The 69475-nt window shown below is 45.4% G+C and overlaps 6 protein-coding genes and 2 pseudogenes across 9 annotated transcripts; 3 read left to right on the top strand and 5 right to left on the bottom strand.

Moving 5' to 3' along the window:
- Positions 1 to 33275: 33275 nt before the first annotated feature.
- Positions 33276 to 34237, bottom strand: LOC136475192 (uncharacterized). Its single transcript, XM_066472745.1, has one exon. The coding sequence runs from the start codon at positions 34107 to 34109 to the stop codon at positions 33492 to 33494; it is 618 nt and encodes a 205-aa protein (XP_066328842.1). The 5' UTR covers positions 34110 to 34237; the 3' UTR covers positions 33276 to 33491.
- Positions 34238 to 45122: 10885 nt separating this feature from the next.
- LOC136475191 (uncharacterized) lies at positions 45123 to 47010 on the bottom strand. 3 transcript variants are annotated; one of them, XM_066472742.1, is made up of 4 exons: positions 46851 to 47010; positions 46630 to 46753; positions 46238 to 46458; positions 45123 to 45486 (listed from the first exon to the last, which is right to left on the bottom strand). In XM_066472742.1, exons 1-4 carry the CDS (start codon positions 46857 to 46859, stop codon positions 45247 to 45249), a joined length of 594 nt encoding a protein of 197 aa, XP_066328839.1. In that variant the 5' UTR covers positions 46860 to 47010; the 3' UTR covers positions 45123 to 45246. The 3 variants fall into 3 exon arrangements, with proteins under 3 accessions (XP_066328839.1, XP_066328841.1, XP_066328840.1); XM_066472744.1 differs by having other exon boundaries at positions 46238 to 46452; XM_066472743.1 differs by having other exon boundaries at positions 46630 to 46750.
- A 281-nt stretch (positions 47011 to 47291) lies between these two features.
- Positions 47292 to 51266, bottom strand: LOC136478369 (pentatricopeptide repeat-containing protein At1g31430-like; annotated as a pseudogene).
- On the top strand, positions 51114 to 53205 carry LOC136478370 (uncharacterized). Its single transcript, XM_066476799.1, has 6 exons — positions 51114 to 51274; positions 51474 to 51540; positions 51724 to 51789; positions 52045 to 52138; positions 52227 to 52343; positions 52562 to 53205. Exons 1-6 carry the CDS (start codon positions 51261 to 51263, stop codon positions 52696 to 52698), a joined length of 495 nt encoding a protein of 164 aa, XP_066332896.1. The 5' UTR covers positions 51114 to 51260; the 3' UTR covers positions 52699 to 53205.
- A 109-nt stretch (positions 53206 to 53314) lies between these two features.
- LOC136478367 (pentatricopeptide repeat-containing protein At1g31430-like) lies at positions 53315 to 55644 on the bottom strand (annotated as a pseudogene).
- Positions 55496 to 58468, top strand: LOC136478368 (uncharacterized). Of its 2 annotated transcripts, none has more exons than XM_066476797.1 (9): positions 55496 to 55652; positions 55852 to 55918; positions 56102 to 56167; positions 56423 to 56516; positions 56605 to 56721; positions 56940 to 57040; positions 57643 to 57717; positions 57798 to 57890; positions 57982 to 58468. In XM_066476797.1, exons 1-9 carry the CDS (start codon positions 55639 to 55641, stop codon positions 58243 to 58245), a joined length of 891 nt encoding a protein of 296 aa, XP_066332894.1. In that variant the 5' UTR covers positions 55496 to 55638; the 3' UTR covers positions 58246 to 58468. The 2 variants fall into 2 exon arrangements, with proteins under 2 accessions (XP_066332894.1, XP_066332895.1); XM_066476798.1 differs by having other exon boundaries at positions 55615 to 55738.
- A 799-nt stretch (positions 58469 to 59267) lies between these two features.
- On the top strand, positions 59268 to 65186 carry LOC136478365 (protein LUTEIN DEFICIENT 5, chloroplastic-like). The gene is made up of 16 exons (XM_066476795.1): positions 59268 to 59694; positions 59795 to 60020; positions 60141 to 60212; positions 60316 to 60426; positions 60506 to 60697; positions 60789 to 60950; positions 61051 to 61146; positions 61226 to 61327; positions 61471 to 61503; positions 61596 to 61676; positions 61756 to 61838; positions 62347 to 62478; positions 64332 to 64392; positions 64551 to 64616; positions 64689 to 64926; positions 65046 to 65186. Exons 1-15 carry the CDS (start codon positions 59378 to 59380, stop codon positions 64887 to 64889), a joined length of 1935 nt encoding a protein of 644 aa, XP_066332892.1. The 5' UTR covers positions 59268 to 59377; the 3' UTR covers positions 64890 to 64926; positions 65046 to 65186.
- On the bottom strand, positions 65027 to 66541 carry LOC136478366 (uncharacterized). The gene is made up of 5 exons (XM_066476796.1): positions 66186 to 66541; positions 65874 to 66050; positions 65679 to 65748; positions 65506 to 65577; positions 65027 to 65363 (listed from the first exon to the last, which is right to left on the bottom strand). Exons 1-5 carry the CDS (start codon positions 66456 to 66458, stop codon positions 65308 to 65310), a joined length of 648 nt encoding a protein of 215 aa, XP_066332893.1. The 5' UTR covers positions 66459 to 66541; the 3' UTR covers positions 65027 to 65307.
- Positions 66542 to 69475: the final 2934 nt, after the last annotated feature.

Below are 69475 nucleotides of genomic sequence, written 5' to 3'. Positions count from 1 at the left end.
AAAACGAAAAGTGCTACAGTAGTCCAAAATCCAAACTTCGCGCAGCTAAACACGCGCTAAACGTGACCTTACTATTGCTGCTGTCTGCTGTTGCAGTGATACTCTAGTACTACCTGTCTGAAAAATAATGCAACCATGGGTTGCGAGCTGCAAAGTGATTCGTGTTTGACACTGTGATTTAAATAATATTCATAATTATATCTTTAAATTAATTTATTATAAAAATACATTTCATAATTAATTTAATTATATTTATTTGATATAATAAACATAGATATTTTTTATCTATAATTGATTAAATTTAATATACTAAAACGTAATACTGTGCTAGAATTATATTCTTTCGAGGAGGAATGTAGCTCCAATACTGCTAGCTTCCTTTGGTTTGGCTCGTAGGAGTAGACGAGAGAAAGAGCAAGGCAGGGCGTCGATCCGATGCGTTTTGGTCCAAGACAAGACCTCAACCGATCCGTATCACGTCGTCTACCTCGGGTGTACTATACTTTACTACCGTATACGCACATGCACATGCCATTTCTTCTTTTCTACTGTCGTAGTTTTCTACGATCGAAAATGGCCACCAAACCAAACCCGCATGCATGTCCGCACCGCATGTGAGCGAATCACGCGGTTTTTTTTTTCAGAAGAGAGGAGAGGAGACGGACTGCGCGCGCAAGGACGACGACGACCCGTTTATTTACTCCCTCCTACGCGGTTTTCTTTGGGACAACTGCGAGATCGAGCGGACACATTCACAACTTGTTTGACACGACTTCCCTTTTATCTACTCCCTCGGTTTTAAATTATAAATCGCTTTGACTTTTTTTATTCATCTATTTTACTATTATTAATTATATTTACATATATATCGAAACAGATGTAAAAAAAATCAAAGCGATTTATAATTTAGAACAGATGGAGTACTAATAGTAAATACCCCCTTAAACCAAGAATTATTGGCAAAGGAGTTATAATAAAGGATTCAGATTCCTAAGAAATTTTTGCTACACACCTCTTTTTAGTTCATAGGGCATATAATATTTCATAGGAAAGTAAGCCAAGCAACATGTCAGACCTCTTGGAAATTTTTCTTGCGGGAAAGCTGACTCCTCGCGCATGGGCTGTTGGCTCTCTCATCTGTGCTGCCCTTGTGTGTTGCGTTTGGTGGGAAAGCTGACCATTATGCAAGCAAGTCATCCAAAATCAAAAATCGAGATAATCATAATCCTCATCTTCTTCTTTTCTTTTCCTATAGTGCTACCAAAGACCATCTCATCTCAATTCCTGTGTTTTCTATTACTACAGGGTTGGATAGGATAAACATGTCGCCTCAATTCCTGTGTTTTCTATATCCTATGTTCCAAAGGGGACCAATGCAGCTTTTTTTTACTTTAGCTCCACAAGCGGCTTTATCGGTGGAGCTGAATTTGTTTTGGAGAACCATTTGGCAAAAATAGGTCTACATGTGAATCTCTTTTGAAACATGCTCTCGTAAATCCAGCAGGGGCCCACCAAACCAAGTTGAAGCTAGGAGAAGCAACTATTCTCGACTTCAAACCACACCAATCTCTTTTTGAGAGCATGTTTGTGAAGTTGTTTGACAAAATACCTATTTGGTACAAAACAAGCCCTAAAATTGCTTGAGAAGCTACCAAACTGGGACTCATTATCCTATTGGTACTGTCCGAGTGTCAGGTATAGATGGTCAGACATCCCAAGGTCCACGGGTTAGTCCACGACCCGGTGTTCTGGTCCAGCCCAGTACATACTAGTCGGCTCGACACCTTACATGCTTAGGCCACCTTTTGCTCGGGTCATGTATGGGTCGGCCCTCCTGGCCCAGACCGATCACTAGGAGGTATACTAAGAGCTCATCTATGCCATGTCCACCCCATATATAAAGTGCCTTTATTTTCACTAAAGCCATTGATTCCATCCACTATCTGTTCCACAGCCTGCTCCCCTCCATCCTCAACTTCAATTCCCTCTTCTTCCTTTCCTCTTCGCGGCCCTTTCTTCCCATCCCATCTCTATTAGAGACACCGACGGCAGCCCAACAACGCAGAGGTGTGGACCCAAGACCATCTCGGGCGGTAACACGTGGACACGACCTTAGATGGCTCGTGTGGTGGCGCAGGGCTGTGGCGGGCTCACTGGGCTTGCCCGACACATACAGTGCAGTCAAATAGTTCTTCAATTTGATCGCATATTTACAGAAAATTATCTATATGTGTGATATCATCGACTAATTATCATTAAGTAGGTTCATCTTAGAATACACATTTATTGTGTACGTATTCAGAGTCATATGTAGAGGTTGACGTTATTTTTTATAAACTTATGGGGTGTTTGGATCCGGTGACTAAAATTTAGGAGGTGTCACGTGAGAGTGTCGCATGGGGTGTTCGGATACTGATAAAAAAAATAAATTACAGAATCCGTCAATACTCCACGAGATGAATTTATTAAGCCTAATTAATCCGTCATTAGCACATGTTTATTGTAGTACTACATTGTCAAATTATGGACTAATTAGGCTTAAAAGATTCGTCTCGCAAATTAGTCATAAGCTATGCAATTAGTTTCGTAATTAGTCTATATTTAATACTCCATGCATGTGTCCAAACATCTGATAGGACAATGACTAAAGTTTAGGAGGAGAAATCAAACACCCCCTTAGTCAAAATTTAAATAGGTCGATCTAAAAGTACATTCTTTTTAGAACTGAGCCCTCTTTTTTTTGGAAGACACTGAGGTCGAAACTCCAACCACCAGCAACTGCCAGCAATGCAAGACCAAGACGACACCAGATCGGGACCAGGCAGCAGCCAACTGCCGAAGACTCAAGACTACACAAGCTGGCCTCTTTGCTTGGCATTTTTCCCCTTTGCCTTGCGTGGTTACGCGCTACACCCAGCTTCCGTATCACTTCACCCTTAACGACTTCTCCCCACTTTGCACTAGTATAGTACACTAGTACCAGTACCATTCTTTTCTTGGAGCCAGTCCAATGGACTGCGCGTTGCTGTTGCCCCGATCGTTAGGTTGTTTGGCGGGCCTTCTGTTCGGCTTGGGCTCTGGCTCCGCGCAGAGGAGTCCTGCTAAATATTTTTTCGAAGGAGCCATTTTTCAGTAAAAACCAGAGAAGTTGAAGTCGGAGCCGTTTTAGAGAAGCCACGTCCTCCAAAACAGCTCTGGCCTCTGTGGAGGAGCCCCTCAAGAGGAGCCGTACCAAACACTCCCTAAGCCACCCTCTCACATTACCAAATGCCACAAGTATATCACTCAAGTAGTACTAGTTTAGTTAGTTACACGCGGATAGAGAAGCAAAACATAACCAATCTAGACGCGTTTGGATCGATCTCCGGACTCCATTGTGTGATAATAGGTTAAATATACAATACTTATAGATTTTTAGCTACCAATTAGTCTTATTAGTTCATTCATTCCTAATTAGTCCATGTTATAAGACGTCTTGTTTGGCATTTAAAATCCAGGACTGATTTTTAGTTCTAGGATCCAAACGCTTCTCCGTCCACGTCGCTCGCTACTGCTCGTCACGCGCCCCAACCGCGACGCTTGCTCCCGTCTGCGCCCACGACGCAACGCCCCGCCCACGATGCTCGCTCCCGCCGGCGACGCCTAATCCCCTTCCTCTATAGCCTTTCTCCAGCGCAGGGCCGCCTCGCCGCGGCCATCTCCAGTGTGAGGGTCGTTCGCCGCGGGCACTGCACCCGCCCTACCCGCTGCACCCTCCCCCACTCTGCGCCGATGTCGATCTCCGCACTGCTATCAAGCTCTGCGAGACGACTAGCCTCGCTCAATTCGTCCAAGCAGCAAGGTAATATTGTGTTGAAAGCGTATGTTTCATGTATTTCAGATGTTTCAGAGATATGTTGCAAGTGTTATATATCGATGTCGCGGAAGTGGATTGGGATGTTGCACATGTTCCAATGGCTATACACATATGTTTCAAGTGTATGTTCCAAATGTTTCATCTGTTTCTGACGTATGTTGCAAGTGTTTCATTTGGATATTGCAAAAATAGATCTGGATGTTGCATATATATACAAATGTTTCAGGTATGTTGGAAGTGTTTCATCTCAATGTTTGCAAATGTTCGCAATGGCTACACACGTGTTTTTAAGAAAATTTGGTGTTTTTGCAAGTGTTTCAGACGTACGTTGTAAGTGTGTTTATCTAGATGTTACAAAAGTAGATCGGATATTGCACATGTTGCAATGGGACCCACCTGTCGTAGTCGCCTACTGCAGTTGCTGGGGCACTACCATGGTCACCGTGCGGGCGCCTGAGGCCAGCAAACGCATCCGCGGCGCAGCATCCACAGGTGGGGTCGGGTGACTGGGCACGTGAGTTCCTGCGTGTGGGCGTGGTGGTCAGGCGAAATGTCCACGCGGTGCGACCTGCAAAAATAGACGATGCGAGTTTCTTTTCACGTACGACGCGGCCTTCGTGCGAAGGAAGGAGGCATCCGATATTTTGGGCGGCTCTAGACAACGGGTTGCCAATAACGCCTCTACAGCACAGGCGCTTGCACTGGCGCGCACATGGTTTTGGCTTTTTGGTGCCACGGTGGAGGCTCGTAGGGCGCTTGAGTTTGCGTCCGCTGCCAAGTTAAGCAGCCGGTGCCTCTGCTCGATTCAGTCCAAGAATCAACAGTTACAGCCTAGATTAGCATCGAAAGTTGACTTTGTAACAGAACCGACCAATTATACGAAATTAAGTAAGAAAATCATCCGCCAGAGCAGACGATTTAGCAAACTTAAGCCTGTATAACCCGGTAGTCCGTGAAATCATGAAGGATTTCAAACCAACTCACATCCCAGCCAAGATCGTAATAAGTTTAGCGGTCGCCATCACATATTACATAGAAGTTCGCATCGCAGATATATCAGAGTTTAAACATAGTTATTACAAAACGAGTTCAAATACAGTGCCAGCTAATGACCATCTCCAACAAAAGCATCAGACGAGACGTAAGGAATGCCCATGCCCATGGTCCTAAGCATCACCCATCGTAGGATAAAGGCAGTTGATACAGTAGCCGTAATACATCTGCCCATCTGCAACAAGTGGGAATAAAACCCTAAGTACGAGAAGGTACTCAGCTAGACTTACCCGACATAACCGAAAATAAAGTGACACCAAGGATTATGAAGGGCTTTATAGTAGGGTAGCTGACTCATTTGCAAAAAAGAAACATTTTTAGCATTTCAAGAACCTTTCCAAAAGCATTATTGTCAAGTTAATTATTATTAACCTGTCGACTACATTTGCACCTATACTAGAGCAAGCATGTGATTAAGCAAATAATGATAACCAATGATCATTAACAACTTCCATAATGTCATATTCATTATAACTATCTAAGTGTTCCATCAATATTACTACGATGAAGTCACTCAAGTCAAGTGCTCACTATCCAGGAGCGATGGCGATTTGAATCGATTCCTAACCAGCTGGTGATTTATTTCTTACACAAACCTCACTCACCTGCTAAAGTGAGGTATTGGTCACCGAGTCAACTATCCAGAAATCTCGAGTTTGCTAGGAACCACATGTACTCGAGGACCGACCGACTGCACTTTGGTCTTATCATCTCGCCCCCATGTCCTACCACACCTGCTCCGGCACAGTGCGCTGCGGGCAATCTACTCGGCCCGAATAATCTCTCAGCTTCACGGTCGAAAGGTACTTTATTCGGCCAGCTAAATGTAAGGCATGCGTTCAACATGACTCGAGGCCCAACAACGGTCGGTCCTTAATCGACACAGACGGAAAGCACTACAGTCCAAAACTCTGTAAGTCTCCGTCCGGTCTCAACTTCATTTAACACTTAGTTATACCATGACTACATAGTTATCTAAGCAGATCTAGGTAACCACCTATAGCTCGCAGGTGATAAGAAATCACCTGACTTCTACCGATCTAAGCCAACTAAGCATTGACTCGACTGCGGATACCAGGGTGACAAGGATATAGTATAACAAAGGTAGACAAGGTATAATGCAGCAACGGTTGCAAACAACTCCTGAACGTAATGCATCAATTAAAGTAAAGCATTTAATTAATAACTGCAAACCGGGGAGAAAATGCTCCGGGGCTTGCCTCTCTCAAAGGAGCTCGGGCGGTGATCTGGGCACTCCGGAAGTTCCTCAACATCCTCCTCGTCGGCTTCGGTCACTTCCTGCGGCTGCACCTCGAGCTGTTCCTCGGGCTCCTTGGGTATGATGACTGGGCTCTCGGTTTGCGATCCTGTATGATGCATGTGTGTAAGTGCTTATGCAAAAGTGCATCGGATGAAATGAACACAAGGGATATGCTTGAATGCAAGGTAGTTAACATCATCCAAGAACATATACTACAAGCACATGTTATCTACTGCATTCTCTTCTACTACTAATATGCTAAGTTAACACATCTCATTAAATGCTTCAAAGATACACCAAAGCTTCACTAATTCCTTAAGCATGCACAAAGTAACATTTGATTAACCCTAGTTAATAATAGGTTTGAATAACAACATCTATTTTTATAGCTCAGAAAAATCTTAGAAAATTACCATAGCTCAGTACTACCCTAAGTAGTCTACCATCAGATTTTTATGGCATTTGGATGAGTGGATTAGCCTACACAAAAATAACAAGCTAGGGCTTGATTATGAACATGAAAATACTTTGTACTGTGAAAAGTGTCAAACAACAGATGAAATATTTTTCCCATGTTCTGCACAACAAATAATCACTGTACAAAAATTATCACATGCATGTTTTATACAAATTTTGCTCTCTAGCAAAAATAACAAAAATCAGCCATTAAAGGCACTTGAACTACACCTCATAATTTTTCTACAAGACATGCATGGCATATATTTTTCCTAGGAAGTACATTACACAAGAAGAATAACGCACTTAGAATCATATTTTTCTGATACATATAGGATTTATTAACCATTTTTCAAGATATCATCAATATCAAGAATTAATTAAAGCTCTACAGAAAAGTATCTCACAAATGACATGCAATATTTTTATCATGTAGATCTGGTGACAAGGAACCTAGCAAAATTTGTTTCAACAAATTTGGAGCCAAAATGAGTACACAAACATTTTCCAAAGTATTTAACAGAAATCTGAAAATTCATTTCTTAATTCCTTTTCAAAACCAGCCGACAAAAATTGCTGGGTGCACCCGGTGCTGTCCACCCAGAACTTCCATCGGTCACTGCGGCTGGGCCCTGCGGCCCCATGGGTCAGCGACCCGAGAACAGGGGAGGAGCCCTGCCGACCGGTGCTCACCGGCGGCGAGCTCTCCCGGTGGCGCAGGCGGTGCCAGCATGCACACCACGCCGAGCCGCACCGACTGGGAGGGTGGCGTTGGCCCGGCGGCATGACGGACCACACGGCCACGGCAGCGCACTCGTCGGAGTGGAAGGAGGCGGCCAAGCTCGACCCTTACCTCGATGACGGCGGCCGCGAGCGAGCGCAAGCGAGGCAGGGACCCTAGGTGGAGCTGCTAGCGGCGGGAATCGAAGAAAGAAGGCGTGGAAGGAGGGGTACATCGCTGGCGGGGCAGCGGCGGCGTTCGGTGGCGAGAGCGGGCGCGCGCTACTGCTGTCGCTGCATCTGAGAGAGCGGGAGGGCGAAGTGGGGAGCGCAGCGGGGGCAGCAGATGAAGGCGAGCGCATGGAGGGCGAGGCAGGCCAGGGCTGCCACGCGGCGTGTGTCGCCGGCACATGGCGGCCACGTGGCGAGTGCGTCCTGACGTGGTCAAGCGCGGCGCGCGGGAACAGCGCGGCGCAGCGTGGAGGCAGGCCGGGTGAGCGGGCCAGCGCGGAGGCAGGCTAGGCGCGCGAGGTGGGCTGGGCCACGGCGAAGGCGTTGCTGGGCCAGACGTTGTAACACCTCTGGTGTTTTGACCTAATACTAAAATTTGACATGTCATCATGCGCATTGTAAAGCATTCATATAGTATAAAGTTTTGAATGCATTCACTAAATAAGGTTTATTTCATAGTATTGTTATTTCATGTGATGTGTTTCAAAAACCCTAAATACAGATCATGACCACAAGGGTCAAATTTCATGTGTTCATGTGAGGCCATGTGTCATTTGACTCAAATAACCCTAATGGGCCATGTTACTGGTCAAAAATCAAAATTTAAGTAAAAGGAAGACAAATCAAATTTGAATTCACATTCAAATTATAAAAGTCCTTTTTGCCCCTTTTAACTAATTCAAAATCCATGAGGAATTTGGGGTTGAGGCAAAAAGCAAAGTTGGAAATTATTTTATAAGGATCAACTTTGGTATTCAAAGTTTTTCAAGTTTACATACAAAATTTGGAGTAATTTTGAAATGATTCAAATCTTTAAATGTACCCCAAATGTGAAATTCAAAATGGAGGCAGAATTTGAAAATGTTTCTTGAACCAAAGTTGTAGTACTTGAAAAGTTGAGCAACTTTCATTTTTGGAGATTTTCAACTTCTTTAGAAAATTTCTGAGTAATTTGAGATATGAATGCAGTGGCAGTTCTGTAATTATTTCAAAATTTCACCTCCACCTCACTGCTTGCCGCCGGCGCCACGCGGTGTTCACCGCCGATCGGTTTTTCACCGCTTTCGCGCGCAGTGACACGCCGTTGTCACCGTGGCAAGTCCGCCGTGCGTTGGCGACACCGGACGCCTCCTTCCGGGCTATAAATAGCCACCGTCGCCGCCGTCGCTTCCATTTCTTCCCTCTGCTCTGCTCCGCCACCGCGTAGCTCCGCCGCTCGCCGTAGGTCTCGTCAAGCCGCGTCTGTCGTTCCTAGCTACGTCAACGCGAGCGCTTTGGTCTTGTGCTCCACCTCGACTTGCTCTCGTCGCTGGTGTTGGCCGGAATCGCCCGGCGCAACCCGTCTTCCCCGTGACCGGTCAGAGCTCCGCCGCGACTGCCTTCACCGTGGCCAGGCTACTCCAGGCCGTCTCCGACTGCACCAAGCACATCACCGTGATCGCTGTGAGCTCCTGAGCGTGTTGCTCACTCTTCCTTTGACTCTACTGCACCGTAGCCCTAGTAACATCGATCACCGTCGGGTCCGAGCCGCCATGGCCGGCGTCGGGTTCCTTCCGGTGTGTCCTTTTCTATTTTGAGGCTTGGGATAGGTGCGCGACTTGGTGTAGATCATGTAGGAGCAGTTCGTGTCGCCGGGGAGTCACCACCGGCGCGTTTTGCTGGCCGGAGCTGGCTGCGCCGCCGTGCCTTGCCCACTGTCGCTGACGCGTGGGGTCAGGCTGTCAGTGATGCTGAGGAAGAAGAACAGTGAGCCTTGGTTATTTTCTGATTTTGAATAGTGCAGAGATTTGGCAATTTTGTAGGAATTTATTTACACATTCAAAAATTCTAAAAATTTTTGTGTAGCTTCTGTACATGTTCTAGTATGATTTAAAAATTTGAAACTTGGAATTTGAATAAATTTTTAATGTTCAAATATTTGGTCCATTAATTGAAAAATGCAATTTCCATGATTTTTGTAGGTCACTATATAACTCCAAAAATTATGAAATTTATTTTGGTACACTAATTTATCATGAGGAAGCTTACATAAAAATTTGAGCTTAATTGGACAAAGTTTATTTTATGACTAATGAAGACTTACTTATTTAATTAATTATTCATTTAATCAATGTTGATCAATTAAGATTTGTTTGACTTTAGATTTGATTGTTGACCTTGGGTCATTAACTTATAATGATCCTTAGAACTTTAATTAGTTTTTGAACTAATATCTAATCTGTAATTAGTAAATCTTAATGACATTTCATGTGATAACAAAAGTCATTAATAAGTTAACTCGTCGAAACCCTAAGTGTTGATTAGTGTTGGATCTTGTTTTGGTCATGTTTCGTGACTAGTAGGGTTCCAAGATCCATTAGGTCAAGTCAAGTGTGGGTTTCTTAATGATAGGGTTACAGGTTGGTTTTGTTGGCTTGCAACTGTACCGCGAAATGAAATCGTTTGCGGGTGTTTCTACATTTCATGTACCGTGAAAGCATCATGTTTACATTATCATCATGTTAAAGCATATGTTACCATTTCGTGTAGAACCCGAGAACGAAACGATTCTAGTTGAGCAAGTTCTGGAAGAATCCCCGGTTGTCACGGGATTTGATAATTGTGGTACTAATCCGGAACCGGAAATCGTCAACGAAGGCAAGCCCCGGTTTATGCATTAAGCCCTTACCTTGTTTACTTTGAAAAGTTATCACCTATGTTATTTATTGCATTAAGTTGTTTAATTCAAATGTTACCTACTTGATGCATTACCTACCTTGATAATTGTTTACCATCCTTGAAGATGTTTTCGTTTATAAAGGCGTAGTGTGCTTAGTATGCTTTATGATAGGCTTTCAAAGCAAAAGTTTTGATACAATCAAAGATGGCATACTGGCCAAAGAAAGAAAGAATGTAGAATGAATTAGAGACTAGTCGGGTGACTTATCTTGAATGTTGGGTAATGTTACCGACTATGTCGCTTAAAGGCCACTCATTGTGGATCTTCTGAACGAGACACTTTGTAGTACTGGTCACATGCTCCGGTAAGCCTACTTCGGCTAATCCGATACTAAGACGAATGCCCGCGCACTGGGAGTGGAGAGATGGCGGGAGTAGCGTGTACCCTCGTGGCTGGAATGTGGCCGGATTTGAGGTGTGCTGTGCTCTCGGGTGGCGTGGAGACGGCTTAGTATAGGAAGATCCGATAGCAAGGTTGATATATGCAAGATTTAGTTCTACATATGTCGTGTGATAAGGAATCCCCAGCTGGGACTTGAATCAATTCGAATTGCCGGTGCTCCGCGGATATGGAGACTCGATTCATTACAGAAGCAATGTAGTACTGGTGAATTACTAAAATATGAGAAAAAGGAATGGAATATGGGAAATGTATATTTAGTTGAGACACTGAACTAAAAGAACTTAGTGGTAAACTTGAAAATAGAATGAAGGATAGTAAGCTTTTGGCAAAGAACTTTTGAATCTTGCTACATCCTTACCTTGCCCCAAATCCCTGCATCTCTAAAGTATTACACCCCGTTACGTCGGGTTAGTCTTGTTGAGTACCTTTGTACTCAGGGTTTGTTAACCCTTGTTGCAGGTGAGTCGCATGCGCAGGCTTGTTTTGGTCCCTGCTGCATGTCAGTGTTTGAAGTCAACGATGATGATGAGGAGTAATGAATGGCCTTTGGACAAGGCACTAGTTTGTTTGATAAATAAAGTTAATGTAATATTATCCCGCTACTATGGTTGTATAACACTTATGGTATTGTAAGTTTGAAAACAACTGGTTTGTAATTATGTTATCTTAAGACTTCCGCTATCTTTTACTCTGGTATATATTTGAATAAACTGTTGTAATCTGCAATGACTGTGATTGGGATCCTGTTTGAAAAGAGAATCGTGGATGATTCGGGTTTCCCGAGGACACCCGACAGACCTGTTGAGTTGTTGGGAACTCGTGTACGCTATCCGAGGTCTGTTAAGACAACGATAGGTGCATGTGGGCCCGATTCCTTAGGAGGTTCTGCCACAGCTGGTATCAGAGCAGTTCCCATCTAAGTTCATTGTAGGTTACTTTGGAAAACCTTCAAAATAATTTGGATCAATGAAAGTAAACATGATATTTTGAAAGTTCAATTTCTTTCTTCTTACCTTTGATCTAGACTCAATCCTGACTTATTTGAAAAGTTTGTGGCGGATAATATGATTAGGTTTGTCCTATGAATTATGAAAATCTAGTACTTATGATTATATAAATCTTGTGTACTTAGATTCGTAAGATCGATTCATGCATCATGCTTGAGCACATTGCATAATAATTCCCCTTAATAGTGGTTGGGTAAGTAATGTCAATCCCATTCTTGCTAACCTCCATTATCCTCAAGCTATTCTTATAGTCCTACCTTAAATCGTACAGGCTATGGCAAAGACCAAGAAAACCGCACGCAAGTCCACAGGACCTCATGGAGTCCCTCGTCACCAATTGGCACCAAGAAATCACGAGCTTGGTGAAGGAAGTTCCAAGAACCTAGGAGAGGAAGGATCTTCGAACAACCCCGCCAACGTCGAGAACCTTAACAAGGAGCTCAACACTCTTCGTCGAGCTCATGCCAAAGACCGAGAAGAGCTGGCGGAAATGCAAAGGGGCATCACCATGACCATGGAGCTGCGGAATGAAGCCTGGACACGAGAAGATGCGGCCAATGAACGCGTCAATGAGTTGGAGTTCTACGTAGAGGACCTGGAGATGGACAATGCCATCCTTCATGAAAATGTCCATATGCTGTATGCTCAACTTCATCCTCCTCATGGGGATGGTGAAGTTGCCGATGAAGAAATGATTGTAGCTCCAGGAGAAGTCGAGAATGAAGAAGAGGAGGATCCTGAGGAGTTAGTGTACTTCTCAGATGAAGATGAAGTTTCGTCCGATACGGGCACGGATGCCGAAGACTGAAAGCTTGGAGTAGTAGTAGTTCCTTTACTGCTTTCCTAGGGAACCAGGGTTGTCTTGTGGGATACAAGACATGTAATTTAAATAAGAACCCTTTGTAGCATGCAACCTTTTAAAAGCTTTCAATAAAGAATAATGTAAATAAATGTGTTTCTCTAACAGATGCCTCGTCCTATCACCCGAACTGGTGCTAGTGGCTCGCATGATGATGATGAGTGCCCAAATCCTCCACCAATGCCCTCGACTATGGCAGATGCCATAGCTGCACTCGTCAACGCAACGGCAGAGAATGCCAGGCTGCTAAGGGAGTTGGCGCAGAACCAGCAGGCACCATACCCTAATCGTGGCCGTCGCAATAATGGAAACGACGAGTCAACTTATGTGGATTTTACTGACACACGTCCGCCTGTATTCTCTAAGGCAGACGAACCTTTAGAAGCTGATGATTGGCTTAGGACAATAGAGCAAAAGTTCGAGCTAATCCACTGTACTGAGGTTCAAAAACCAAGGTTTGCGGCACAGCAACTCCGAGGAGCTGCTGGTGCCTGGTGGGCAAATTTGGTAGCAGTACAGCCCGCTGGTCACCAAATCAACTGGAGGGAGTTCAAGGATGCCTTCAGGGCACATTATATTCCGGATGGTGTGATGACCATGAAGTTAGAAGAGTTCTTGGCTCTTAAGCAAGGGGAGCACCCAGTGATGCAGTATGTTGGGCGTTTCAACCACCTGTCTCAGTATGCTATTGAGTATGTCAATACGGACAGGAAGAAAAAGAATCATTTTCTTCGAGGCTTGAACACTAAACTTCAGACAATGATGGCAGCCTGTGGTAATGCAACTTACCATGAAACAATCAACATTGCTATCGCTTCGGAAGAAAATTACCGCCGACACAAGGAGGCGAAGAAGAGGAAAATATTTGCTTCCGGATCATCAAGTGGCAAGCGTCAGAAGATAGTATACCATCCTCAGAATCATGGCCGTACGCCATTCCGCCCACAACAAGGCCAAAGCAGGCAACAAATCTTTATTCGCCCTGCAACTAATACACCTTATACACATCAAACACCACAGCAGCAGAACAATGCCAATGCAAACCGCAATGCTACTCCTCAGAATCACAATTTTCCATGCTATAATTGTGGTAAACCCGGGCATTTTTCCCGAGAATGTCCGTATCCTAGGAAAAACAATTCTGATGCAACCAAAGCCCCTGTTAATCAAGCTCCAAATCAGTACAAGGGCAATGCTCAGAACCATCAAAAGGGTCCGGCTGAGAAGAAAACTGGAAGGGTATTCTATACGCAAGTGGAATCCATTCCAAAAGGAGAACCAGTTATGATGGGTATGTTTCCCATTGCTAAGCATCCTGCAATTACCTTATTTGATTCTGGTGCATCCCATACATTCATCAATCGTACATTTGTTGTGAAGCATGGGATAGCTATTGGGGAAACAAAAGAACCCTATCATATACAGTCGCCAGGGGGACGAATCTGTACAAGGGAGGTAGTTCAGCATGTACCTATTGATTTGGGAGGTTATGAGTTCCCTACCAATATGCTGATATTAAAGGATCAAGATATAGATGTGATCCTTGGTATGAACTGGCTAACTCAGCACGGGGCTATCATAGATGTCCTGCATAGAACAATAAGGGTAACTGCACCTGACAGCAAAACCCAACTTCTTATCCAACTTCCTTTTCCTAAGAGTACAGTGGAGACAGTTTGTGCAACTATTGTTGAAGGAGCCGAGGAAATTTCAGTGGTATGTGAGTTTACGGATGTCTTTCCCGATGACCTGCCTGGTTTGCCACCAGACCGAGACGTAGAGTTCAGAATTGATCTGAAACCAGGGACAGCACCAGTGTCTAGAAGAGCATATAGGATGCCACCGAAAGAATTAGCAGAGTTAAAAATGCAACTACAAGAGTTGTTAGACAAGGGTTTCATTCAACCCAGTTCATCACCTTGGGGATGTCCTGCTATTTTCGTGAAGAAGAAGGACCAAACCTTAAGGTTGTGTGTAGACTATAGGCCCTTAAATGAAGTCACCATCAAGAACAAATACCCCTTACCCCGAATTGATTTACTTTTTGATCAACTTGCGGGAGCTAAGGTATTCTCAAAGATAGACTTAAGATCAGGCTACCACCAGATTAAGATCAGACATGAAGATGTGCCAAAGACAGCGTTTACTACCCGATATGGACTTTATGAGTATTTAGTCATGTCTTTTGGGCTGACCAATGCCCCGGCTCATTTCATGTACCTGATGAACTCAGTTTTCATGCCTGAGTTGGATAAGTTTGTCGTGGTGTTTATTGATGACATTCTTATCTACTCTAAGAGCAAAGAGGAACATGCGGAACATCTCCGTATTGTTCTACAAAGATTAAGAGATCACCAACTATATGCCAAGTTCAGCAAATGTGCATTTTGGCTGGAGGAAGTACAATTTCTGGGTCATGTGCTATCTGCTGAAGGTATAGCTGTTGATCCGAGCAAAGTAGAAGAAGTCCTTAATTGGAAGGCACCTACCACTGTTCATCAAGTTCGTAGCTTCCTGGGGTTGGCAGGGTATTACCGTCGGTTTATCCCTGACTTCTCCAGAATTGCGAAGCCAATTACTGGACTGTTGAAAAGTCAAACAAAGTTTGTATGGTCAACCGAATGTGAAGAGGCCTTTCAGACATTGAAGAAGTTGTTGACAACTGCACCAGTATTAGCACAACCTGATATCGAGAGACCATTTGATATCTATTGTGATGCATCCGGAATTGGTATTGGCTGTGTTCTTATGCAAGAAGGCAGAGTCATAGCATATGCTTCCAGACAACTCAAGAAGCATGAAGAACATTACCCCACCCATGATCTTGAATTAGCTGCTGTTGTCCATTCACTCAAGATTTGGCGACATTATTTATTGGGCAATATATGTCATATCTATACGGATCACAAGAGTCTGAAATACATCTTCACTCAGTCAGAGCTGAATATGAGGCAAAGGAGATGGTTAGAACTTATTAAAGATTATGATTTAGAAGTGCATTATCATCCGGGCAAGGCTAATGTGGTTGCCGATGCCCTGAGTCGCAAGAGTCATTGTCATTGCCTAATAATAGAACCTATGCAGCGAACATTGTGTCAAGAGATGGAGCATCTGGATTTACAAATCATAGAACAAGGTTCCCTGTCCAATATTGTAGTTGAGTCCACTATCAAAGACCAGATCATTGCTGCTCAACAGAAAAGTAAGGGCATAGCCCATATTAAGGATAAAATCAAATCTGGAAAACCAACATGTTTCAAGATTGATGAGTCGGATGTTGTATGGTTTAAGGATAGGTTGGTAGTACCCAAAAATCCGGAGCTGCGAAGGCAGATTCTCGATGAAGCTCATTCTGCAAGATACTCCATTCATCCGGGTAGCAACAAAATGTATCATGATCTGAGAAAGAGATATTGGTGGACCAAAATGAAAATAGAAATAGCTCAATATGTAGCCAAGTGTGATATTTGTCAGAGAGTCAAAGCGGTTCATATGAAGGCTGCAGGTCCATTACATTCGTTGCCAGTTCCATCTTGGAAGTGGGAAGATATTTGTATGGACTTCATAGTAGGGTTGCCTAGGACATCTGCAGGTTACAATTCAATCTGGGTTATTGTTGATCGTCTAACCAAAATAGCTCATTTCTTACCAGTCAGAGATAAATATCGAGCGGAGCAGTATGCAAAGCTTTATCTTGATAGAATTTTCAGTCTGCATGGGGCACCCAAGACCATTGTCTCTGACAGAGGATCATTGTTCATATCCAAGTTTTGGAAAAGTTTACATGAGTCTTTAGGAACTAAACTTATCCGTAGTTCTGCTTATCATCCGCAAACAGACGGACAGACTGAAAGGGTAAATCAAATTCTTGAAGATATGTTAAGAGCATGTGTTCTTTCCTTTGGTACTAAATGGGATGAATGCCTTCCCTTAGCTGAATTCTCATATAACAACAGCCATCAAGAGAGCATTAAAATGGCACCGTTCGAAGCACTGTATGGCCGCAGGTGCCAAACGCCTTTAAACTGGTCAGAAGCTGGAGAACGTTGGTTCTTTGGACCGGATGTGGTCAAGGAAGCTGAAGAGAAAGTTAAACTCATACAAGCTAATATGAAGATAGCTCAATCCAGACAGAAAAGCTATGCTGATAAGAGGAGGCGACCGCTAGAATTCAAAGTGGGAGATTATGTCTACCTCAAGGTATCACCGATGAAAGGAGTTCATCGTTTCGGGATTCGGGGAAAGTTGGCGCCCCGTTATGTCGGTCCTTTTCAGATCCAACAACGATGTGGACCAGTCGCCTATCGCGTCAAACTACCAGATCATATGTCAGCGGTGCATGATATCTTTCATGTATCTCAGTTAAAGAAGTGTCTTCAAGTACCTGACCAGGAGATCGACTTTGGTGGTGTAGAATTAGAACCTGATTTGACTTATGCCGAGTACCCCATTAAAGTCTTAGATCAGAAAGATCGAGTCACTCGTAGACGTACAATCAAGTTCTACAAAGTACAATGGAATCAACACACTGAAGATGAAGCTACTTGGGAGTCCGAGGATTACTTAGAAGAAAATTTTCCTGACTTCTTCGCTTCTATCTAGTTGCAATACCTTGTCTATATTGTAACTTGTCTTGTTGTCAGCAGAATGAAAAACCCCCTCGCTAGCTTTTTGAATAAAGTTATGATGTGTTAGCTTGACACATTTCCTTTTCCATTACTTAGCCTTAAGTTTTAAATCTCGGGACGAGATTTCTTTAAGGGGGAAGGGTTGTAACACCTCTGGTGTTTTGACCTAATACTAAAATTTGACATGTCATCATGCGCATTGTAAAGCATTCATATAGTATAAAGTTTTGAATGCATTCACTAAATAAGGTTTATTTCATAGTATTGTTATTTCATGTGATGTGTTTCAAAAACCCTAAATACAGATCATGACCACAAGGGTCAAATTTCATGTGTTCATGTGAGGCCATGTGTCATTTGACTCAAATAACCCTAATGGGCCATGTTACTGGTCAAAAATCAAAATTTAAGTAAAAGGAAGACAAATCAAATTTGAATTCACATTCAAATTATAAAAGTCCTTTTTGCCCCTTTTAACTAATTCAAAATCCATGAGGAATTTGGGGTTGAGGCAAAAAGCAAAGTTGGAAATTATTTTATAAGGATCAACTTTGGTATTCAAAGTTTTTCAAGTTTACATACAAAATTTGGAGTAATTTTGAAATGATTCAAATCTTTAAATGTACCCCAAATGTGAAATTCAAAATGGAGGCAGAATTTGAAAATGTTTCTTGAACCAAAGTTGTAGTACTTGAAAAGTTGAGCAACTTTCATTTTTGGAGATTTTCAACTTCTTTAGAAAATTTCTGAGTAATTTGAGATATGAATGCAGTGGCAGTTCTGTAATTATTTCAAAATTTCACCTCCACCTCACTGCTTGCCGCCGGCGCCACGCGGTGTTCACCGCCGATCGGTTTTTCACCGCTTTCGCGCGCAGTGACACGCCGTTGTCACCGTGGCAAGTCCGCCGTGCGTTGGCGACACCGGACGCCTCCTTCCGGGCTATAAATAGCCACCGTCGCCGCCGTCGCTTCCATTTCTTCCCTCTGCTCTGCTCCGCCACCGCGTAGCTCCGCCGCTCGCCGTAGGTCTCGTCAAGCCGCGTCTGTCGTTCCTAGCTACGTCAACGCGAGCGCTTTGGTCTTGTGCTCCACCTCGACTTGCTCTCGTCGCTGGTGTTGGCCGGAATCGCCCGGCGCAACCCGTCTTCCCCGTGACCGGTCAGAGCTCCGCCGCGACTGCCTTCACCGTGGCCAGGCTACTCCAGGCCGTCTCCGACTGCACCAAGCACATCACCGTGATCGCTGTGAGCTCCTGAGCGTGTTGCTCACTCTTCCTTTGACTCTACTGCACCGTAGCCCTAGTAACATCGATCACCGTCGGGTCCGAGCCGCCATGGCCGGCGTCGGGTTCCTTCCGGTGTGTCCTTTTCTATTTTGAGGCTTGGGATAGGTGCGCGACTTGGTGTAGATCATGTAGGAGCAGTTCGTGTCGCCGGGGAGTCACCACCGGCGCGTTTTGCTGGCCGGAGCTGGCTGCGCCGCCGTGCCTTGCCCACTGTCGCTGACGCGTGGGGTCAGGCTGTCAGTGATGCTGAGGAAGAAGAACAGTGAGCCTTGGTTATTTTCTGATTTTGAATAGTGCAGAGATTTGGCAATTTTGTAGGAATTTATTTACACATTCAAAAATTCTAAAAATTTTTGTGTAGCTTCTGTACATGTTCTAGTATGATTTAAAAATTTGAAACTTGGAATTTGAATAAATTTTTAATGTTCAAATATTTGGTCCATTAATTGAAAAATGCAATTTCCATGATTTTTGTAGGTCACTATATAACTCCAAAAATTATGAAATTTATTTTGGTACACTAATTTATCATGAGGAAGCTTACATAAAAATTTGAGCTTAATTGGACAAAGTTTATTTTATGACTAATGAAGACTTACTTATTTAATTAATTATTCATTTAATCAATGTTGATCAATTAAGATTTGTTTGACTTTAGATTTGATTGTTGACCTTGGGTCATTAACTTATAATGATCCTTAGAACTTTAATTAGTTTTTGAACTAATATCTAATCTGTAATTAGTAAATCTTAATGACATTTCATGTGATAACAAAAGTCATTAATAAGTTAACTCGTCGAAACCCTAAGTGTTGATTAGTGTTGGATCTTGTTTTGGTCATGTTTCGTGACTAGTAGGGTTCCAAGATCCATTAGGTCAAGTCAAGTGTGGGTTTCTTAATGATAGGGTTACAGGTTGGTTTTGTTGGCTTGCAACTGTACCGCGAAATGAAATCGTTTGCGGGTGTTTCTACATTTCATGTACCGTGAAAGCATCATGTTTACATTATCATCATGTTAAAGCATATGTTACCATTTCGTGTAGAACCCGAGAACGAAACGATTCTAGTTGAGCAAGTTCTGGAAGAATCCCCGGTTGTCACGGGATTTGATAATTGTGGTACTAATCCGGAACCGGAAATCGTCAACGAAGGCAAGCCCCGGTTTATGCATTAAGCCCTTACCTTGTTTACTTTGAAAAGTTATCACCTATGTTATTTATTGCATTAAGTTGTTTAATTCAAATGTTACCTACTTGATGCATTACCTACCTTGATAATTGTTTACCATCCTTGAAGATGTTTTCGTTTATAAAGGCGTAGTGTGCTTAGTATGCTTTATGATAGGCTTTCAAAGCAAAAGTTTTGATACAATCAAAGATGGCATACTGGCCAAAGAAAGAAAGAATGTAGAATGAATTAGAGACTAGTCGGGTGACTTATCTTGAATGTTGGGTAATGTTACCGACTATGTCGCTTAAAGGCCACTCATTGTGGATCTTCTGAACGAGACACTTTGTAGTACTGGTCACATGCTCCGGTAAGCCTACTTCGGCTAATCCGATACTAAGACGAATGCCCGCGCACTGGGAGTGGAGAGATGGCGGGAGTAGCGTGTACCCTCGTGGCTGGAATGTGGCCGGATTTGAGGTGTGCTGTGCTCTCGGGTGGCGTGGAGACGGCTTAGTATAGGAAGATCCGATAGCAAGGTTGATATATGCAAGATTTAGTTCTACATATGTCGTGTGATAAGGAATCCCCAGCTGGGACTTGAATCAATTCGAATTGCCGGTGCTCCGCGGATATGGAGACTCGATTCATTACAGAAGCAATGTAGTACTGGTGAATTACTAAAATATGAGAAAAAGGAATGGAATATGGGAAATGTATATTTAGTTGAGACACTGAACTAAAAGAACTTAGTGGTAAACTTGAAAATAGAATGAAGGATAGTAAGCTTTTGGCAAAGAACTTTTGAATCTTGCTACATCCTTACCTTGCCCCAAATCCCTGCATCTCTAAAGTATTACACCCCGTTACGTCGGGTTAGTCTTGTTGAGTACCTTTGTACTCAGGGTTTGTTAACCCTTGTTGCAGGTGAGTCGCATGCGCAGGCTTGTTTTGGTCCCTGCTGCATGTCAGTGTTTGAAGTCAACGATGATGATGAGGAGTAATGAATGGCCTTTGGACAAGGCACTAGTTTGTTTGATAAATAAAGTTAATGTAATATTATCCCGCTACTATGGTTGTATAACACTTATGGTATTGTAAGTTTGAAAACAACTGGTTTGTAATTATGTTATCTTAAGACTTCCGCTATCTTTTACTCTGGTATATATTTGAATAAACTGTTGTAATCTGCAATGACTGTGATTGGGATCCTGTTTGAAAAGAGAATCGTGGATGATTCGGGTTTCCCGAGGACACCCGACAGACCTGTTGAGTTGTTGGGAACTCGTGTACGCTATCCGAGGTCTGTTAAGACAACGATAGGTGCATGTGGGCCCGATTCCTTAGGAGGTTCTGCCACAGACGTGGGGTGGGCGAGCGAGCAGCGGGCGCGGTGGCAGGCCGAGCCGGCTTCGGCCATGGGCCAGAAAGGAGGCGGCGGCCCGTAAAAGGAGAAAACCTTTTTTTTCAATTTCTTTTATCAAGAAATTTTCAAATACCAGTTTTCAAATATCATTTTGAGCAAGAAAATGACATCTTTTAAAAATGTCCCAAAAATAAAAGTTGCTTAGAATTTAATCCTCTACAACTTTGCTTTAGGGACCAACTAAAAATTTTGCATAGATTTTGAATTGGGAAGCAAAAGCTAAATTGGGATAATTTTTGACCATTTTCAATAAAGGTTTCAAATGCATATTTTGTCAAAAGCTTGAATACAAACCTTGCTCCAAAAACTGTGCTAAATAATTCTAGATGATTTACAATTATAGCCAAACATGTTTTACTAACCTAGCAAGCATAATTAGGGCAAAAACAACTCTAAACAAGTGTATGCAACATTCATGTTTCACGAGCATGTTTCATACGTTTCGAAGCATGGTTTAGTTATCATTTACATAGTTAGGCATGGATACTTAGGATGCTTGATGATGCACAATATGCATGATTTGCAGTACCTAAATGCTGGCATAACACCGAGGTGTTACAGCCCTCCCCCTTATAAAAATCTCATCCCGAGATTTGGGTTACGAACCATTTGTTATAAAAATCTTCATAAGCTTTTTGTAGATATTCTCCTGTTTCCCAAGTTGCATCTCCCTCATCATGATGATCCCACTGTATCTTGTATGTTTTCACCACACTATTCCGAGTAGCACGTTCTTTAGTGTCTAACACACGGACCGGTTGCTCACGATACACCAAATCTGATTTGAGTTGGATGCCTCGAGGTTCTATTCTTTCCTCCGGAACACGCAAACACTTTTTGAGATGTGATATATGGAAAACTAGGAAGATGGTACTCATTGTCTCAGGTAACTCTAACTTATAAGCTACTGGACCTCTTCTTTCCAAGATCTTGTATGGTCCTACGAATCTAGCGCCAAGCTTTCTTCGGACTCCAAACCTTTTCTTCTTCATTGGCGTGACCTTCAGATAAACATAGTCACCAACTTCAAACACAAGGGGTCTCCTTTTGTCTGCATAACTTTTCTGACGCGATTGGGCCGCCTTCATATTTTGTTGAATAATATGAACTTTCTTCTTGGCCTCTTCTACAAAGTCAATGCCATAATACCTTCTATCTCCTGGCTCGACCCAATTCAATGGTGTTCTACATTTTCTGCCATACAAAGCTTCGAATGGAGCCATCTTGATGCTTTCTTGATAACTATTATTGTAAGCAAACTCAGCTAATGGTAACCATGACTCCCATGATCCCCTAGAAGCCAACACACAGGCTCTTAACATATCCTCTAGAACAGCATTCACTCATTCAGTCTGACCATCTGTCTGAGGATGATAAGTGGTACTATGAATCAAACTAGTTCCTAAGCCTTTGTGCAAATGTTCCCAAAAGTGGGTCGTGAACTGGGGCCCTCTATCAGATACTATAGTCTTTGGTATACCATGCAACCTCACAATTTCTGCAATATACTTCTCGGCATATTGAGGTGGTCGATAAGTTGTCTTGACAGGTAAGAAATGAGCGGTCTTGGTAAGACGATCCATAATCACCCAAATCGAATCATGTCCCTTTTGAGTCGTGGGCAAATCCGAGATAAAATCCATACTTATATCATCCCACTTCCAACTAGGTACGGACAAAGGTTGCAACAAATCGGCAGGTTTCATATGAATAGCTTTTACTCTACAACACGTGTCACATCTGGCAACATATGCTGTAACTTCTTTCTTCATTTTGGTCCACCAATAACGAGGTCTTAGTTCTTGATACAACTTACTACTTCCCGGATGGATAGATAGCTTAGAAAGGTGAGCTTCATCCATGAGTTTATTCCTAAGCTCTCGATCCTTGGGAACCACAAGACGGTCGTCAAACCACAGCACGCCCTGTTCATCCACTTTAAAGTGCTTAGACGGCTTTTCTTTTATTTTCTCTTTGATGTGGAATATCCCCTTGTCGGTTTTCTGGCCTTCTATTATCTTACTCTCCAAAGAGCAACTAATCTGAATACTATGTAACACAGCAGGATGCATCAGATCGAACCCATCTTCAAGTAATGGCTGCCCATTCAAGCAATGTGACTTTCTGCTCAAAGCATCTGCCACTACATTGGCCTTTCTAGGATGACATTGCACATTCAAGTTGTAATCTTTGATCAATTCCAACCATCTACGCTGTCTCATGTTCAGCTCGGGTTGGGTAAAGATGTACTTGAGACTCTTGTGATCTGTGAAAATGTTGCACACATTACCAAGTAGATAATGTCTCCAAATTTTTAGGGCATGCACGACTGCAGCAAGTTCAAGATCATGTGTCGGATAGTTGACCTCGTGCTTTCTCAACTGACGTGAGGCATAAGCAATGACTCTTCCTTCTTGCATAAGAACACAGTCCAAACCAGTTTTCGATGCGTCGCAAAACACATCAAATGGTTTCTCAATGTCTGGTTGTGCAAGAACAGGAGCAGTGGTCAATAGCTTCCGTAAGGTGTGGAAAGCTGCTTCGCACTCCTCTGTCCACACAAACTTGTGATCTTTCTGTAGCAGACTTGTCATTGGCTTGGCGATCTTCGAGAAGTCCGGTATAAAACGACGGTAGTAACCGGCTAATCCTAAAAAACTTCTAATATCAGGAACTGTGGTCTGTGCCTTCCAATCCATAACCTCTTGCACCTTACTTGGATCGATTGAAACTCCATTTTCTGACAGAATATGACCAAGGAAAGGAACTTTCTTCAACCAGAATTCGCATTTGCTAAACTTAGCATATAGCTTATGATCTCTAAGTCTGGTCAAGACAATTCTCAGATGCTCTTCATGATCCTTCTCGTTCTCGGAGTACACCAGAATATCATCGATGAACACAACCACGAACTTATCCAATTCTAGCATGAAAACTGTAATCATCAAAAACATAAAGTATGCAGGAGCATTTGTCAAGCCAAAGGACATGACAAGATACTCATACAACCCATATCTGGTGGAAAATGCGGTTTTCGGTATATCTTGTGGCCTAATCTTGATCTGATGATAACCGGATCTCAAATCTATCTTTGAGAATACCTTAGCCTTGGTTAACTGGTCAAATAGAACATCAATATGAGGCAAGGGATACTTATTCTTGATGGTTACAGCGTTAAGTGGCCTATAATCTATGCACATTCTCAACGTGCCCTCTTTCTTCTTCTTCACAAACAAGGCGGGACATCCCCATTCAGACTTGCTTGGCCAGATAAACCCCTTTTTTGATAACTCTTCTAGTTGCTTCTTCAGCTCAACTAATTCATCTAGAGGCATCCGATAGGGTCTCCTTGAAATCAGAGCTATTCCAGGGATTAACTCAATCCCAAACTCAATATCCCTATCTGGCGGAAGACCAGGTAGCTCATCGGGGAATACATCCGAAAACTCACACACTACCGGAATCTAATGAATAAGAATAACTTCAGTAGCACATGTAACACTTATAAGGTCTGTTCTCCGAGGCAATGGTACTTGGAAAGTACCCTCACCTAGGGGATCCTTAAGGGTAAGTACCCAACTTCCGGTATCTATGACTGCTCCCCAATTCTTCATCCAATTCATCCCTATAATGACATCCAAAACTAGTCCAGGCATAACTATCAAGTTCACTCGAAACTTCCTGCTACCTAATTTAAGGGTTGCCCCTCGAACCATCCGGTTGGTCAAAACATCAGCCCCTGCTGAACTTATACGGTAACCATAACCAAATTCTATGCATAGTTGTTTATGTTTCTGTGCAAATGCTTGACTCATAAAAGAATGCGATGATCTAGAATCAAATAGAACAACTGTAGGGTTTTCGTTGATAGGAAACTTACCAGTGGTTACGGGCTCTCCTTCAGGAATCTCATCCACAATCGTACTATGCACCCTAGCATTATAAGTCTGCTTCTTCTTCTTGGGCGGATAAGGACAGAACCTTGAGAAGTGGCTGGGTTGGTCACAATTGTAGCAGGGTCCCCTCACTGTACCAGCAGATCCCACAGCTCCCTTGGAGCTGCCCTATACAGCAGTTGTGGCTGCCTTGTTAGACTGTACTGCCATCTTGTAAGGCTTCAGGGGTCCCCTGAAATTTTGACCTCTCTGCTGAGGTGGCCTAAACCTAGCGCTAGGTGCAGATGGATGATAGGGAGGACGACCTCCCGCAGGTGCTCTTGCTTGGGACGGACCACCTTCTAGGGCTCTCTTACGAGTCTTAGCTGCGGTGCTGGCGTTGTTGTTCTTTTCCTGCTTCAGACAATCACTGATGAAGTCATTGAATCTGACGCGGTTGTTGGTACCCACATGCTTTATCATCTTTGGATTGAGTCCTCTCTTGAAACTAGCGATTCTCTTAGCATCAGTGTCAACCATGTCGGGAGCATAACGACACAAGTTATTGAAAGCATGCAAATATTGCGTCATGGTCTTGGTGCCCTGATTCAACGCCAAGAACTCTCCCAACTTCATCTCGGTCAGCCCGAGTGGAATATAAACTCCACGGAAGGCCTCAGCAAACTCTCTCCATGTAATCTGAGCATTTGGAGGGAAGGTTGTGCGATGGTGCTTCCACCACATTCCCGCTGGTCCTTGTAATTGATGTGCAGCATACTCAGTTTTTAATACCTCAGTCATCCTCAACACACGGAATTTATCTTCCATAGTGTTGATCCATTCCTCAGCATCGAGTGGTTCTGTTGCTTCCTTGAATATTGGCGGCCTGGTGTCCATAAAATCTTTGAAGCTGCTGTATTGATTCACCTCAATGCCACCACCCTGATTGTTACCGCGCTGAACGTTGTTGGCGATGGTATGCAGAAAATCCTCCATGTTCTTCTAGGACTATTCCGTGTTGCGCTGACTCCCGAGCAACTGTGCGAGGAACACCTCTGGGGTAAACGGGGGAGGATGTGGCAAATGCGGTTCATGGGGAGGCTCATTGTTGTTGCCATGGTTTCCACCACCACCACCGGTTCCCGCACCGTTAGCACCGGTCTCAGCGGCCTCATACGTGGTACGGCGAGTATTTGTCATCTGCATATTTTAGCAACAAGTAATGATTGAGTGAAGCTGTAATAATTATGAGTGAATGAAAAATTATGCCAAACTAAATTTACTGGAGAGAATAAATTCATACAATAAAACAGAGGCACAATAATCGCATCCCAATTAAAACAACATCACTAATTAAATTACTTCGAAAGCAAACATCGCGTCCATACAACCAAATTGCCAGCATACATACACTGGACTTTTATGCGTTCAGATATCGCATTACTAGCCAAGTTCCAATCACATGCCAAGTCTCATAAGTTCGAAACAAGATACATTAGGTTACATGCCAACAAAAGAAAGGTCATCGTGACAGGACCTAAACACTAGCACAAGGCAACTAGCCTACTCCTCGAGGCCGTCGTCGGGGTCGGAGACGTCACCATCGCCCCCAGGTGAAACTATAGGCTCGTCCTCATTGTCGTCGTCGATGTCCATGCCAGCGGCGTCTAGAGGAGCATATGGGCCAACCCCATTGTAGAGCGCGTGAAACTCCTCGTGCAAGTTGACGTTGTACTCCTCTAGCTCATCGACCCTCTGCAGCAGAAGGTCCCTCTCGTCCCAGGCTTCATTCCTCTCCTGAACCAACTATCTAATCATGCGGTCTGCATTGTTATTGGCTTGAGTCAACGTATGCACCCGCTGCATAGCTCTATCACCTCTCTCAACCGCCTGGTTTCGCTGTAAGTTCATATCAGCCAACTGCTCCTGCAAACTAGCTATAGCATGTTCCTACTTCTTCTTCTGCTTTCCTACCTTGAGCTTATCATGACTACGTAAACTAGTCAAAGTCCAGTAGGTACTCTCAAGACCCTCATACGCTCTGATGGCGGCGAACATAGCACTCATAGCATGGTTGTCACTAGCCTGTCCCTCAGCTAGACCTCTGACCAAGGCACTTCCCTGAGGCTGAACCCAAATAGCATCACGAGGATCATCCCTAGGAAAGGTGCCAGCTAGAGCTGCTGCAAGCTCACTGGGGAATCTGCTCATGATATCCCTAATGACACGGAAAGCTGCTCCCTCTGCGCCCTCAATAGGAGTGCGACCCTCAAACTCCAAGTGCCAACCATCCCAATCTGGAGCATCACCAAGGGCAGGAACCGTGATCTCTACCACTGCAAGTCCATCCTCTGCTAACTAGCTCTCATTCCAACAGTACACTGGCTCTTGACCCTCTGGGTACCCCACATCATGGAGCACTCTCCAAAGCAAGGTCGGCATGCCAAACTCGCTCAAGAAGGTGTCCGTGGTGCGGTGCTCCCTCAGGGCCAACGGACGCCGAGGTGCTCTTCCTCCGGTGGACTTACGGGCGGTCTGCTTCGTGCGAGCCATCTGTAGCAAAAATTCTTTTATTACCCCATGGAAACATATTTTAGGTGATACAACTTTTATCAAAATGAGATAATCAATTTATAAGGGGAGGAATGCATGACATAAATGAAATGCACAAGTAATATGATGTATGTGCGTGCCGTACGTTCTCACAAACTTATGAAATGAATAATTTCTAGCGACGAATTCGGTGGCATACAAACAATCTCTCAATGCGTATCTAATACGTTCTACACGATAACGTTGTTATGTACCTACAGAAAATTCATTTCAGCCCAATTCCCAATGAATGCATAAAAGCAGTAAATTTTTATCTACACGCTCTACATGAATCCCCAGATACGTGTACAACGGTGGTAACTACCCGAATCATCATTCTATTGATGGCATTGCCTCAACAGACGGAATACCCACACATGAGATACCTTTGTAAAACATGCGTAGAGCATGTAATTACTCTAGCATCATATAAGCATTCACCCTAGATCAGCGGTGTATCCGATCATGCTCTCACAACTCACACTTACCGAGGCGTAGAGGCAAATGATCCATACATTACCACTCAAACAAGTGGCACTCATACAATAGCACGCCATATGAGCAACGAAAGAGAAATATGATGCAAGAACCCCAAGTTAGTACTTAATTAAGCCACCTAGAGTCCTTAACTGGGCATAAAGGATGTGACCACTGGCACATTTTTTAGTTTGAAAATCATGTTTTTCAAATGTCTTTTTGTTTTAAATACACTTGCGAACAGTAACATGCTAAACCATGCTCTGATACCAGCTGTAACAGAACCGACCAATTATATGAAATTAAGTAAGAAAATCATCCGTCAGAGCAGACGATTTAGCAAACTTAAGCCCGTATAACCCGGTAGTCTGTGAAATCACGAAGGATTTCAAACCAACTCACATCCCAGCCAAGATCGTAATAAGTTTAGCGGTCACCATCACATATTACATAGAAGTTCGCATCGCAGATACATCAGAGTTTAAACATAGTTATTACAAAACGAGTTCAAATAGAAGTAGCGGAAGCCATTTGTTCAAAACCACACACACTCACACAGAGTTCAAATACAGTGCCAGCTAATGATTATCTCCAATAAAAGCATCAGACGAGACATAAGGAATGACCATGCCCATGGTCCTAAGCATCACCCATCGCAGGATAAAGGCAGTTGATACAGTAGCCGTAATACATCTGCCCATCTGCAACAAGTGGGAATAAAACCCTGAGTACGAGAAGGTACTCAGCTAGACTTACCTAACATAACCGAAAATAAAGTGACACCAAGGATTATGAAGGGCTTTATAGTAGGGTAGCTGACTCATTTGCAAAAAGAAGCATTTTAGCATTTCAAGAACCTTTCCAAAAGCATTATTGTCAAGTTAATTATTATTAACCTGTCGACTACATTTGCACCTATACTAGAGCAAGCATGTGATTAAGCAAATAATGATAACCAATGATCATTAACAACTTCCATAATGTCATATTCATTATAACTGTCCAAGTGTTCCATCAACATTACTACGATGAAGTCACTCAAGTCAAGTACTCACTATCCAGGAGCGATGGCGATTCGAATCGATTTCTAACCAGCTGGTGATTTATTCCTTACACAAACCTCACTCACCCGCTAAAGTGAGGTATTGGTCACCGAGTCAACTATCCAGGAATCTTGAGTTTGCCAGGAACCACATGTACCCGGGGGCCGACCGACTGCACTTTGGTCTTATCATCTCGCCCCCGTGTCCTACCACACCTGCTCCGGCACAGTGCGCTGCGGGCAATCTACTCGGCCTGAATAATCTCCCAGCTTCGCGGTCGAAAGGTACTTTATTCGGCCAGCTAAATGTAAGGCATGCGTTCAACATGACTCGAGGCCCAACAACGGTCGGTCCTTAATCGACATAGACGGAAAGCACTACAGTCCAAAACTTTGTAAGTCTCCGTCCGGTCTCAACTTCATTTAACACTTAGTTATACCATGACTACATAGTTATCCAAGCAGATCCAGATAACCACCTATAGCTCGCAGGTGACAAGAAATCACCCGACTTCTACTGGTCTAAGCCAGCTAAGCATTGACTCAACTGTGGATACTAGGGTGATAAGGATATAGTATAACAAAGGTAGACAAGGTATAATGCAACAACTCCTGAACGTAATGCATCAATTAAAGTAAAGCATTTAATTGATAACTGCAAACCGGGGAGAAAATGCTCCGGGGCTTGCCTCTCTCGAAGGAGCTCGGGCGGTGATCTGGGCACTCCGGAAGTTCCTCAACGTCCTCCTCATCGGCTTCGGTCACTTCCTGTGGCTACACCTCGAGCTGTTCCTTGGGCTCCTTGGGTATGACGACTGGGCTCTCGGTTTGTGATCCTGTATGATGCATGTGCGTAAGTGCTTATGCAAAAGTGCATCGGATGAAATGAACACAAGGGATATGCTTGAATGCAAGGTAGTTAACATCATCCAAGAACATATACTACAAGCACGTGTCATCTACTGCATTCTCTTCTACTACTAATATGCTAAGTTAACACATCTCATTAAATGCTTCAAAGATACACCAAAGCTTCACTAATTCCTTAAGCATACACAAAGTAACATTTGATTAACCCTAGTTAATAAAAGGTTTGAATAACAACATCTATTTTTATAGCTCAGAAAAATCTTAGAAAATTACCATAGCTCAGTACTACCCTAAGTAGTCTACCATCATATTTTTATGGCATTTGGATGAGTGGATTAGCCTACACAAAAATAACAAGCTAGGGCTTGATTATGAACATGAAAATACTTTGTACTGTGAAAAGTGTCAAACAACAGATGAAATATTTTTCCCATGTTCTACACAACAAATAATCACTGTACAAAAATTATCACATGCATGTTTTATACAAATTTTGCTCTCTAGCAAAAATAACAAAAATCAGCCATTAAAGGCACTTGAACTACACCTCATAATTTTTCTACAAGACATGCATGGCATATATTTTTCCTAGGAAGTACATTACACAAGAAGAATAACACACTTGGAATCATATTTTTCTGATACATATAGGATTTATTAACCATTTTTCAAGATATCATCAATATCAAGAATTAATTAAAGCTCTATAGAAAAGTATCTCACAAATGGCATGCAATATTTTTATCATGTAGATCTGGTGACAAGGAACCTAGCAAAATCTGTTTCAACAAATTTGGAGCCAAAATGAGTACACAAACATTTTCCAAAGTATTTAACAGAAATCTAAAAATTCATTTCTTAATTCCTTTTCAAAACCAGCCGACAAAAATTGCTGCGTGCACCCGGTGCTGTGCACCCGAAACTTCCACCGGTCACTGCGGCTGGGCCTTGCGGCCCCACGGGTCAGCGACCCGAGAACAGGAGAGTAGCCCCGCCGACCGGTGCTCACCGGCGGTGAGCTCTCCCGGTGGCGCAGGCGGTGCCAACATGCACACCACGTCGAGCCGCACCGACTGGGAGGGTGGCGTTGGCCCGGCGGCGTGACGGACCACACGGCCGCGGCAGCGCACTCGCCAGAGAGGAAGGAGGCGGCCAAGCTCGGCCCTTACCTCGACGACGGCGGCTGCGAGCGAGCGCAAGCGAGGCAGGGACCCTAGGCGAAGCTGCTGGCGGTGGGAATCGAAGAAAGAAGGCATGGAAGGAGGGGTACATCGCCGGCGGGGCAGCGGCGGCATTCGGTGGTGAGAGCGGGCGCGCGCTGCTGCTGTCGTTGCGTCTGAGACAGCGGGAGGGCGAAGTGGGGAGCGCAGCGGGAGCAGCAGATGAAGGCGAGCGCGTGGAGGGCGAGGCAGGCCAGGGCTGCCGCGCGGCGTGCGTCGCCGGCGCATGGCGGCCACGCGGCGAGCACGTCCTGACGCGGTCGGGCGCGGCGCGCGGGAATGGCGTGACGCAGCGCGGAGGCAGGCCGGGTGAGCGGGCCAGCGCGGAGGCAGGCTAGGCGTGCGAGGTGGGCTGGGCCGAGGCGAAGGCGTTGCTGGGCCAAACGCGGGGCGGGCAAGCGAGCGGCGGGCGCGGTGGCAGGCCGAGCCGGCTTCGGCCATGGGCCAGAAAGGAGGCGGCGGCCCGTGAAAGGAGAAAACCTTTTTTTCAATTTCTATTTTTAAGAAATTTTCAAATACCAGTTTTCAAATATCATTTTGAGCAAGAAAATGACATCTTTTGAAAATGACCCAAAAATAAAAGTTGCTTAGAATTTAATCCTCTACAACTTTGCTTTAGGGACCAACTAAAAATTTTGCATGGATTTTGAATTGGGAAGCAAAAGCTAAATTGGGAGAATTTTTGACCATTTTCAATAAAGGTTTCAAATGCATATTTTGTCAAAAGCTTGAATACAAATCTTGCTCCAAAAACTGTGCTAAATAATTCTAGATGATTTACAATTATAGCCAAACATGTTTTACTAACCTAGCAAGCATAATTAGGGCAAAAACAACTCTAAACAAGTGTATGCAACATTCATATTTCACGAGCATGTTTCATACGTTTCGAAGCATGGTTTTAGTTATCATTTACATAGTTAGGCATGGATACTTAGGATGCTTGATGATGCACAATATGCATGATTTGCAGTGCCTAAATGCTGGCATAACACCGGGGTGTTACAGACTTATTCCATTGTAGGTTAAGACGCTTGTAAAAAACAAATTAGTTTCTTTTTTTAAGCGTCTATTCAAACATCTATGCGTTGTACATGGCCAATACTTGGCCATGCAGCCCGAGGCACGACGGCACGGCACGAAGCTTGCTTTTTTAGTCCGACACGAGCACGGCACGGCCGGTGACATGCAGGCCCGGGCTGGCCCGGCCCGAGGCAGCAGGCCGTGCCTGGGCCGCTGCTCAGGTCCGTGGGCTGGCCCAGCATGGCCCGACCTGAGTCAGCCGGCCCGGCAACGGCCCGATGCAAGCCATGGCCTCCTAAAAAGGTCCATCGCCCTAACCCTAAATCCCCCCTCCCAACGCGCAGGCGTAGCCCCGTCCCCGTACCCGCGCCGCACTCAGAGTCATGGACTCGTTTCCCACCTGCTCGCCACCACGCCACCTCGCCGCGACCGCGCCTTAGAAGGCTGGAAGCATAGCCACCCATGGGGGGCTCCTCACCGTCGCGCGGGCGCACCTAGAAGCGTCGCCACCTGCGGGGAAATCAGCCTCGACCACGGTGGCTTCCTCGGGAGCAAGCGCGCCGACCTAGGGGACGCTGACCCCGAGCTCCACCCTGCTCCCTTCTCCGCTCACCCCGACGGATCCGGCGTCAAGCGCCCTGGCTGCCTGCCTACCTCCCCTCCGCCCACGCAGCCCCCTCCCCACCAGGGCGAGCGCGCCGGCGGCGGCCGCCGCTTCCCGTGCGCCTCTTCCACCTTCCCCGCGCGCGGCGGCGTCTCCCTCGCGCGCTGCACGACATCCGCGGCCAGATTCGAACGGCGATGGGTGAATTCAAGCACGCCAGCAACCGCCGCCTCCTTACCTCCCCGCGCGGCCCCACATCCAGCCTCCAGGGCGAGCGCCGCTCCCCGTGGCTGCCCTTGCCTCCTGCTCTCCCCTTCCCTCTCTCTGTGGGCCTTGGGCCAGCCTGGCACGCTTGGCAGGTCGTGCCTTCTTGGGCCGGCCCGGCCCGAAAAACGGCTCAGCAGGCCGTGCCTAGACTACGTGTCGTGCCTGGCACGGGCCCGTGCCGTGCCGAGCCGGGCCGGCCCGATGGCCAAGTATAACATGGCCTAATGAAAAGGCTCACAAACTGAGTCTTCCTATTATTATTTTGAGATAAAGGCTTTATATTAGTTGGTGTATACATATTGTACTAGCAGGAGAGCAAATTACATAGGCCGTCTATCAACGGCATCCACGTGGGCATCCGCTTCGTTTGACAACATGGGTGGGTTTCACAGCTCGTACATGGCCAATGTCCCGGTGATCTCTGACGCAGCCCACACGCCGAGCGTGCTACCAGGCGCCGCCCATAGGTACCGGCACCGTCGTCTCGCTCCATGCATCCTCCTCCTCCTCCGGCACCGGCAGGGGCGGGGCGCTCGGGGCGGCGGCGGGGTAGGAAGCGAAGTACGGCTCCGGCGGCGCCTGCTGATGCTGCAGCACCCACGGGTACGCCGCCTGCCCGTACCCGCCGTGCTGGAGCGCGTTCCAGGTGCCGGCGGGCAGCAGGTGCCCGTGGTGGGCGTGCACCGGCTGCTGCAGCTGCAGGCCGGCGAGCAGCGCCTGCACGGCGGCGGTGGCGTCCTTGCCGTCGGCAGCTGCGGCGGCCGCGGCTGTGGGCTTGGGGAAGACGAGGCCGACGTCCTTGCCGGTGGCCTTGCGCAGGCGGCGGCGGAGCCTCTCCGGGTCCGCCGTGGCGATGACCGACAGCTCGCCCTTGGTTTCCAGCGCCGACTGGTCCAGCGACACGATGCCGTCGCACCGGAGCTTCAGGTCCTTGACCGCGGCGCGGATCTTGTCGCCGCACCCGTCGCAGCGGCAGTGCATCGGCACCTTCAGCACGAACGCCGTCGCCTTGGGCGCGTCGGCGGCGTCCCCGCCGTTGCTGCTGCGGCCGCTCTGATTGCCCATCGCGGTCGGGATCGTCGTCGGCCTGGGTTGCGGGCTCTGGCTGTGGCTAGCGTGCGCGTGCTGTGAACGAGTGTGTGTGTGTGAGAGAGAGAGAGAGAGAGAGAGGAAGAGATGGAGAGCTCGCGAGTGTAGTGGTGCGGCGGTGCGGGACAGCGATGGCCGTGTGGTCTGTTTTATAGAGAGGGAGGGGACTCATCAGGGGAGGGCGGCCGGACGGCGACGGGAGGCGAGCTGGATGGCGACCCGAGGAAGACTCGCGTTCTCGCGCGCAAGCGGCCGCGTCGTGGGAACGGAGAGACCGTGACCGTGTGTGCTTGCCTGCTTGGTCAGTCAACGGCGCCTACGGGCCGGGCTGGGCACTGGACGGACATGGACTACGGCGCGTCTGCCTTGTACTACTAGAAAGCCGCGTACAGTAGGTACGGCGCGTCTGCCTTGTACTACTAGAAAGCCGCGTACAGTAGGTACACTGACAGACTAACATTCCAAACTCTGGGTTTTAACGTTTCAGAAAATAGAGTTAGCCTATCCTTTGCTTCACATTTTTTGCTTTATTATTAAGATAAGGAAAACAAAGCGGTGAAAGTAGTTGTGGCCTAATTATTAACATAAAAGCAACACTGCGTCTTGCTCTGCTACTAGGGCTATGTTTAGTTCGCGAAATGAAAATTTTTGGATGTCACATCGGATGTTTCGGGGATGTCGGAAGGAGTTTTCGGATATTAATAAAAAAACTAATTACATAGCTCGCCTGGAAACTGCGAGACGAATTTATTAAGCCTAATTAATCAATCATTAGCGCATGTTAGTTACTGTAGCACTTATGGCTAATCATGGACTAATTAGTCTTAAACCATTCGTCTCGCGATTTTCAACCAAACTGTGCAATTAGTTTTTTTCGTCTATATTTAATACTCCATGCATGTGCCGCAAGATTCGATGTGATAGTTTGGAGTGAAAAATTTTGAGAACTAAACCAGGCCTAAGGTATCTGGTTCTTCTCAGAACCGCTCCTTAATAAGAGAAAATAATTGGAATAAGCAGATTATTTCTGATGGATTTGTTTGTATAGGCTGCGCTTGATAGCATCACAAAATCGCTGGCTCTAGAATGGGGAACAGATGATGACATTAGAGTCAACAAAATTGCACCCAGACCATTTCAGGACCAATTCAAGACACCCACGGAGTGAGGAAGCTTTTGCACCTAAAGAAATGAGCAAGGGGCATGGAGAAATGATGCCATTATTCAAGTTTGGAGATAAGCGGCATATAGCAATGGTTGCGAATATGAACTTGATTGTTTCAGTTTCACATAGGTTCTTACAATATGAACTTGATTATTTCAGTTTTGCATCAAAACTTGGAGTTGTATTTTATCGTGGTTAGTATCCAAAACAAAAAAAAAAATCATTCAGATTTTTTATATTTTCATACAGCTCTAAAATGCTTTTAACTTAGGATACATTTCAATTTTTCATACAGCCCTCCACCCATTTATTAGTTTTATGAACGACATAACACTCAAAGGCCCCGTTTGCTTCGCTGAAAAAACAAGCCAAAACACTGTTTCGGCTGATTTGTTGTGAGAAAAAAATACTATTCCGGCTAAAAAAATAAGTTGAAAAAGATGGATTATAAGAGATGCGAACAGGACCAATGTAAGAAAATTGTCCTGATAAGTTGATAAAGAAAAGAGTGGATGTATTTCAATAAATGCAATTCTCAATCAAGGACCAGTAAGCCTAAAGCTCACCAAACTCACCTTAACAACACTTGTTCATGAATTTATTGGTGCATGAAAGAATTGGATATCGGAGATTTTTTCCTGCCGGTATAAAATATTATCTTAGCCGCATTACGAAACCTACCGATATAAAATATTATATTAGCCACATTACGGAAAGGTCTATACATTAGAGTTGGTGAGCCTGTGATGCTGCGCTCTCCGTGACTATGTTAATTTTACAAACTTTGCTTTTTAGATTAAATATCACTTTAACGTCGCGCTCTTCGTGACTATGTTAATTTTACAAACTTTGCTTTTTAGATTAAATATCACTTTAACGTCGATATTTAATTTCACAGTGTTGTTATCTTATCATGCGATCCGCGTGTTTTTAATATAAAAGTTTAGATGTCCCGTAGCACCGCACGGACACGCTACCTACTATCTTATACAGTGCAAAGTGAACTCAGTGCAAAGTGAACTCCTAGGATGTCCGTTTTGGTTTTACCAAACCTACGGTATAGTATCTTCGGGCCTTGTTTAGATACCACCAAAATTCCAAGTTTTTTCACTCTCTCTCCATCACATCAATTTTTAGCCGCTTGCATGGAGTATTAAATGTAGGTAAAAAAAAAACTAATTACACAGTTTAGTTGGAAATCACGAGATGAATCTTTTGAGCCTAGTTGATCCACGATTGGACAATATTTGTCAAATAAGACGAAAGTGGTACTATTCATCAGTTTGAAATTTTTTCAGCATCTAAACGAGGCCTCGATCATCGGTTTCAAAATAGAGAGAGAGTTAGATAGATCCGTGTTTTATCTAATCTAAAGTACATTTTATGAAACTATAAGGATCTGCTGAAAATGGATGGTCAAAGAATATGACAGAGCTTATATTTATATAACAACAGAACAGAGGGAGGGAGTTACTTCATTCCTCTTGACACTTGAGTTGTGCAAAACATTGCAGTTACGGTTACAGAGCAGCATGCACGAGATGAGATGAGATGAGATGAGAGCCCAGCCCAGCTGAGCTGAGCTAACAAAATGAACTCATCATCATCGTGACATCGTCCCACAAAACACACAAAATGCAACCACAACATTACCGAAACTGAAAGTAGCAACAGCAGGAAATCAGTGATCTACTGATAAAGATCAGCTTCTTGCCGAGCACTATTCACACAACGTACTTACCGAGCACTACTACTTCCCTACAACGTCAAAGCTCCATCACCTGCTCCTGCTCTGCTCCCCGCCGTCCGGCTCTGATCCAGCAGTGGGTCCTCCGCCCGCGCCGGTCGGTCAGTCAGTACCCGAACCAACCACCGCCGCCGCCGTAGGCGCCACCAAGGCCGTCGTGCGGGTAGGCGGCGTACGCGCCCCAGGAGGCGGCGCCGGGGTAGGAGGCGAAGTATGGCTCCGGCGGCGCCTGCTGATGCTGCAGCACCCACGGGTACGCCGCCTGCCCGTACCCGCCGTGTTGGAGCGCGTTCCAGGTGCCGGCGGGCAGCGGGTGCCCGTGGTGCGCGTGCACCGGCTGCTGCTGCTGCAGGCCGGCGAGCAGCGCCTGCACGGCGGCGGCGTCCTTGCCGTCGGCAGCCGCGGCGACCGCGGCGGCGGGCTTGGGGAAGACGAGTCCGACGTCCTTGCCGGTGGCCTTGCGCAGGCGGCGGCGGAGCCTCTCCGTGTCACTTCACCCTTCACGGCTTCACCCCACTTTGCACTAGTATAGTACACTAGTACCAGTACCATTCTTTTCTTGGTGCCAGTCCAATGGACTGCGCGTTGCTGTTGCCCCGATCGTTAGGTTGTATGGCACGGCTTCTCTCTGGCTTCGGCTCGGGCTCCTGCAGAGAAGTCTTGCCAAATATTTTTTCGAATGAGACGTTTTTCAGTAAAAAACAAAGGAGTCGGAGATGTTTTGGAGGAGTCACATCCTCCAAAACAGCTCTGGCTTCTATAGAGAAGCCCCTCAAGAGGAGCCGTGCTAAACACCCTCTAGCCACCCTCTCACGTTACCAAATGCCACTAGTATATCACTCAAGTAGTACTAGTTTAGTTAGTTACATGCGGATGGAGAAGCAAAACATAACCAATCTAGACGTGTTTGGATCGATCTCTGGACTCCATTGTGTGATAATAGGTTAAATATACAATACTTATATATTTTTAGCTACCAATTAGTCTTATTAGTTCATTCGTTCATAATTAGTCCATGTGTATAAGACATCCTGTTTGGCATCTAAAATCCAGGACTGATTTTTAGTTCTAGGATCCAAACGCTTCCTAGTCCACGCCGCTCGCTCCTGCTCATCACGCGCCCCAACCGCGACGCTTGCTCCTGTCTGCGCCCACGACGCAGTGCCCCCCCCACGATGCTCGCTCCCGCCGGTGACGCCTAATCCCCTTCCTCTGTAGCCTTTCTCCAGCGTAGGGGCACCTCACTGTGGCCTTCTCCAGTGTGGGCACTGCACCCACTCTACCCGCTGCACCCTCCCCCCCCCCTCTACGCCGGCGTCGATCTCCACACCGGTATCGAGTTGTGCGAGACGACTAGCCTCGCTCAATTCGTTCAAGCAGCAAGGTAACATTGTGCTAAAAGCGTATGTTTCAAGTGTTTCAGATGTTTCAGAGGTATGTTGCAAGTGTTTTATATCGATGTCGCGGAAGTGGATCGGGATGTTGCACATGTTCCAATGGCTATACACGTATGTTTTAAGTGTATGTTCTAGATGTTTCATCTGTTTCAGACATATGTTGCAAGCGTTTTATTTGGATGTTGCAAAAAATAGATCTGGATATTGCATATATATACAAATGTTTTAGGTATGTTGCAAGTGTTTTATCTGGATGTTTGTATATGTTCGCAATGGCTACACACGTATTTTCAAAAAAATTTGGTGTTTTTGTAAATGCTTCAGACGTATGTTGCAAGTGTGTTTATCTAGATGTTACAAAAGTAGATCAGATGTTGCTCATGTTGCAATGGGACCCACCTGCCGCAGTCGCCTACTGCAGTTGTCGGGGCACCACCATGGTCACCGTGCGGGCGCCTGAGGCCGGCAGACGCATCCGCGGCGCAGCATCCACAGGCGGGGTCAAGTGACTGGGATCCACGTGAGTTCCAGCGTGTGGGCGCGGTGGTCAGGCAAAATGTCCATGCAGTGGGACGCACAAAAATAGACAATGCGGGCTTCTTTTCGCGTATGACATGGCCTCCATGCGAAGGATGGAGGCATCCGATATTTTGGGCGACTCTAGACATCCGGGTTGCCAATAACGCCCCTACAGCGCGGGCGCTTGCACTGGTGCTTGCATGTGGTTTTGGCTTTTTGGTGCCACGGTGGAGGCTCGTAGGGCGCTTGAGTTTGCGTCTGCTGCCAAGTTAAGCGGCCGATGCCTCTGCTCGATTGAATTTTTTAAATTTTAACACTTTTTTAAAACTAATTTTAAATCTAACACTATCAGTTTTTTTAAAACTAACACTTTTAGGCGCGTCTATTGTCCTGGCGCGGCCAAATGCATGTGTCGCGCCATGCATGGTGGCGCGGCAGTGGGCTGACGTGGCGACGACCGAAATCGCACTCGGTGACGTGGCTGGGCTCTGCCGCGCTAGCGATCTTGACGCGACAGTGCCGTGCCCTGATCCATGGTGCGACAGAGCCGAATAAAACCCCCACCACCTGATCCGTCCCGCTGCCCCAGTAGCAAGGCCGCCTAGCCGCCACGCCCGCGTCCGCCCGTGCCAGCCCACCGCCGAGCACGCCGGCCGCCGCGCCACGAACGCCGGAAGCCCGCCCCCCGCCCAGCCCTCCGTTGTAGCCTCCCTCCCTTCCCTTCCATTCCCCGGTCGCCTCCCTCCCTCTTCGTCCTCGTTCAAGATAATGACGCACATTTTATTTTTGTTTGAATGGTGGATAGGATATTATGAATGGGAGTTAAGGTTAGGAGGAAAATTATGTTTGGAAACTATGGGCTATGGTTTAAAGGAAGATATTAGTTTGATTTTGTCAATGTTAAGGTTAATTATTTAGTTAGAAGTATGTTTACCATGTATATTTTTGTTGCTATATGTGTTGGTTATATTATTTTAGTTGCATTGCAAATGATTATATTTTACATTAATTTGCGTTGTTTTGATTGATGTTTAATTTAAACCATTTTATTATATGGAAGACATATTTCGGAAGCAGTTATGGCAAAAACGGGGTTATCCTAGAGAATTGTACCCCGACTAGTCTAGCAAAGATGTCCCCGTCCCCCCTGAACTCCCTGTCCCTAACTGTGACTGTGGTCGTCCGGCCGACGTGTTTCAATCGAGACATCCGGACACAGCGGCTCGTTGCTTCTACATGTGCAGTCGTTTTAATGTAAGTAATTATTTCTGTATATTTTCTTCTTCATTTGTATTACTATGTTACTAATATTTTGTTGAATTTTTGTTGTGTAGGCTCATGAGAGGTGCTTTTTCTTTCAATGGATCGACGGTGCAGACAAGTTTGACCCCAGGTACCTTCTTTTCGACGATTGGTGGAGAGGATGACATCCATGAGAGTACTTCGAGCGATGGGTTCCACCTCACCCTAACCCCCCTCCAATGACGGCTAAGGAGAAGCACTTAGCCATAGTTAGATGACTCAAGGAACCTCCTCTATGCCATTGCGGAGATCGAGCCGTGATAAACCCTGACAATACGTTGGAGTTTATGTGTCTAAACAAGCATGAAGTAAGTGCAAAGTGTATGTGTTGAAATGTTGAGTTATATGTGTCATGTACTAATGTCACATTATTTAGGTGTATTCAATGGCGAAGTGTCATTTCAAGGAGTGGTTGTATGGTCCTAAGAACAAATGGCCCGAAGAACCTCCAAAGGCAAAGCAAAAGAAGAAAGAAAGGTTAATTTACAAAGCACCGCCAGTCAAGTGCGAATGTGATGTTAAATCCAACTACGGTCTAATCCCTTCGGAGCTTGGAATAGGCCATTATTGCGGCCATATGATTGACTATGATGAGGTTGGTTATTTTTGTGGTAACCATGAAATCGTATTTTGTTTCTTTTGCTAAGACATATATGATATAATTTTTCGTTTGGACAGAGCACTAGGAAATGCAGGTGGGAATGTTATGATGGTCAAGCTAAGTTCTTGGATGAACTGAAGGGGAAGCAAGTAATTGCACGGAAGAGGGGATATGGACCTGACTACGTCAACCTTTACGTTAAGCATCACTAAGTCCTAGGAATGTAAGGATCCCTCGAACGCCTCTTGAAAACCTCGTCGTTTGGTGAAAGAAGGGGGTCGTCGTACTCCACCTCAAGAACAGGGTACAGCTGGTGCGGCGTGGGAGGGGCCATCCTATTACAAATTGATAAACAAAGGGTTAGTGTATTCAAATTAACAATATTCAGATTAACATTATGTAGCATTGTAAAATTTGAACTACTTGTTATGCAATACGAACACAATATGAAATCACCTGCTGCCCTCGTCTTCTATACCTGCTAGCCTTGTGACCAGATTATTTGCAAACGGAGCAAAAATTCTTGCCACGGGTCTCGTTGAAGTCTCCCCCGCCGTACATGTCTTCGTCGTACCCTCTCATAGCGTCCATGTCTCCCTTGAGTCGCTTCTTCTTCCTCCTACCCTGCCCTACCTTCATTAGATCCAGATGTGACACGTAGTCAGAACCATTATAAGGTGGCCACTATGTCGGGTCAAGGTATGGCTCGAAGCTCATCTCCCAAATACTAACGGTGTTCGAACGGAGATAGAAGGGTGACATATATGGCAGATCCTCATAGTTGTACCCACGAACCCTGCATGCCGTGATCATATGAGAGCAAGGGGCATGCATGATCTAAGGGACGTTGCAACTGCACTCTACCTTTTCAAGATCAACTCGATAGTTTCGTCCACCATAACATTCGCCGCCTAAGCATGTGCCACCCTTGCCCCATAGACTAAAGATATGGCGGCGGGGTCCATACGGCTCAACGGTGTGCTGCTTGGCCAATTCCTCGGCCTCCTTCAAATGTTCAGCTCTGGCCTTTTCAAAACGCCCCTGCTCAGCTATATTCCTCTGTGCAAGTTCCCACCTCTTCACAAAAAAATCGTTGCACTTATGAAAGGAGAACTCAACAATTCTAGACACAGGCAACGATCGAACTCCAGTGAATACACGGTTGAAGGACTCCGAGGAGTTAGTGGTCATGATGCCATACCTGAAACCCTCCTCGTTATATGCTAACGTCAACTGAGCCTTCTGTTCCATCTGTGTCTCTAACCAGGCCTTTCCCGCTGCATTTACCATCTTGTCTAGTTCTCTCTTTGTCTCCTTGAACTGGTGCTCTGTACGTACACAATATAGAGCCTTTACCTTGTCACATACCTCCTGCTTCTGCTGACGCCACCAGAAATTAGCGACAAAGTGTCTCATGCACCATTTATGTACTAGAGGCGGGAACCCATCTATATGCTCAGCTGCAGCATTAAGAAGCCCTGCGTGACGGTCTGAGATCAAACATATAATGCGAGTTGGGCCAAGCACTTGCACACGTAGAAGCCACATGAACCATGACCACAATTCATTGTTCTCTCCCTTTGCCAAAGCAAAAGCCATGGGTACTATCTGGTCCTCAGGATCAACAGCAGCAGCCATTATCAATGTACCCCTGTACTTTCCGGTCAGGAAAGTGCCATCAACAAGTACGACTGCCGACAAAACAGGAATGCATGTTCCGTTTGCGCGAACGACCAGAACACACAATAGAGGACATGCCTCAATGGGTCCCAAAAACACATCCCTCCTGTGTCCACAAACCATTTCAAGCTAGGGTTGTAGTAATGCATTGCACATAAGATGCGGGGCATTCTGTTGTACGCTTCCTCCCAACTACTCAATCGAATCACCAGAGCAATTTGCTTAGCATGCCAAGCCTTTCCGTACATCACATCGTACTTAACGAATCCAGATATGGACTGTTGTAAAGAAGACACCGAGATATCGTTATTGTCATCAACGAGCCCCAATATACGACAGACAAGGTAACGTGCAGTGAGCTGCTGATGATTTTCCTCCCCCCTATTGTCTAGGCAAGTGTGGGGTTCGACAACTTTAGTTATCCTCTACTTGCCATCACTCTGTCTCTTTCATGCATTTAACCTCCACATACAACCGTTTTTGCATATCACATGGTACCTCAACTCCTGGTCCGAATGAGTGATGGTGTATGACCTATGGTGGTACACAACATAGTTCTGAAGGAAGAGTTTCATCTCTGACATTGTGTTGAATATCATCCCCTTCCTAAGGATTTCTTTCTCATGGTCATACAATGAATTCATACACATCTGGAGACCGGTGTCACAAACTGCCATATTCATCTTGCTGATATCCCTATAGTTCGGAACGCCCCTAAAAGGTACATTCTTGGACCTTAGTTGCTCAAGCTCAGTCGCTGTGTAAGGTGGTGGTGGAACATATTGCTGCGATTCGCTAATTCTGGCCCATAAATCATAGGGGGTATCATCTGCAGCCAAATCTATGACTAGTCTACCCTGAGCCTAGACACCATGCAAAACCTCAGTCGGTACTGGTAATGGCATAGTATGAACCGATACTGGCATGGCATCAGCCGGTGTTGGCATAGCATCTGTACCTCCTTGGTCATCATCAGAATCGTCAGAATCACTGCTAACTACATCACTGATCCTGTCCTCCTCCTCCTGCTCCTCCTCTTCCCGTTCGAACTCATTCACATCGAAGTCATTGCTTATACAGCCTACTGCAGTTGAATGAAACTGCTCCTACGTCAACTGACCGTCCAAATCCATATTATCCTGAGTTGCTTCCCCTAATACCCCTAATTCTTGTTCATTACCTCCAAAACCATCAATGGATGAGCCGTCCTGAACACCATGCATCCTGTACCCATTCTCCACCACCACCTCAGTCATGGGCATATTGGAACCTTGGAGAACCCTAGTGTAGTGGGATCAGTGAGCAGGGTCGCGCAAGGGCATGAGTACATAGTGTGCCCTAGTCTTTCTAGTATCAAACCTCCCCTTCAGTGTGAAATCACCGCCAAACTTTGCATTCAAACGGACACAGAGGTTGTTGAAGCTAGGAGGTTCATCAAACCATTCCAATTCTTCTTCCATATCCTCAAACATACCAACTTCTCTCCTAACACTTCCTCCGTATAAAACTCTAACACAATAATCCATCTGCAAAAGCATTTCAACAAACTTCATCAAGTCGTCGAAATCATCTAACTATAACTATAGGTAGTAATATTAATACCTATTCTAACTATAACTATACTAACTAATCTAATATTAATATCTATATAAGGCTAACTACAACAACTAATTAGATTAAATCCAATGTATAACTAGACTCAATAACTGTACTAACTAAACTACCTAACTTTACTACCTATACTAACTTACTATAATACATATACTAACTAAACTAACTAACTTTACTAACTATACTTTAATAATTTTACTAACTTTATTAACTATACTAACTACATTAGGGGAGTACCTCGCTGCAGCGCGCTAGACCGGGCCGGGAGGCGCGGGCGCAGGCCTCGGCGGGCAGCCGCCGTGCGTGGCCGGAGGGGGTGGCGCGCCGGCGTGCGGGCGCGGCGGCCACACCAGTGGCCGTGCCGTGCTTGGCGGCGGGCGGGCGGACGCGGCGGCCGGCGTGCTCGGCGACGGGCTGGCGCGGGCGGACGCTGGCGCGGCGGCCAGGCGGCCTTGCTGCGCTGCTCGGGCACTGGCGGACGTGGGCCGCGGCGGGGGTTTTATTCGGCTCTGCCGCGCCACGGATCAGGGCGCGGCACTGCCGCGCCAAGATCGGTGGCGCAACAGAGCCCTGCCACGTCACCGATCGCGATTCCGGTCGTCGCCACGTCAGCCCGCTGTCGCGCCACCATGCATGGCGCGGCACAGGCATTTAGCCACGCCAGGACAATGGACGCGATCAAAAGTGTTAGTTTTTTTTTTAAAAAACGACAGTGTTAAATTTAAAAATAATTTTAAAAAAATGTTAAAATTAAAAAAAGTCGCTCGATTCAGTCCAAGAATCAACAGTTACAGCCTAGACTAGCATCGAAAGTTGACTTATTCCATTGTAGGTTAAGACGCTTGTCAAAAACAAATTAGTTTCTTTTTTTTAAGCGCCTATTCACACATCTGTGCGCTGTACATGGCCTAATGAAAAGGCTCACACACTGAGTCTTGCTATTATTATTATTATTATTATTATTATTTTGAGATAAAGGCTTTATATTAGTTGGTGTATACATATTGTACTAGCAGGAGAGCAAATTACATAGGCCGTCTATCAACGGCATCCACGTGGGCATCCGCTTCGTTTGACAACATGGGTGGGTTTCACAGCTCGTACATGGCCAATGTCCCGGTGATCTCTGACGCAGCCCACACGCCGAGCGTGCTACCAGGCGCCGCCCATCGGTACCGGCACCGGTCCGAAGGCATCGTCGTCTCGCTCCATGCATCATCCTCCTCCTCCGGCACCGGCAGGGGCGGGGCGCTCGGGGCGGTTGCGGGGAAGGTGCTCGTGTCGTGTCGCCACCAGCCAGCAGAATCCGAAGCCACCCAGTCCGACGGCACCTGAAAGTAACGTTCGTTCATTCGGTGCGAAACTACATACTCAATCTGTTTACAAAGAAAGTTGTATGATAAGATTTCTATGAGACATTAGTGATGAAGCAAAGTGACCTAGATACCCTTCAAAAGCATTGATGAACAATGTCAAACATTGCGCATTAAACCGATACATATTACTATATAGAATGTGAATGTCCTCCTTAATTGGTTAGATAAATTTGAATCTTATTACAAATATAAGTCTTATTTCATGGGATGGAGGGAGTATATTCAGGTTCAGGGTATGCAGATAGATACGGTAGTGGGTGGCCTACCTGCCTGCCTACTAATAATTCCCTTACAATCACAAACAAGATACCACCCAAGGGAGTTGAAGTTAGAAACCAAATGAGGGTCTCGTTGGCAGCTTATCTAATCTAACCAATTCGGTACCTTAACTTTAACAATAATGCCAAAGCTTTCATGGCTTACGTATATACACATACTTACAAATAAAAAGAAAAGAAAAGAAAAGAAAAGAAAAGCGCACAAATAGTACCGGAACGTGGAACGGTGCCAATAGTAGTAACACAGCACGATCTGGACAAACACCCTGTTCGCTTGTTGGTCTCAGCCATACTTATTCAACCAGCTAATAGTGTTTTTCTCTCATAAAAATCAGCACCAGCACTAGTACCCACCAGCGAACAGGGTGAAAATGGTTGCCTGACCAGCAGCAGTACAGTAACAATAACTTGGCTCGTTGCAGGCGTACCTGACCAGACACAGAGGTGTTCTTGGTTTGCCCAGGCCTTGCAATGCGGCCTGATCCTGGCGATGGGACGCTCTCTTCGAGTACTATCCTCACACACTTCTTCTTCGTTGCCTCTTGCAGCAGGCAGCAGAGCTTCTCTGGGTCCATGTCCACTCCAACCGTCACTCTCACCTTCGCCTCTCCCGTCTCTGCTGAAACATCAGCTTGCTCCACCCCTGTAGCTTCTCTCCAAAGGCATGCAATGCAGCATTCAGGTACTACTCACTTTCAATGGTGCAGGCAGCAGGCGTACGTACACAAGACATGGAATTGCAATGCACAACTTGTGCTTGACGAAAAGATGCTTCAGAATTTACTTTCAAAAAAAATGCTACAGAATCTACCGTACATACCTTCTGAAATGCTGATCTCCTTCACCCCGTCCTTGATCTTCTTCACACAGCCGTTGCATTGGCAGTGCATGTCCAGCTTCAGAACGTAAGTCTTTGAGCCACCACCAGGCTTGCATTGTCCCTGCTACAGAGTACTCGTACTTCTAAGAACCGTTCACCACATACTACATGAAGAACCAAAATTATTGAGATGAGCTTTCAGATGCTCCAAGACAAGCTACCTTTGCCATGATCACTTATGCCCTGCCTGCCTTTGAGGTTGGTTTTCAACTCTAGCTTGGTACTTCATTCAAGTAGCCAGGAAGGATGCCACCATATTTTTATACTGAGAGCAAAAGGTGGAGGAACCGATAAACAAAAAGGTTAGCTTTCCAGTGGTTGGCCACCACACCACCTCCCATGACATCCTGTACAGGTGATTGGAAAGCTTCTAATGAAAAATTCAGCACAAATCATGCATGCTTCATCTGACTTAGGATGACAGCAAATACCCCCTCCCCCCCAAAAAAAAACAAAGGTAGGCATATAAGAACAAGGAAATATGACAACTGTTGCACTCATTTAGGTTTGAATTTGTGTAGCTACCTTGATCGTATGTATGGGTTTGTTTCAAATGTATATTTTAAAATGTAATCAATAAAAAAATGCTGGAGTTTGCCAATGTGATTACCAACTTATAAGCATGTTTCTGCTATTACATTTCTGTTGTTTAACAGATCGTTCACTCTGAAAAACAAGATGGGAACAAATATATTCAAACAGTAACTGAAAAACGTTGAAAAAGCGTTGCTCTTCCAATTTTAACGGCAAAAAGAAGGCGATTTAAACGGTTTACAGCACAAGGGGGTATTGATAATGTCCCGTACAATTCCAAGCAATAAAATAAAACTAAAACAACTAACTACAGACTCTGAAACTAATAACAGTAACCTCAATGCTCCACACCGGAAACAACCACCCGAACCACCTGCTTGGAGCCTTTCTTTCCAGCTAGTTACCTTGACCGTCTCAAGGAGGAGACCTCCCTGCAACCAGTAACTAACCCACATCACAGCTCACCAGCTGATTCTTTCTGGTATGCTGGCCACCTGCCTCAAATCTAGCACCTTTTGTTCCAACAGATGTCTCCTCTCCACTGAACATATTTTTTTTCTTTTTGCACTAGCCCTGCTATCTTCTGTTGCAAAATCGCCATATCCCTCGAAGCTACATTCTGAAAGCATAATAGATTCATTAGTTTCCAAATACCCCAAAGGACAGCCTAAATAAGAATATTTGTTATAACAACTTATTTTTACAATTTTACTAAGCCATAAATTACCAACAGAACATGATCAGAACCACAAACAGTACCCACGACCTGAAAAACACTAAGCCAGATCCGTTGGGCTACTATACACTGAAAAAACAGGTGATGGATGGTTTCTCTCAGAACAAAAGAGACAAGAAACATCATCTATCTTTCTTCTTTTAGCTAAATTATCTCTAGTCAAAACTTTATTTTGAAAGCGTACCCAGTGCAGAGAGCTCCCGCTCTGTGCGGGGTCTGGGGAAGGGTGTCAGTGGCAAGCCTTACCCTCGCCTGTGCAATGCGAGGAGACCGCGACTCGAACCCGGGACCTTCCGGTCACAGGCGGTAAGACTCTACCGCTTGCCCTAGGCCCGCCCTTCCATCTTATTTTGAAAGCAAACTAAAGAAAAAAAATGAACTCTAGGGGGGATTTTGTGGACCATAATCTGACCTGTAAACTGGAATTATACCCCTGAAGTTAATACTCCTATATAAAGATTGAGACGAGTACATTCCATTAGAAGTAAATTGTGAAATCATAGTGTCCTCTTCAGCTGAAAAATTAATGGTTGAAGGTAGCTGAACTATTTCCATCCACATCTGCCACATAGATTAATCTACTGTTCTTCTAAATGAGCATCTCAAAACTTCCACATCCCAGAGCTTATAGCTCTTTCGCCAGCCTTTCCCTATCTGCCATCTCATTCCCAAACATTCCATCCACATCTGCCGCATAGATTCATACTGTTCTTCTAAATGAGCATCTCAAAACTTCCACATCCCAGAGCTTATAGCTCTTTCACCAGTCTTTCTCTGTTCTGCCGTCACATTCCCAAACATAAGATCAGTTGGCACAAGCGACTGATTAATTGTAATCCTTGCAGCGAATTGAAGACAAAACTAGGTTAGCAGCTGCGCCAGGAGATTAACCTACCATTTCAGAAGTTGACTACCAGAGCTTGCACACAAGATTTGAAAATGCATCACCACTGCTCTTTGCAAGGGCAATCCTTTGTTTCCTTTCAAAACTTATCCTAACATTGGAACTAACACCACTACTTCATATTCTCAGCAAATACTCAGATTGATGAATGGAACCACCACATATACAATTGTTCGTGACTGCTGTTGGGGTTTCAGGAACTGGGTTTATCAAGGAAAATGCTGGAGCAGCTGTCTCTCAATATTCCAAGCAGTCTTCTCCCAAAGCATCCTGAAAAAAAAAATGCCTTGGGCATCTTCAGGTATCCAATCAATCACCTTTGCCTGAGGGCGAAGCTGGGAAGCATCAGTAATTGCAATCTGATAAACACTACCATTCGGTGTGACTCCTACTGTGTACGCCTGTGCTCAGATTTGTGCCTTATAGCATTTCTCACCCTCACAGATAGCTCTTTCCTCTTCTTATCAGAAAATAAGCCAGATAAGGTTAGCTTTTCAGGCTTGTATGTAGCATCTAACCTGAGAATTTGCCTCTCTACAAGATTCTTAATCTTGTTATTTCCATGGATCTTGCATGCTGTCAGAAGAGATGACCATACCACAAGATTTGCTTGGAAAGGCATATTCTGGATAAAGCTGTAAGCGTCGTCGATCCGTCCAGCTCTTCCAAGGAGATCAGCCATGCAAGTGTGATGCTTGACATTTGGTTTGACACCGTACTTGTCCGACATTGATGAGAATATCTTACACCCTTGTTCAACCAAGTTACTGCGACTGCATGCGCACAGGACTCCCACAAATGTGATGTCATCAGATTGGAGCCCCAGGGTTTCCATTTCATCAAAAAGTGAGATAGCTTTCTCACCATGACCATGGTGAGCGAGTCCGTGTATCATAGCATTAAACAACTCCACAGTCTTGAATTCATCAGCGACTCCACGAAACACATCCATAGCTGTCTGTATGCACCCATGCTTTGCATATATGTGCACGAAGCTGGTGGCAACTCTCGCATTTCGGCTAACCAATCCATTCTGGTTCACACGACGATGGAGCCTCTTTGCTAGACCAATCGCACCATGCTGGACACAAGCTGAAAGCATGGTGACGACCGTCACCTCATCAGCCTCAAGTCCTGTCGCTTCCATCTCCTCAAACAACAGAAGTGCCTCCTTGTATCTACCTGCCTGCACATATCCACCGATCAAAACTGTCCATACAACCAAATCCTTATTGGGCAACTCATCAAACAACTTCCGAGCCATGTCGATATCACCAGCCCTTGCATACCCTGACACCATCACACTCCAAACCCTTGCGTCCTTCGCCTTCTCCCCAGACAAATTAAACACCTTCCTGGAGAGCTGCACTGCGCCACACTTAACATACATGTCCACTAACCCAATTACCACCTCTGCAGAGTCGAACAATGTATGCCTCAATGCCCTGCTGCCAAACCCATGTGCAGCTTTGGCCACCATCAAATCACCTAGCCCAGCACAGGCACCCAGCAACGCCGTGATGGTCCACTCGTCCAGCCGGAACCCTCCCTCCACCATGTTCCTGAACACCCCCAACGCGCGTTCAACGCATCCCGACTGCACGTAAGAACCGATCAGCGTGTTGAACGACACGGTGTCCCTCGCCGGCATTTCGTCGAACAGCTTGCACGCGAGGGCGTGGAGACCGAACGAGGCATAGACATGGAGGAGCGAGTTCGCGACGAAAACGTCGGAGGCGAATCCCGACTTGAGGACGAAGGCGTGGGTGCAGAAGCCGGCGGAAGGGGACTCGAGGCAGGAGCAGGCCGCGAGAGCCGCGGAGAGGGAGCGGGAGTCGGGGATGGCCCCCTCCTTCTCCTGGGATGCGGTGGCGCAGGTCGCGGCGGGCTGGTTGTCGCGGAGCATGCGGAGGAAGAGGCGGAGCGAGGCGAGCGGGTGGCCGGCGCGGAGGTGCGGGCGGAGGAGGAGGGAGGCCGCAGCGGGGGGCAGCGGGAGGCCCAGGAGCAGGAGCTGTGCGTGCGCCTGGAGCGAGGGGCGTCGGCGGAGGGAGGCGAGCAGGGAGAGGTGGAGGAAGCCGCCTGGCGCGGCGGCGATGGCGCGGCCGGCACGGCGGCGCAAGGGCATGGGCAGGCGACGGGGAGTCCTCGCGGTCGCGGTGGCTTTCGGGAGTTTGAATCCGTGGAGGCGTGAACGCGCGACGAAGGCGTAAGCGAGGAGTATGTATCCCATAAGCTTGAGGAGATGCAACGAGGCCCGGCCCATCGAGTAGAGCAGTCGATGGGCTCCGGGACCGACAGGCCCGACACCAACACCACGGTGTGTAGTTGCTCTCCTCCCAGAACCCTCACCGCCGCCGTCCGCCGGAGCTCCGGTGTGTCAGTTCGCTGCCGAAGGCCATGGACCACGACAGGTAATTGCGCTGACGCCGTTTCCTCCTGCAGCATCACTTCTCCACCTCCTTCGCGATAGTTTAAGCCCCAAAGAGCAAATTACATGGTAAATTGGTGATTGAATCATGTTGCTTGTTAGCAACTGGCGTGAGTGAGGGTGGTAGTGATTGCAATTTTTTTTTTTACTTTAGTTTCATGTACGGTTCATGCTGACTACAGGTTGAATTCGCCGAGCACGTCGGCTATTTCGCTGGAGGTGATGGGCCACCGGCTACATATTTCACAGGTGAGGAGAACTGGAGAAGCACCAGATGAATCTCGCTTCTTAAAGAGGTTTTTCTTTTAAGAAAAAGAATTAGGCTGTGCATTAGAAGGTGGAATAACTTCATCTTCTGCTCAAGCTGTAGTGGTGAACTGGTGATACTGAATGGTGGGTGACCTGAATTTTCTTTTGCTTCTGGACTGACAGGATCCAAACTCCAAGCACCTTGGGACCACAGTCTGGGATGCATCAATGGTGTTTGTCAAGTTCTTGGTAATTTCTTTGATTTCTAGGCCTTCCTGCACAAGTTGATGTGGATAAATAAATATAATCATGTGAACAAAAACATTTTTTTTTGAAACTGTGTCAGAGGCGCACATCCACCGTACATAGACTTTGGGCCTTTGGCATCTTTGAAGCTTTATATGCTGGAGCATATGCTAGTACTAGGATTTGGTTCTAAGGAAAATACCAGCTTAACTTTTATTACCATCATCATGATTGGTATTTTATGGTTGATCTGTAAAGGAAAGGAATAGCAGAAAAGGTCAGTTTTGTCCATCCAAGTTAAAAGGAAAGAGAGTGATTGAATTAGGAGCTGGCTGTGGTCTAGCTGGGTTTGGTAAGCTCAATTCAACTGTCCATCCAGTGCATTTCTGGATCCTAGTCCTATTGGCTTTCTCTTTTAAAATTGTTTGCTTCTCCTTTAGGAATGGCGTTGTTAGGTTGTGATGTTACAACAACTGACCAAGTCGAGGTGCTCCCACTGCTCATGAGAAATGTTGAACGCAACAGATCTTGGATTTCACAATCGAATTCCGACTCAGGTTTTGTTAAGAGAACCATCTCTGAGTACTGTGCCCTTCCTAGATCAGTTTGAGTATTTCTCATAGCTGTAGTTTTGGATATAGTCATATGGTATTGTAGTTTTTGATTGAAATAATCAAGACTCAATTATTATATTGGTTCCTGTAAATGCATAGGGATCATGTTAAGTAAATTGTTCTTTAGTTCTGACAAAGATAAATTGGCAAACACAAAACAGATTCCATCGGCTCAATTACAGTTGCAGAATTGGATTGGGGGAACAAAGAACATATCAAGGCCGTTGAACCTCCATTTGATTACATCATTGGAACTGACGTTGTAAGATTTTTATGCAGCGTCTTGAATCTTTTCTGAACTCTGCCTCTGAAACAGCAGATCCTACTTACTTCTGATCATGCAAGCTTTCACTCAACATGCCATTTCACTATTTTCAGTTATTATTTAGTGAAAGTTTATTGTCACAGCAAATACATAGTTACACACGTAACCTTGCTCTGAAACATTCGCTTTAATTCGAAATCTATTTTTAATCTTGTCATATTTTTTATACTCTTCAAATTCAGTTACAATCCTGTCATCATTGTTACACAGTAGACAAAGCAGCAATGCATTATGTTTTCAAGATTTCATAAATTAGAAGCATACCAAACCGTTTCAAATTTAGATCCAGGGAGCAGATGTTTAGTACTCCATCCGTTCCAAATTATAAGTCGCTATGACTTTTTTGGTACATCCATTTTGCTATGAATCTAGATATAATATATGTCTAGATACATAGCAAAATGGATGAACCAAAAAAGTCAAAGCAATTTATAATTTGGAACGGAGGGAGTAGTATAGCCTGTAGTTGAGTATAGCAGGATCGATGATTCAGTGTTAACAAAGTGACTTAATTTCTCCTTCATCTGTGCATGTTCAAGGTTTATTCAGAGCATCTGTTGCAACCTCTAATGCAAGGGCAATCCTTTGTTTCCTTTCAAAACTTATCCTAACATTGGAACTAACACCACTACTTCATATTCTCAGCAAATACTCAGATTGATGAATGGAACCACCACATATACAATTGTTCGTGACTGCTGTTGGGGTTTCAGGAACTGGGTTTATCAAGGAAAATGCTGGAGCAGCTGTCTCTCAATATTCCAAGCAGTCTTCTCCCAAAGCATCCTGAAAAAAAAAATGCCTTGGGCATCTTCAGGTATCCAATCAATCACCTTTGCCTGAGGGCGAAGCTGGGAAGCATCAGTAATTGCAATCTGATAAACACTACCATTCGGTGTGACTCCTACTGTGTACGCCTGTGCTCAGATTTGTGCCTTATAGCATTTCTCACCCTCACAGATAGCTCTTTCCTCTTCTTATCAGAAAATAAGCCAGATAAGGTTAGCTTTTCAGGCTTGTATGTAGCATCTAACCTGAGAATTTGCCTCTCTACAAGATTCTTAATCTTGTTATTTCCATGGATCTTGCATGCTGTCAGAAGAGATGACCATACCACAAGATTTGCTTGGAAAGGCATATTCTGGATAAAGCTGTAAGCGTCGTCGATCCGTCCAGCTCTTCCAAGGAGATCAGCCATGCAAGTGTGATGCTTGACATTTGGTTTGACACCGTACTTGTCCGACATTGATGAGAATATCTTACACCCTTGTTCAACCAAGTTACTGCGACTGCATGCGCACAGGACTCCCACAAATGTGATGTCATCAGATTGGAGCCCCAGGGTTTCCATTTCATCAAAAAGTGAGATAGCTTTCTCACCATGACCATGGTGAGCGAGTCCGTGTATCATAGCATTAAACAACTCCACAGTCTTGAATTCATCAGCGACTCCACGAAACACATCCATAGCTGTCTGTATGCACCCATGCTTTGCATATATGTGCACGAAGCTGGTGGCAACTCTCGCATTTCGGCTAACCAATCCATTCTGGTTCACACGACGATGGAGCCTCTTTGCTAGACCAATCGCACCATGCTGGACACAAGCTGAAAGCATGGTGACGACCGTCACCTCATCAGCCTCAAGTCCTGTCGCTTCCATCTCCTCAAACAACAGAAGTGCCTCCTTGTATCTACCTGCCTGCACATATCCACCGATCAAAACTGTCCATACAACCAAATCCTTATTGGGCAACTCATCAAACAACTTCCGAGCCATGTCGATATCACCAGCCCTTGCATACCCTGACACCATCACACTCCAAACCCTTGCGTCCTTCGCCTTCTCCCCAGACAAATTAAACACCTTCCTGGAGAGCTGCACTGCGCCACACTTAACATACATGTCCACTAACCCAATTACCACCTCTGCAGAGTCGAACAATGTATGCCTCAATGCCCTGCTGCCAAACCCATGTGCAGCTTTGGCCACCATCAAATCACCTAGCCCAGCACAGGCACCCAGCAACGCCGTGATGGTCCACTCGTCCAGCCGGAACCCTCCCTCCACCATGTTCCTGAACACCCCCAACGCGCGTTCAACGCATCCCGACTGCACGTAAGAACCGATCAGCGTGTTGAACGACACGGTGTCCCTCGCCGGCATTTCGTCGAACAGCTTGCACGCGAGGGCGTGGAGACCGAACGAGGCATAGACATGGAGGAGCGAGTTCGCGACGAAAACGTCGGAGGCGAATCCCGACTTGAGGACGAAGGCGTGGGTGCAGAAGCCGGCGGAAGGGGACTCGAGGCAGGAGCAGGCCGCGAGAGCCGCGGAGAGGGAGCGGGAGTCGGGGATGGCCCCCTCCTTCTCCTGGGATGCGGTGGCGCAGGTCGCGGCGGGCTGGTTGTCGCGGAGCATGCGGAGGAAGAGGCGGAGCGAGGCGAGCGGGTGGCCGGCGCGGAGGTGCGGGCGGAGGAGGAGGGAGGCCGCAGCGGGGGGCAGCGGGAGGCCCAGGAGCAGGAGCTGTGCGTGCGCCTGGAGCGAGGGGCGTCGGCGGAGGGAGGCGAGCAGGGAGAGGTGGAGGAAGCCGCCTGGCGCGGCGGCGATGGCGCGGCCGGCACGGCGGCGCAAGGGCATGGGCAGGCGACGGGGAGTCCTCGCGGTCGCGGTGGCTTTCGGGAGTTTGAATCCGTGGAGGCGTGAACGCGCGACGAAGGCGTAAGCGAGGAGTATGTATCCCATAAGCTTGAGGAGATGCAACGAGGCCCGGCCCATCGAGTAGAGCAGTCGATGGGCTCCGGGACCGACAGGCCCGACACCAACACCACGGTGTGTAGTTGCTCTCCTCCCAGAACCCTCACCGCCGCCGTCCGCCGGAGCTCCGGTGTGTCAGTTCGCTGCCGAAGGCCATGGACCACGACAGGTAATTGCGCTGACGCCGTTTCCTCCTGCAGCATCACTTCTCCACCTCCTTCGCGATAGTTTAAGCCCCAAAGAGCAAATTACATGGTAAATTGGTGATTGAATCATGTTGCTTGTTAGCAACTGGCGTGAGTGAGGGTGGTAGTGATTGCAATTTTTTTTTTTACTTTAGTTTCATGTACGGTTCATGCTGACTACAGGTTGAATTCGCCGAGCACGTCGGCTATTTCGCTGGAGGTGATGGGCCACCGGCTACATATTTCACAGGTGAGGAGAACTGGAGAAGCACCAGATGAATCTCGCTTCTTAAAGAGGTTTTTCTTTTAAGAAAAAGAATTAGGCTGTGCATTAGAAGGTGGAATAACTTCATCTTCTGCTCAAGCTGTAGTGGTGAACTGGTGATACTGAATGGTGGGTGACCTGAATTTTCTTTTGCTTCTGGACTGACAGGATCCAAACTCCAAGCACCTTGGGACCACAGTCTGGGATGCATCAATGGTGTTTGTCAAGTTCTTGGTAATTTCTTTGATTTCTAGGCCTTCCTGCACAAGTTGATGTGGATAAATAAATATAATCATGTGAACAAAAACATTTTTTTTTGAAACTGTGTCAGAGGCGCACATCCACCGTACATAGACTTTGGGCCTTTGGCATCTTTGAAGCTTTATATGCTGGAGCATATGCTAGTACTAGGATTTGGTTCTAAGGAAAATACCAGCTTAACTTTTATTACCATCATCATGATTGGTATTTTATGGTTGATCTGTAAAGGAAAGGAATAGCAGAAAAGGTCAGTTTTGTCCATCCAAGTTAAAAGGAAAGAGAGTGATTGAATTAGGAGCTGGCTGTGGTCTAGCTGGGTTTGGTAAGCTCAATTCAACTGTCCATCCAGTGCATTTCTGGATCCTAGTCCTATTGGCTTTCTCTTTTAAAATTGTTTGCTTCTCCTTTAGGAATGGCGTTGTTAGGTTGTGATGTTACAACAACTGACCAAGTCGAGGTGCTCCCACTGCTCATGAGAAATGTTGAACGCAACAGATCTTGGATTTCACAATCGAATTCCGACTCAGGTTTTGTTAAGAGAACCATCTCTGAGTACTGTGCCCTTCCTAGATCAGTTTGAGTATTTCTCATAGCTGTAGTTTTGGATATAGTCATATGGTATTGTAGTTTTTGATTGAAATAATCAAGACTCAATTATTATATTGGTTCCTGTAAATGCATAGGGATCATGTTAAGTAAATTGTTCTTTAGTTCTGACAAAGATAAATTGGCAAACACAAAACAGATTCCATCGGCTCAATTACAGTTGCAGAATTGGATTGGGGGAACAAAGAACATATCAAGGCCGTTGAACCTCCATTTGATTACATCATTGGAACTGACGTTGTAAGATTTTTATGCAGCGTCTTGAATCTTTTCTGAACTCTGCCTCTGAAACAGCAGATCCTACTTACTTCTGATCATGCAAGCTTTCACTCAACATGCCATTTCACTATTTTCAGTTATTATTTAGTGAAAGTTTATTGTCACAGCAAATACATAGTTACACACGTAACCTTGCTCTGAAACATTCGCTTTAATTCGAAATCTATTTTTAATCTTGTCATATTTTTTATACTCTTCAAATTCAGTTACAATCCTGTCATCATTGTTACACAGTAGACAAAGCAGCAATGCATTATGTTTTCAAGATTTCATAAATTAGAAGCATACCAAACCGTTTCAAATTTAGATCCAGGGAGCAGATGTTTAGTACTCCATCCGTTCCAAATTATAAGTCGCTATGACTTTTTTGGTACATCCATTTTGCTATGAATCTAGATATAATATATGTCTAGATACATAGCAAAATGGATGAACCAAAAAAGTCAAAGCAATTTATAATTTGGAACGGAGGGAGTAGTATAGCCTGTAGTTGAGTATAGCAGGATCGATGATTCAGTGTTAACAAAGTGACTTAATTTCTCCTTCATCTGTGCATGTTCAAGGTTTATTCAGAGCATCTGTTGCAACCTCTAATGGAGACAATTACTGCATTATCTGGTCCCAAAACAAAAATATTGGTAGCTCCTGTCCTCTTTTTCAGAAGTTATTTCTGCAAAGCAGTTGTTTGGGAACTACTGAACTGTTGCCTGCTATCCAGCTAGGATACGAGATCCGTTCGACCACAGTCCACGAGAAGATGATGGAAATGTGGAAAAGCAATTTCATTGTGAAAACAGTCTCTAAATCAAAGGTATGGAAATGTGGAAAAGTAATTTCTTATATTCATGTTTGCGTCAGTTCCGGGACTTATATATATGCTTATGATGTGTATTCTGAGACAGATGGATGTGAAATATCAACATCCTAGCATACATCTCTACATGATGGACCTGAAAGCACCATTGATCCCGGAGGTTGAGGCTACCAATAATGGGAATGACGAGGAAGAGGTTGTTTCGAATCCAGGGGAAGACGAAGATCCTGGAGTGAAGAGTGACTCTTGTTCCGGCTCGTCACCAGAGGCTAAGAGCGGCGGTCTGGATGATTGGGAAATCAGAAGGTGTGGGGCTATGGCTGCAAGGCTTCTGAAGGATGTGAAACTGTAACATGAATTCGAAGCACACTTTTTTTTCTTCCTGTTTTCAGTTCAGTCAAGGAGGAGAACCCTAGAGCTCGTTTTTTCCTTGGCGGAGAACTCTAGAGCTCCTTTATGTTGTTGTCCTTGATCATTTTTCGCTTTGACATTGTTGTACTGGCCATGGCAGTCTATGTTATTTTGCCTTGTTCCATCAGTGGATATTGATATCCTTTCAGAAAAAAAGAAATTGCCCTTTCTTGCTCGCTCCCTGACATGTGGCCGGCAATAGCCCCCTCGTAGATGTGAGGGGTGCTACCAGTCGGTTGGAGTTTGGACGGTAACGAGTGGAATTGTTCTGAAGCTGGGATCTCTAGTTGTCTTACATATAAAAACTTTTTTTTGAGAGGATAAAAACATTTTTTTTTGTTACAGATAGGTAGGTAGGGGGGGGGGGGGGGGGGGGGGGGCGCTCTTTCTTGCGCCGGCGCCGGCGGTAGAAACAAGGTAAATGAGTGGGTGAAGAAACAAGGGTCGCTCTGGGTTGGTTGTGTTCACGACAGGAATTGGAGGCTTTCAGTTTTCACCGCTGTCGACGCGAGGATAAAAAAAGAAAAAAAAACCGCCGTCTCTGGCTTGGGTTTTCGCGGCAAGAACGGACGCAAGATGGCGGAGATGAGCGATGATAGCTAGCCGGATGACTGTGCTGTGGCTGCGTCTGCTCGGATAGTGGCCATGGACATGGACATCTCAGTTCCCCTTAGCATGCTGGCGTCGTTGACCGTTGTTTCCTCGAATGCCAATAGGTTGAAGAGGACGATCACGTCATCTATGCCTGCTTCTGGTTGGGCTGCGAGATCGCTGCTGCTACTGGTGGCGACGGGAATGGAGTGAAAGATGCCGTGGACTAGGGGGCGACAGATTCCGTCAGAGGAGCCAAACGGACGGCATCCTTCCGGCCTCCGTCTTCCGCGGAGTGCTCTCGGCTCGGTTTCGTCGTGTCCCGCCCCCCACCCGGAACGCAACAAACGGGGGGAGCACCAAACCCCACGTGGCCAACGTCCTCCGCTCCCGCCTCTTCAGTTCTTCCCACCTCATCCTCCACCTCAAGCTTCTTCCATTCCCACCGCCTCCTTTTCCTTTCCTTTGTTCCCGCACTTTCCATGTCACTGCACCACTGCCGCGCTGCCACGACGCCCTCCATGCCCGCCGCCGCCAGCGCCACCGGCCTCTCGTCCGCGGGCGCTCCCCCGTTCCGCCTCCCCGCCTCCGGCTCCTCCGCCCACCAGGGCCACATCCGCCTCCATCCTCCTGCTGCCTGCCGCCGCCGCTTCAAACTCCGTTGCGCCGCCTCGTCTGGCGGTGGCGACGGCGCCGGAGGCAGCAGCGGCTCCGACCCGGCCCTCGAGGAGCAGCGCCGCCGCCAGGCCGAGCTCGCCGCGCGCATTGCGTCCGGCGAGTTCACGGTGCAAGGCCCCGGGTCAGCTGCCGCCCCTGCTCCTCATTTCTTTGCGTTTATCTATTTCCGGTATTGATTGATTGTTTGATTCTGTTTCGAATTTGGGTTTCAATTCATCAAGGTGGATTGCGCCTCTCGTGGGGAAGCTCTCCAAGCTGGGCCCGCCGGGGGAGCTCGCCGCCGCGCTGCTCACAAGGGTGGCGGGCGCGGGCGCGGCGCGCGGCGGCCCGGAGATCCCGCAGGCAGTGGGGTCGATCAACGCCGTCGTGGGGCAGGCCTTCTTCGTGCCCCTGTACGACCTCTTCCTCACCTACGGCGGCATCTTTCGCCTCAACTTTGGCCCTAAGGTGAACGCAGAACGCCGGCACGCGATCAATCAATCAACCAGAGCTTGCTCCACAACCCCCTAGTACTATTAGCGTGCTCCGTATGATGGTTTAAAATTTTAAATTTTGTGTTCCTTCCAGTCGTTTCTTATTGTCTCCGATCCGGCTATCGCTAAGCACATCCTGAGGGAGAACTCCAAAGCTTATTCCAAGGTATGGTTATCAGTATCAATCTGGGCATATACGTTTTCCAGCCCTCGGAAGAAAGGTTTTCGATCAATGGACTGAAGTGAACATGTCGTTGTGGTTGATGCAGGGAATTCTTGCAGAGATACTGGAGTTCGTGATGGGTACGGGTTTAATCCCTGCTGACGGGGAGATTTGGCGTGTTCGGAGGCGTGCTATTGTTCCCGCATTGCATCAGAAGGTCTGACCTATCTGCTGCCTACTGTGTTCTACTGTATTGGTTTCTTTGTTTACTCACCTCAAGTTTGCTCGTTCTACAGTATGTGACTGCGATGATTGGTCTCTTTGGAGAAGCTTCAGATCGGCTCTGTGAGAAATTGGACAAGGCAGCAGTGGATGGGGAGGACGTGGAGATGGAGTCGTTGTTCTCTCGACTCACGCTGGATGTCATCGGGAAGGCGGTGTTCAATTATGACTTTGACTCATTATCTTACGATAACGGGATAGTCGAGGTTATTGATTCAAGTTTCCCTCTCTTTCCAGTTTCATTTATCTACGGTTCTTCGCGCCTGAAACCTTTTTCAATTGTGGAACCATGATCAGGCAGTGTATGTAACACTAAGGGAAGCAGAGATGCGTAGCACTTCTCCTATACCAACCTGGGAAATACCCATATGGAAGGACATTTCCCCACGGCAGAAGAAGGTCAACGAAGCTCTCAAGTTGATAAATAGTACTCTCGATGAACTAATTGCCATATGCAAGGTAAATCGTTTTGTCGTTTCTAATACTTTCATCGTGATGTCGTACATGTTTGGGTTTAGAAAAATCATGACGGTGCTATTGCCTATTGTTATTAACGCAGAGACTGGTAGAGCAAGAAGATCTTCAGTTTCATGAGGAATACATGAACGAGCAAGATCCTAGTATTCTTCACTTCCTTTTGGCATCTGGAGATGATGTAAGATGTAACATGCAAAAAATTATTTTGTCTATTTCAACTTCCTCATCCTCACACAGCTTCATTCCATCTGTCATAGGTATCCAGCAAGCAACTCCGTGATGATTTGATGACCATGCTCATAGCTGGTCATGAGACTTCTGCGGCAGTCTTGACATGGACGTTTTATCTTCTATCTAAGGTATATGCTATATCAGTATCGAAAACTCACTTCTGTATTAACTTATAATATCAAATGCAGTAGTATTTTTTTAGATTGTCTTTGTAGCTTATAACCATTAATATCAAGCTACTTACCTTTTCTATCCAATTGGTACCCTGCAGTATCCAAAAGTAATGGCCAAGTTGCAAGATGAGGTACACTCATGTTTTTCACTTATATAGATGTTTTTTTCTTCACTGCTTCTGAAATTTCATGAATGCCTCTATTTTCACACAACTATCCGCAGGTTGATAGTGTTCTAGGTGATGGTTTGCCTACAATTGAGGATGTGAAGAAACTAAAGTACACGACTCGGGTTATTAATGAAGTAAGAAACTAACAATGCTGGTGCATGAAACAATGATTGATCATCTCAAAAGAACATGACCAAATCATTTTTGTTGCAGTCATTGAGACTATATCCACAGCCGCCGGTTTTAATTCGTAGGTCACTTGAGGATGATATGCTCGGAGGGTACCCAATTGGCCGGTAAAGTTTTCTAGCAGAATTTAATATATTTAAGACACCGATGTCTGCAAATATTCTTTAGCATTAAGTTTATGCAACTCCCGTTGTCGGAGTTATATGAAAAAGGTAGTTTTATTCTCAAATGATGCAGGAGAGTTGCATGTCATTTCATTAAGGAAAAAAGCTAGCTTTTGTATCATGTCAGTTGTTGTAGATGCTGTTTAGCACCATAGGGGTAGCTTAGTTACCTTAGATTTCTTCTACTTTTTTTGCGACATTTGTTATATTTTTTTGAACTCCTCAACGTTAATAGCTATATTAGTTTAAACAGCAATGTATAGTATGCAAGCCTACTGCTTCTTTCCAATCTTATGTGGTCTATTTAATGCAAAGTTTTTTTCCTGCTTTCCAAATTCCATTGCTTGTAGAAGTAATTTGATTTATTGGTTGCCCTAAGATATTTGGATAGTGATAGCATTCATTCGTTTGGTGTTACCATCTGAAACATTTTTTTCTTTATTTGTTTCAGAGGAGAAGATATTTTTATTTCTGTTTGGAATCTTCACCACTGCCCAAAGCACTGGGATGATGCAGAAGTTTTCAACCCAGAAAGATGGCCTTTGGATGGACCAAATCCGAACGAGATAAACCAAAATTTCAGGTTCCCTCTCTATCACTGCAAAATGCAGTTGTAGTTACACTTTCTTGTCCCGTCAAGTTGTCCATACGTGAATTGTTTTGATTGCAAGAAGCCAAGAACAGGGGAGACATTTGTTGACCAGAGATTGTTCTCTGAAGAAAACTTTACAACAACAACAACAACAACAACAAAGTCTTTTAGTCCCAAGCAAGTTAGGGTATGCTAGAGTTGAAACCCAACATGAGCCCCTAGTCACGGTTCAGGCACGTCAATAGGTGTTTTCTAAGCACTCCTATCCAAACAGAGATCTCTAGGTATATCGCAACCCCTTAAATCTCTTTTTATTGCCTCCCCCATGTCAGGTTCGGTCTTCCTCTACCTCTCCTCACATTGATATCTCGACTTAGAACTCCGCAATACACTGGTGCCTCTGGAGGTCTCCTTTGGACATGGCCAAACCACCTCAACCGATGTTGAACAAGTTTTTTCTTTAATTGGTGCTACCCCTAGACGATCACCTATATCATCGTTCCGAACTCGATCCATCCTTGTGTGACCACAAATCCAATGCAATATACGCATTTCCGTCCCACTCAGTTGTTGTCGTCTTTTTGTAGGCTAACATTCTGCTCCATACAACAGAGCGGGTCTAATCGCCGTTCTATAAAACTTGCCTTTAAACTTTTGTGGTACCCCTTGTCACAGAGAATGCTAGATGTTTGGCGTCACTTCATCCACCCTGCTTTAATCCTATGGCAAATGTCTGCATTAATATCTCCATCCTTCTGTGGCATCGATCCTAGATAACGGAAGGTATCTTTCTTAGGCACCACTTGACCTTCCAAACTCACCTCTCCCTCCTCATGTGTAGCTCTGCCAAAGTCGCATCTCATGTATTCTGTTTTAGTTTGACTTACTCTAAAACCTTTGGACTCAAGGGTCTGCCGTCACAACTCTAGTTTTCTATTTACTCCTGCCTGGCTTTCATCAACTAGCACTACATCGTCTGCAAACAGCATACACCAAGGGATATCCCCTTGAATGTCCCTAGTCACTTCATCCATTACCAAGGTAAAGAGATACGGGCTCAAGGCTGATCCTTGATGAAGTTCTATTTTAATCGGGAAGTAATCTGTGTTACCATCATTTGTTCGGACACTAGTCACGGCATTGTTGTACATGTCCTTGATGAGGGTAACATACTTTGTTGGGACTTTATGTTTTTCCAACACCCACCACATAACATTCCTTGGTATCTTGTCATAAGCCTTCTCCAAGTCAATGAAAACTTTAATTCTTTTTAATACTGCAAAGCCATTATCATTCTAGAGAGAGAACCAAAGCACAGCTAATTCCTATTTTGAACTTCTTCTTTTTCGGGGCATGAATTGAGCTTTGCATATGCAATTCCTATTATTTGTGGAGTTCTTACATAGCACATAACAAAAGCCTATTGTAAACTGGCGTACCAGAAACATAATAAGATCAATTAAATGGATAAATTTTAATGACAGGCTTAACTGACTCTGATGATTGAGATTTTGTCTCTCTCTATTGTGTTAGCTTAGGTTAACAAGGTGGAATATTTTATATTTCCTTTCAACTGTGTATCTTTCAAATAAACAACAAAAATAAAGATTGCAATAAAGGTAGTGGCAGATACGTTCTTACTACCTCCGTCCTGCAAAGAGTGACATTTTGGTTTTGTCCTAAGTCAAAGCATCTTATGTCTGACCAAGTTTATAGAGAAGATTATCAAAATTTATGACACTAAATAGGTTTACTATGAAAATGTCACTAAAGTGCACTGGCGGTCCTTGAACAACAAAAATTAATTAACGCAGTGGGATTCAAATAATCTGTTGATTTTTCAGTTACTTACCATTTGGTGGCGGACCAAGGAAATGCGTAGGTGACATGTTTGCTACTTTTGAGGTAACCTTTTTATACAATTTTTTTTATATATGTCTCTTTTTCGATTTTGAAATTTTACAAGACCAATACCTCATTTCATTCGATTAGCAATAAAGCGATCACTATAGAAAATGCTAGATTTCAAACTCAAATAACATAGGCATACTGTGTCACTGCAGACGGTGGTGGCAACAGCAATGCTTGTCAAGCGATTTGACTTTCAGATGGCTCCAGGAGCACCTCCGGTATGTTTCAACCAGATTCTGATTCATTATAGTTAATAACCATGCCCCCATTATTTATATGCAATATAATAGGTTGACATGACAACTGGAGCAACGATTCACACGACTGAGGGATTAAAAATGACTGTTACTCGAAGGACAAGGGCACCAGTAATTCCAAACCTGGAGATGAAAATTATTTCTGATTCACAAGAACCCACACTTTCTACCCCATCGATGGTTGTTAGTGCTGCTTCTGTTGCTTCAGGAGAAGATCAAGGGGGCGTCTCCTGATTTAAGCAGTTTCAAGCTGCAACGACATACAGAACGAGTATGTTCTTTTCATTCTGCTTGGAGTTATAATTCAATTGCTTGCCTGTTTGAATTATTTCCATGCAGTATGTGCATTTACTGGTATTTTCTCATGTCTCTTCCAAAACATTGTTTTAGGCATATCCATTTATATTGCTGTGGAAGTATTTGGCTAGTTTACAGCATTTGGTTGCGCAAGCAGTACAAAACAGAGATCGAGTCTCCTGGCGTGCTACTTTTATTTACAAGGAAAAACTCTCAACCCTTCCGGACTTATTGTTACTGATGGCACAGCACACTCCTATAGACTATAGATCTCCATGCTGCTACTCAAAAGCACCATGGACACATCTACATATTTACAAGAAGTTCTGACTTCCGAGCATGGATTGCTGCGCTCCTAAACCTTCAGCATGCCTTCCAACACACGAAGAACATCAGCACGGGTAACTATACCTGTTGATGGTGTTTAGAACCCCATTAGGCTTGTAACATACTCTGTGTTGTCAATGTTAATTGTTAAGGATAATACAAATCAAGTGTATGCATGCAGTTTTTTTTTTATATATCTCTGGCTTGTCAGCATTCTGATACTCACCTATTACTTGTTCGTCCTGATTTACAACTGGTAGTCTGTGGATCTTCATCTTGAGCATCAGAACCGCAGCATCTGTAGACGTTAGGCATGTACTGTTAGATTTAACTTATGTAAAAAGCATACATGAAAAGAAAAGAAAAGAAAAGAAAAGGTGAGATGAAAGCAAAGATTACCCATCACAGTTTTGTCAGAAGATAGTGTGATGGCTGGAGAGGTCATCACTTCTGAGACCTTTGTCTTTGACTGTTACAAGTAATAGATCAGTGAACAAAATGGATGTGCTCCTTTCATTTCGTATTAAACTAGCAACTTGATGCGTGTGCGTGTGTGTTATTTGTGTGTGAGAAAGAGGGGAAGAGAGAGCTGACCCCATGAGAAGCTCTGGCCCGGTCATTCTTGACGACCACCCCAACACATCTGAGGCTGCTGTCTACAACTGGAAGCCCTGACACGGCCTCAAAGTGGCATTCGACCTCCTCCAGGGTCTGATCTGCTGTGGCCACTAGCACAGGTGTTGACATGGTCTCACCCAAGAGCGCCACGTGCTGTATTCACATCACACACAAAAAGAAAGTACAGAGTTCAGCAAGAGCTGAAGGAGTTGAAGAGAGGTGGAAGGAGATGAAAGAGAGCCATAGAGGTAGTAATAGTGATAGCAAGAAGAAACCGAGATCAAGTACCTGATCATCTTCTACATGGGCCGTCTCCTGCGACTCGAGGTAGGCGCGGAGATCGTCGTAGCTCACAAGGGAGACGTTCTGAGGCCACACCCTCGAGATGATTGCCTCAGGGTTCTCGTCGAGCTCAAGCCGGAGGCTGGCGTCCACGAAAGTCGACGCCCTGCACTGAAAGGTCGGTGACCCCTTCCCCCCACTACTGCCCCTAGCCCTTGTGCTGATCTTTGCTCCTCTGGCAATGGAGCAACTCTGGAAGGTGCTGTTGATGCATGCCATGGATGGATGGATGGAAGGGGACTGTTGGTGATCACTCTCCTGTGGGCGCCTGCCTCACTTGTTTCTGTATGTATCCCCTTGCAGAGGAGGGGGTTTTATAACAAGAAGACGACTGTCAGGGAGCTGAGCCGAGGTGGATAGGAATGCATGGATAGCAGCATGTCCCACCAGTGACTGCTGGCACTACTGATGGACTCTGACTGGATGCTCCTGCTTTTTCATCTTCTGTGATGTGAAGACTAAAGAAGGGTTAGGCTGCTCACTGCAGGTTGGTTGGTACTTGGGAGTTACTAACAGTAACCCTAAGTGGCTGTGACTTGCTGTTAACAAAACCAACGTGTAATTACTGGAGGTAATGATGATAATGCAGCTTCATTTACCCTGGGGCAAGTAAGAATTTGGATCTGGATATGTGTGCCCAACTCTGAGGGCGACATGGGTGAAGGACGCTTGGTTTGTTTTCTGTCGTTGATCTGAATCTGCCCCGTTTCGGATGTGGATTGACTTGGAAATTTGGACGAGCTGCCTGCCTGCCTGCCTGCTGGAATTGAAGCTTCCCCTCCAAGCTCCAATGATGGGTGGGTTCTTTTGTACAGGGACAGGGACGGACGGGGGCGGCCCACGTGGTGTGCCACCACTGGCCGCCGAGATTCCTGCGGGGGCCCTGTCACGTGGCAGTGGATAAGGTGACGTGTCTCTTGGTACACTTTTGGAGTTGCAGATTTTTCCACTAGCTACTAGTTTCGTGATCGGTGGCCTGTGAATTTGTCCTGTATGGCTGGCCTCTGTTTTGGTAACTAGTGATACTGATACACTTGCAGAGCCCATGGTTTCCACGGAAGCCGCGGCCGCGGTGGTGGTGATCACTGATCATAGTGCTCCCTCCCCTGGGTCTGGTGCGTGCAATGTTTTGGGAAAATTGCTGCTGTAGCAGTTGTAGCAGATGTATGTTTTGGTCCATTGCTGTGGTATGCCAGCGATGCTTTGGGAAAATCGCATGAAAGAACCGTGTGATTTAAACTCCTTCGCTGCCAGGGCGTGCCGGTCTGGCCAGCCTCATGCACGAGGCAATGCCGAGCCAGGCTCGCCAGAAACGCGGTTGGGTTTCGTTTTTTTCCCGGGTTTTCGGGCCTGGCTCATGCGAGCGTCTGCTATCTCCCCATCTGAGAGACAAGTGCCAGGTCATGCATGTACCTCGCCTGTCCTCTACTAGAAACGAGCTAGGGCCTTGTTTAGATTACCCCAAAATTCCAAGTTTTTTCACTCTCTCTCCATCACATCAATTTTTAGCCACTTGCATGGAGCATTAAATGTAGGTAAAAAAAAAACTAATTGCACAGTTTAGTTGGAAATCACGAGATGAATCTTTTGAACTTAGTTGGTCCACGATTGGACAATATTTACCAAATAAGACGAAAGTGCTACTATTCATCGGGTTGAAATTTTTCTCAATCTAAACAAGGCCTAGGTTCTATTCATCCTCAAACCAATCACACACTCATATTGGCCCTGTACGTTTTCGTACTTTTTAGTTGTTTTTCTAGCTAGAACAGTGTTTTCTCTTACAATAAATTAGTCGGAACAGTATTTCGATTTGTTTTTTCAGCGAAGCGAACGAGCCATCGTAAAAGATTGAGTCGGAAGATATTAAGATTGACGAAGTGCGTCCGCGGTGGATAGGGACGTTTTGGTTTCCAAAGACTTACAAAAGTTATTGACTTATGATAACCCTTGTGAAAACAACTTTTTTGTGACAGAGTGATCTGTAATGCTTTTTTTCATGTTCGTGTAAAGAGAATTTCCAAAACACGGATTGAATTGATTGATTTTTCTACAATTTTTTTCTGCAAAATCTGGAGTCGCCACTAGAATGCACGCGTGCTTCGGTGGGCCTTTACCTCGTTGCTATAGGCTCCTTTTGCTACTTGTTCTCAAAAATTTTGAAAAAGAAAAGCTTACTAGGAAAGCTACGTAAATAAATAACAAAGTAAAAGCACGGTCTGATCCACCTTTTAGTTTTTCATATAACTGAGGACAGTGCCGATGTCAGGGGAAGCTACAAAGTAAAAGCACGGCCTGGCCAGCTGTATGCACGAGGCTTGCTCGAAACACAGTTGGGATCTTTTTTTTTTTTTTTGGCTTGGTTCGTGCGAGTGCGCGCCATCTCCCATCTAACGTCTTGTTTAGTTGGACCCTAAAGTCCAAAAAGTTGCTACAGTACCTATCGCATCGAATGTTTGCGGCCCGTGTATGGAGCATTAAATGTAGATGAAAAGAAAAACTAATTGCACAGTTTGGTGGGAAATTGCGAGACGAACGTTTTAAGCCTAATTAGTCAATGTTTGGACACTATTTGCCAAATAAAAACGAAGATGCTACAGTAACCCCAAATTCTAAATTTCACGAACTAAACAAGGGCTAAGAAAGCGAGTGTACAAATAGGCAAATAAACAAGCAATAAAGCAACCAAACAAGTGATGGGTGTGTGTCCTCTCCCATCCGAGAGAGAGCGTGAGTGCACTAATAGGCAAACAAACAAGCAATGAAGCAATCAAACAAGGCCTTGTTTAGTTGGCGAATTTTTTTGGAAAATGGTACTGTAATACTTTTATTGTTATTTGGCAATTAGTGTCCAATCATAGTCTAATTAGGCTTAAAAGATTCGTTTCGTGAATTTCGTCTAAACTGTGTAATTAGTTTTATTTTTTATTTATATTTAATGTTTTATGTATGCGTTCAAAGATTCGGTGTGACGAGAAATCTTGAAAAATTTTGCAAAATTTTGGGAATTAAACAGGCACCAAGTGGTGGGTCTTGCATGTACCTTGCCTGTCCCATCTCAGCCTGGATGCTAGGAATGAGCCAGGCTCTCTTCATCCTCAAATCAGGGCTCGTTTAGTTGGCGAAATTTTTGACGAAATGATACTGTAGCATTTTCGTTGTTATTTGATAATTAGTGTCCATTAGTGACGAAAAATCTTGAAAAATTTTGGGAACTAAACACTACCTCAATCACG

This window comes from Miscanthus floridulus, chromosome 8 (assembly GCF_019320115.1).
Source record: "Miscanthus floridulus cultivar M001 chromosome 8, ASM1932011v1, whole genome shotgun sequence".
Lineage (NCBI taxonomy): Eukaryota > Viridiplantae > Streptophyta > Magnoliopsida > Poales > Poaceae > Miscanthus > Miscanthus floridulus.
Note: the sequence above shows the minus strand (reverse complement) of the source record. Positions and strands in the feature narration are given on the sequence as shown.

What these genes read in the sequence shown, in the direction of transcription:
- LOC136475192 (XM_066472745.1), bottom strand. Translation starts at nt 34,109, where the DNA reads ATGGGCAATCAGAGCGGCCGCAGCAGCAACGGCGGGGACGCCGCCGAC.
- LOC136475191 (XM_066472742.1), bottom strand. An exon ending in GGAGATCAGCATTTCAGAAG is followed by an intron (nt 46,459 to 46,629) that starts GTATGTACGGTA and finishes TTTGGAGAGAAG; the next exon opens with CTACAGGGGTGGAGCAAGCT. An exon ending in ACACCTCTGTGTCTGGTCAG is followed by an intron (nt 45,487 to 46,237) that starts GTACGCCTGCAA and finishes CGTTACTTTCAG; the next exon opens with GTGCCGTCGGACTGGGTGGC.
- LOC136478370 (XM_066476799.1), top strand. An exon ending in ACCGGCTACATATTTCACAG is followed by an intron (nt 51,541 to 51,723) that starts GTGAGGAGAACT and finishes CTGGACTGACAG; the next exon opens with GATCCAAACTCCAAGCACCT. An exon ending in TGGTGTTTGTCAAGTTCTTG is followed by an intron (nt 51,790 to 52,044) that starts GTAATTTCTTTG and finishes TGATCTGTAAAG; the next exon opens with GAAAGGAATAGCAGAAAAGG.
- LOC136478368 (XM_066476797.1), top strand. An exon ending in ACCGGCTACATATTTCACAG is followed by an intron (nt 55,919 to 56,101) that starts GTGAGGAGAACT and finishes CTGGACTGACAG; the next exon opens with GATCCAAACTCCAAGCACCT. An exon ending in GTCCCAAAACAAAAATATTG is followed by an intron (nt 57,718 to 57,797) that starts GTAGCTCCTGTC and finishes CCTGCTATCCAG; the next exon opens with CTAGGATACGAGATCCGTTC.
- LOC136478365 (XM_066476795.1), top strand. Translation starts at nt 59,378, where the DNA reads ATGTCACTGCACCACTGCCGCGCTGCCACGACGCCCTCCATGCCCGCC. An exon ending in GAGATAAACCAAAATTTCAG is followed by an intron (nt 62,479 to 64,331) that starts GTTCCCTCTCTA and finishes TTGATTTTTCAG; the next exon opens with TTACTTACCATTTGGTGGCG. An exon ending in ACATGTTTGCTACTTTTGAG is followed by an intron (nt 64,393 to 64,550) that starts GTAACCTTTTTA and finishes GTGTCACTGCAG; the next exon opens with ACGGTGGTGGCAACAGCAAT.
- LOC136478366 (XM_066476796.1), bottom strand. Translation starts at nt 66,458, where the DNA reads ATGGCATGCATCAACAGCACCTTCCAGAGTTGCTCCATTGCCAGAGGA. An exon ending in CCCATGTAGAAGATGATCAG is followed by an intron (nt 66,051 to 66,185) that starts GTACTTGATCTC and finishes ATGTGAATACAG; the next exon opens with CACGTGGCGCTCTTGGGTGA. An exon ending in TCAGGACGAACAAGTAATAG is followed by an intron (nt 65,364 to 65,505) that starts GTGAGTATCAGA and finishes CACCATCAACAG; the next exon opens with GTATAGTTACCCGTGCTGAT.